Below are 72089 nucleotides of genomic sequence, written 5' to 3'. Positions count from 1 at the left end.
TTCTCCTGCTAGATCTTCTTCCGTGCCCCATCCTACAGCTGTGGGTGACCCCAAGGCTCTGCCCTGAATCTTCTTCTCTTTTTACTGATAACCTCCCTCGATAAGCTCACTAGCCTCCATAGGTTCAATTATCAATTTAATTCAGATTTTATTTCATTCTCTTCAGATTTTTATTACATGTTCCATGCCCGTGGGAGAATGCAATCCCCTTGAAGGCAGGGAACATTAGTTGCTTTGTCTCTGTGACCTATGCATGGAAATTCCTGCATACACGCTTCTATTCAACTCTGGTCTTTTCATGGGGGAGGCCAGAAAGTCTTGTATTTCATTAAATAATTATTTTCTCTCCTGAAAGATTATATTCACTTTTGCTAGGTAGATTACTCTAATCCTAGATCCTTTTCCTTCTGGAATGCCATGTTCCAAGCCCTCTGATCCCTTAATGTGGAAGCCACTAAATTTTGTGGGATACTGACTGTGGCTCCATGATATTTGAATTATCACTTTTTGGCTACTTGAAGTATTTTCTCTGTGACCTGACAGCTCTAGAGGTTGGGTATGATATTGCTAAGAATTTCCATTTTGGGATTGGTAGTCTTTCAATTTCTATTTAACCTCTGGATCCAAACATCAAGGTGGTTTTCCTTGATCACTTCTTGAAAGACGATGTCTAGGCTCTTTTTGGATCATGGCTTTCATGTAGTCCAATAAATCTTAAATTATCTCTCCTCGACCTATTTTCCAAGTCAGTTGTTTTTCTAACGAGATACTTCGCATTTTCTTCTATTTTTTCATTCTTTTGATTTTGTTTAATTTTTTCTCGGTGTCTTGTGGAGTCATTAGCTTTGACTTGCCCAATGCTAAATTTTAAGTAATTATTTTCTTCTGTGAGCTTTTGTATTTCTTTCTCAATTTGGCCACTTCTACTTTTTATCTTATTTTACTTTATTTTAAATTAGATTTTTTATTTTTAGTTTACAACACTTAGTTTTACATGTTCTTGAGTTTCAAATTTTCCTCCCTTCCTTCTCCTCCCCCTCCCCCCTAAGATAGCATGCAGGCTGATATAGATTCTACATCAACCTTCACATTGAACTTATTTACATAATAGTCAAGTTGCAAAGAAGAATTATGACCAATGGAATTGATGAGGGTTTGGGGTGAGAGGTGCTCAACACCCCAAAGTACCAACACGCCGGGTCCTGCCGAAAGAATTCAACTCAAGCCTTCTCAGCCAAGGGAAGGGATAAAGTTTATTAAGAGTTAGCCAAATAAGCCTGCCCCGAGAGATCCCACCCCTTGCGACGCCTGTAAGGAAAAAGGGCCAGACCCATCTGAGCTAGATTGGTTCTGACCAACCTCATGGAGGCAAGATGGAGATTATATACACAAAGGTTGTGGGAGGGATTGAGGGGTGGTCTGGGGTGACCAGAAGAGGGGTCTAGGGAGGGACTTAAGGATGAAGTCAGACTCCAGGGTGGGGGAAATAGCTGAAGGCTATATGGAAATGACAGACCATAAAGGGCTAGGGTAACAGAGCTAGGGTATAGATATTTTGATCAGGATTAAGGATGGGAAACAGGATTAAGGGTGGGAAACAGCTGGACAATAGAGGACTGGGCAAGGTAGGCATTTGGGCTTAATGGTTATAGCCTCAGGCCAAGGCCAGGTCGAGTGGCAAGATTCAAGGAGAGTTCAAGGGTTTAAGGGGTTCCTAGAGACTGTGCCCTCATCATTCCCCCCTCAAACAAATGGGACCCAAATTCTTTTGGGGTCAGGGACAAAGGTCTCAGCTTCTGGAATTGCTTCCTGCTGACAAGGGGCGTAGAGCTGGCTTGATGGGTCCAGTTCAAGGGGTGCACAGTCATCTGGAAGTTGATGGCTTGGAGACTGGAGGAGACAAACCTGGCAAGGAAGTTAAGCAAACAACAAAACAGACAGTACAGGAGTACAGAGAAAGGACAATATCCCTGGTGGGAATTAAAGATGACAATTTCATACCTAGCTCTCCTAACCACTTGTTCTGCTTCGGGGTTCAGGAGTGTGTAGCACATCCAAATTAGGTCGGGGATATCTAAGAGCAAGGTTTGATGTTTGGTGAGCCTGTGGTTAGCCAGGCACTGGTGGCCCTCTGCTTCCAGGGTGCTCTGGCAAGGCAGAGCTTCTAGGGGCTGGTCTGCTAGAGGCTTAGAAGCTTCCTCAATTGGAATGGCTGTAGCAGCCAGAGAATCTAATTGTTTTGGAAAACAGGGGTCAGATCCTAAGGACTGGATTAGAATTTCCAAAGCCTGTCCTCTCCTTCCTTCAGCAGAGTGAGTGAAAGGTTTTTCTAGATTAGGTAAGCTAATGCTGGAGTGGTGGTCAGTTTAGTTTTCAAAGTCCCAAAAGCTTGTGCTGGGTAGGGGCCCCACTCTAGAGGGAGTGAGTCAGGGCCTTGAGTGCCAATTAATGGTTGCAGTCCCTCCCAAGCCTTGGGCTTAATTGGATATTGAAGGCTATGGAGGGGAACTATGGCTGGGGTGGCAGAAGTAGCTTGCCCAGGAATTCCCTGATCCCAAACAATTGGCCTCAACCCTCTCCCACGCCTCTGGGGGAACATGGGGAGGTCTGGGAAACAGGGGGAAAAGGGAGTTATGAGGTTTAACTATAGAAAATTGGCTTCCCAATTTCACCATCAGGTCCCTTCCCCAAAAGGGGGCAGGGCCAGAGAAGGAGTGTTCAGACAACAGATCCTTGATGCCCATGACTTGATGGGTCTAGGGGCATGTGGGGCCAGAGCAATTAGTTAAAACAAGAGAACATAGCCGTGATAAAGTGGGTAACCTTACCTTCTGCCTCGATTTTGCCCAGGGCTCCTCGAGAGAGGTGGAGAAAGTGGGAGCACAGCCAAGCCCCAGGCTTTCCCCTCCTTCCGAGTCTTGAGAAGACTGGAGGACAGGGTGCTGGGAGGAGGCTCTACCACTTTTCCAACCTCGGGGACATGCTGGGCATGGTCCCGGAGGCGTGGATCCTAGAGGCTTCTTCCAGGGGGGCGCCCTAGAGGGGCACTCCTTAGACCAGTGACCCTCCTTGTGACATCGAAAGCAGGTTTCCCCTTTGCCAAAGTTGCCAGAAGCACCCTCCGGCAATCTCCTGGCCATGGCAGCCGCCAAGAATTGGGCATGTTCTCTGTCTCTGGCTTTTTCCTCTGCCTGGACTAAGTCTCTATTATTGAACACTCCGAATGCTGTCTCCAGTAATTGGGCCTGAGGTGTTTGGGGTCCCATTGCCAATTTCTGCAGTTTCCTCCTAATATCTGGGGCAGACTGATTAATGAAATACATATTAACTGTTGCCGCCCCTTCAATAGAATCAGGATCCAAATTTGTATACTTCTTAATAGCTTCTACTAGCCGGGCTTGGAAAAGGGCAAGGTTTTCTTTTTCTCCCTGAGTAATCTCCCTAATTTTTTGAAAATTTATTTGCTTTTGAAATGCAGTTCTTAGCCTTCTAACAGGCAAATTACCATATGGTCTCTCTTTTCTCTATCCTCACTCCTTTGATAATGCCATCCTGGGTCACTAGTTGGAACAGCAGCTGTTCCTGGGGGATATTTTATGGGGTTATTGCTAGCCAAACTGTCCCCAAATTTTTGAGCGTGTTCCCATATTCTCCTCTTCTCCTCAGTGGTACAACAGGTAGAGAAGAGGATATGCAAATCACACCAAGAAAGTTCAAATTGCAGGGACAGATCCCTAAAACCCTCAGTAAACTTAGTGGGATCTTCTGAGTATCTCCCCAGTTTTTCTTTAATTTGGATGAGATCTGAAATGGAGAATGGATCATGCAATCTCCTTGTCCCAGCAGGGGAGGCAGGCATTTCCCTCAGGGGAAAAAGCCTTGAAGGCGCTGTGGGACCTGGAGCTTGGGGCTGAAGTAGATTAGACTGCAAGGCCAGGGCATCTGCCTGGCAAGGGAGATCAGCTAGTACCTGAGGAGGGGTAGAGGTCAGAGGGGAAGATACCCCAGAGACCCAAGTGGGTGCTACCTCAGAGAGAGGGGCTAGGGGAGGAGATATTGCCGTGGGGGCAGGGCCCGAGGCTGGAACCTGAGTAGGGATTGCCTTGGGGATAGGGCCCATGGTGATAGATGTTGCAGGTCCTGCAGTAGAGGCAGGGCGTGGGGTCCCTTCGGCTGGAAATTCCTTCCTCCTTAGTAAAGGAGAAGTTAGGAGTAATTGTTGGGAGACAAACAAAATAAAACAAGAAAGCAAAATATACAGAAGTACCTGAAACTTTCCCAAATTCCCAGCGCCGAAACAATTGAAAGAATCTGGCACATGCTTCCGGATGGGGCATCCGTCCATGTCCTTCGACATGACCACTGGACCGAGAACCACCTGATAGCGTCAGGTTGAGTTGACCAGGACAGCGTGACTGTCTGACTCACTGAGACCACTGGACCGAGCTGTCCAACTGGACCGAGAACCACCTGATAGCGTCAGGTTGACCAGGACAGTGTGACTGTCCGACTCACTGAGACCACTGGACCAAGCTGTCCGACCCACCGAGAACCACCAGAGAGCGTCAGGTTGACCAGGACAGCGTGACTGTCCGACTCACTGAGACCACTGGACCAAGCTGTCCGACCCACCGAGAACCACCAGAGAGCGTCAGGTTGACCAGGACAGAGTGACTGTCCGACTCACTGAGACCACTGGACCAAGCTGTCCAACCCACTGGGACCTGCTGAGGTCAGGCCCGAGAAGCACATCCAAAATGTTTGGAGAGCGAGGAGGGAGATTGGGAGAGGGGGAGGCTCACATACCTTCAGTCTTGGCTGGAGAAGAACTTGAGATTAGCAGTGCTTCCCGGTTCAGGGAACCATAAATGATGAGGGTTTGGGGTGAGAGGTGCTCGACACCCCAAAGTACCGACACGCCGGGTCCTGCCGAAAGAATTCGACTCAAGCCTTCTCAGCCAAGGGAAGGGATAAAGTTTATTAAGAGTTAGCCAAATAAGCCTGCCCGGAGAGATCCCACCCCTTGCGACGCCTGTAAGGAAAAAGGGCCAGACCCATCTGAGCTAGATTGGTTCTGACCAACCTCATGGAGGCAAGATGGAGATTATATACACAAAGGTTGTGGGAGGGATTGAGGGGTGGTCTGGGGTGACCAGAAGAGGGGTCTAGGGAGGGACTTAAGGACGAGGTCAGACTCCAGGGTGGGGGAAATAGCTGAAGGCCATATGGAAATGACAACCCATCAAGGGCTGGGGTAGCCAGCTAGGGTATAGATATTTTGATCAGGATTAAGGATGGGAAACAGGATTAAGGGTGGGAAACAGCTGGACAATAGAGGACTGGGCAAGGTAGGCATTTGGGCTTAATGGTTATAGCCTCAGGCCAAGGCCAGGTCGAGTGGCAAGATTCAAGGAGAGTTCAAGGGTTCAAGGGGTTCCCAGAGACTGTGCCCTCATCAGAATGAGTCATGAGAGAGAAGAAGCAAAACCAAAAAAAAAATAAAAGAGAAAAAAAAAGAGAGCAAACAGTTCGCCTCAATCTGCATTCAGACTCCACAGTTCTTTCTCTGGATATAGCTAGCTTTTCTGTCATGAGTCCTTTGGAGCTGTCTTTGAGCTTGTATTGCTGAGGAGAGTCAAGTCTATCAAAGTCAGTAATCACAGAATCAATATGTCTGTGGTTGTGTATAATGTTCTCCTGGTTCTGCTCCTCTCACTCAGCATTAGATCATGTAGGTCCTTCCAGGTTGTTATGAAGTCCATCTGCTCCTCATTTCTTATAGCACAATAGTATTCCATTACATCCATATACGACAACTTGTTCAGCCATTCCCCGGCTGATGGGCATCCCCTTGATTTCCAATTCTTTGCCACCACAAGAAGAGCAGCTATAAATATTTTTGTACATACAGGTCCCTTTCTGAAGTGTGTGATCTCCTTGGGTTATAGCCCTAGGAGTGGTCTTGCTGGGTCAAAGGGTATGAACATTTTTATAGCCCTTTGGGCGTAGTTCCAAATTGTTCTCCAAAATGACTGGATCTGTTCACAACTCCACCAACAATGTAACAATGTTCCAATTTTCCCACATCCCCCTCCAGTATTTATGATTTTCCTGTTTTTCCATGTTAGTCAATCTGACAGGAGAGATGTGGTACCTGAGAGTTGTTATGATTTGCATTTCTCTAATCAATGGTGATTTAGAGCATTTTTCATATACCTATAGACATCTTTAATTTCTTCCTCTGAAAACTGTCTGATCATATCCTTTTACCATTTCTCAATTGGGGAATGGCTTTTACTCATATAAATTTAGCTCAGTTTTCTGTATATTTTAGAGGTGAGGCCTTTATCAGAGACATTGGTTGTAAAGATTTTCTCCCAATTTTCTGCTTCCCTCCTAATCTTTGTTGCATTGGCTTTGTTTATACAAAAACTTTTCAGTTTAGTATAATCAAAATTATCCATTTTACATTTTGCAATGCTCTCCATCTCTTGTTAGGTCATGATTTCTTTGCTTTCTCATAAATCTGAGAGATAAACTATTCCATGCTCTCCCAAACTGCTTATAGTATCAGCCTTTATTCCTAAATCATGCACCCATTTTGACTTTATTTTTTTATATGGTGTAAGATATGGGTCTATGCCCAATTTCTGCCATACCATTTTCCAATTTTCCCAGCAGTTTTTGTGAAATAGTGAATTCTTAGCCCAGAAGTTGGATTCTTTGGGTTTACCAAAGAGTAGATTGCTATAGTCAGTGACTTCTGCATCTTGCGTACCTATCCTATTCCACTGATCTACTACTCTCTTAGCCAGTACCAGGTAGTTTTGAGGACTGCCGCTTTATAGTACATTGGCTAGGCCACCTTCCCTAGCATGTCTTTTCATTAATTCCTTTGATATTCTGGACTTTTTGTTCTTCCAGATGAATTTTGTTATTACTTTATCCTGTTCTGTAAAATAATTTTTGGTAGTTTGATTGGTATGGCACTGAATAAGTAAATTAATTTGGGTAAAATTGTAATTTTTATTATATTAGCTCAGCCTAACCACAAGCAACTTATGTTATTCCATTTAATTAGATCTGACTTTATTTGTGTGAGAACTGTTTCGTAATTGTGTTCATATAGACCCTGAGTTTGTCTTGGCAGGTAGACTCCCAAATATTTTATAGTGTTGCAATTCTACTTTTTAAGGAGTTCTTTTCTTCCATAAATTTTTGTACCTCTTTTTCCATTTGATCAGTTTTGTTTTTTTAAGGTGTTATTTTCCTCAGCATTTTTTGTGTCTCTTTCACCAAGCTGTTGACTCTCTTATAATATTTTTCTTGAATTGCTCTCATTTCTTTTCCCGATCTTTCCTTTATCTCTCTTAAATGAATTTAAAAATCCTTTTTGAGATTTTTCCAGGCATTCTTGTTAGGCTTGTGACCAATTCACGTTTTTCCTTGAGACTTTGCTTGCAGCTGTTTTGATATCATTGTCTTCTGAGTTTCTGTCTTGTTCTTCCTTGTCACCATAGTAACTTTTTATGGTCAGGTTCTGTTTTTCTTTATGTTTTTTGCTCATTCTTCCAGACTATTTCTTGACTTTTAACTTTGTGTTAAAGTTAGCTCTGCTCCTGGGGTGGAGGGGGCCACTGCTACAAGCTTTGAGTTTTTTGTATTGCTGTTTTCCAATCAAGTTCTAGGGGTCTGAAAGATTTCAGTTCTTCCAAAGTGGTTTGAGCTAAGGAAAGGTGCGGTTACTGCTCTCCTGGTCTGTGCTCAGGTCTTAACCCAGGAAGTGCCCTTGTCCCTTGTAGCCACAAGTGCACTCCTGAAACTGTGATCAGGTTCTCCCACTCTCCTGTAGCCACAAGCACTAGTGTTCCTCTATGCCCTGGGTATACTGTGTATACTGTATACTGTATACCAGTGTAAACTGAACTGTGAATGAGCAATGCAATGGGGTCCTGAACTCGGTGCTGGCCAAGGGTCCTCTTCAATCTCTTTCTCACCAGTTGTCTGATCATCTGACTGGTCTCTCCCATCCCTAAAAATGTTCCTTGCTGTACCTTGTTGCTCCCTCCACCTATGACTTATATTCTATGCTATATTTTAATCCTCCAGCTTTGGGGCATAGTGTAGCCTGCCTCACTTAAATCTGAGTAGGCAGAGACTGCACAATTTTGGCATCTGTTGATACTACCAAGTTCCCATCCAGGTATGGCATGGCTGCAGGAAGAATTCTCGTCTAACTGGGACTGGGTCTACAAGGTAACTCTTTGCTCCTGAGGGCACCAATGCTGGCTGCAGAACCCAGCATGGTCTATGACTCTGGGATTCCTGTAGGCTCAGTGTCCTGATCTTTGGAAACTCATGTGGTGAGTGCCTCCAGACGAACCTCCTTTACCTAGAACAAAAAGACCAAGGCAGAGCCAAATACTGAGGTCCACCTCACAGTGCCCCATTGCCTCAGGGGGAAAAGAGGACATGGTCTCTCCTCTTACAGCACTGCTCCTCACTGGACTCCACAGGCGGAGGAATCAAACCACAAAAGCACTGAAGGAAAAGTGTCTGAGGCACTGCTGGGTACTTTCTGAAGTATTCCTGGTGGAAAACCTTCTTCTAGCCCCAAGGTTAGCAGAGCAGAACCAATTACAGAAGGTCTAGGCATGTTCCCCCATCTTTACCCACCATCATCAAGCTCTTGGCAGCAGGGTTTCCAACACGAGGCATCTGCATCATCCAGGCACTCTGATGCCCTTTGGGCACACTCCAGTCCTTGTTGTGCATTTAAGAAAGAAGCAAAACCAAACCCCAACCCTGAAAATGTCTGCAATGTTCCACACCCATGGACCCTCACCTCTTCACAGGAGTGTGCATGGGGTGGGGGTTTCTCCTTTCTCTTTCTGAACCAGTCTTGTTCTTTACCATTTCACAACACTTATTTTCAATTGTTTTGTGGTCTCACTTTCCATTTCTGCTGCCGTAGTGAATTTGTACCTTGTTTACTTGGTTCACTTCATTTCATTTTGTATCAGTTAGACTAAGTAAAGCTTCATTATACAACATCCCTCTTACAAAGCCCTTAGGCTACCCTGCAGAGCACAGTAATTACTGCAGGGGGAGTGCTGGGGCAGGAACATGGTAGCTGGACCTGGTAGGCCTTTGTGAAGGCCTCTGTAGCCAGTCAAAGAGCCTCTTTCCCACCATATGATGAGCTGAATGGAACTAGTTATGGAATATCTACCCATGGTCCACAGCCTTTCTCTCCAAGGCACTTCCCATCTTCATGATTCTTTCAGAAGCAGCTCCCTGGCATCCTCCACATGGACAGAGCCCATCTTCTCCCTCATGTCTCCCAGCTGGAGATGCCACTCAAGGCCCTCTGGGCACACACCAGAGCCCAATTACACCATCATTATTCTAGCTCCTTTCCTCCCCTTCTTACAGATAGACCCCAATCTTTAGTCTCTGGATGGGAGCCTCCTGCTTTACTATATTTCCTTTTCAGTTTCTCTACTGGTCTTTCTTGTCTTTGTCTTCCCATTATTGGCGGTGGGGGTGGGGAGGGGAGACTTATTTGGTTCTTTTCTTGTTGTTTTGAGTTACAGAGGCAGAGTCAGGCTCAGGTTCACTCTGCCATGTTTTGCCCATCTTGTCAAGTCCAGTTCAAATGTCACCAAATCCAATCATTTCTTCACTGTCCAGTATGTGGTGTCTGCCCAGGAGTGGGGTGGGGACATCATTTTGTAAGCGTGTCTTTCATACATTTTTCATTTCTTTCAGAAACAGAAGGTTATAAATGTTTGCACATCTAGTTTACTTACCTGCTACTGGATCTGTTGTGTTTCTCTAGCAGTGCTCTGAGCATCTATGGTCTCCTGGAGACCCTCTGGTCCTTCCTGCAGGGGTTAGGCATAAGGAAAGGAATTCAGAGGCTGTAAATAAAGGAAATCCAGATGTTATTGTCCTCAAGGAGTTTCATTTCTAATGCTGGAAGCAAGAAGTGAGGGAGAATGGCAACATGGTTAGGGAATGACAGAAGTCACGTAGCTTGACTGCGGCCACAAGGCTATCATGTGACTGAGGAGGATCACAGGCATGTCTGCTTGATACCAAGGGCAGCAGCGTTCTCACCCCTTAGACACCAAACTAACTTTTCAGGTTTTCTCCCCCTTCTTTTCCCTCCTTCCTTCTTTTCCTTTCTACCCAGAAGAGGTTTTTCTTTGATTGGCTTACATCTCAGCTCCAGACTTGATTCTGCTGGTCCTCTTCCCTCATTCCCTGTGATGAAGAGTAGTAATCTCAGAGCCTCTGCTCTCCCCAGGATGCTAAGATCAAGAATGTAGCCCCTGCCTTCAAGAGGACCAACCTGACACCTTACAGTGATAGCACAGTAGGGCAGCAAAGCTGCTAGCCTCAAGATAAATAATCACATGGTCAAGCCCCAGAACATAGCCCCTACCTTCAAAGAGAGCAGTTCCAAGTCCCTCCCCTACAGAGTAGGAGGAGCAGTTCCCCTTCCCTTCCAAACAGGATCTGCTCATGTGCTGAGGTTGTTTACAGTTTGCCAAGCCCCTCCCCCATCTGTCATTGCATGTGGGTGACTCCAGAAGGTTGTCGTTCTGAGCATGCTCATCCCCACTTCTGAGAGGAGGAAAGAGAAGCTCAGAGACACAGCCTGCTTGGTCTTTAGCTACCCAGCTCCGTGCCAGGGAGCCCAGCATCCTAGGCAGTGCAACACCCGCCTCTTAAAGCTTCCTTCCTCATTGGGAGGTAAAAGGTGCATGCAAAAAGGGATGACGGCAACAACAGCAGTGTCCTGAGCATATTCGGTGTTTTAATCTGTGCTGAATTATCGGAGACAGGTTTCTGTCTGTGCTTGTGGAGAGGCCAATGCAAAACGCTCTGGGGAGGGTGCGGCTGAAGAAGGGGCTTTGGGCTGGAGCAGGCTTGCAGGCTTTGCCCCAGGGTGGCACGCCTCCTCCTGCAGGTAACTGCCATCACCACATCTCTTCTCTCTCATCGTCCAATTAATGAACCTTCATTAAGCATGTACAAATGTATGCCAGGCTTGGTGCTAAGATCTGGGCACACGAAGACAAGAAGTAGACAGCCCCCACCCTCAGGACACTTACATTCTTACTGGGGAAGAGAACCCAGAAAAGGAGCTGAAAGGGTTAGGCAGGGGGAGGAAAAGGTACCTGCAAGGTACCAAAGGTCCAGAGACTGAGAAGCGGAGCCTGAAGAGAATCAAAGACATGGTGGTCCTGGGCATCTGTTCTCCTTAAAACAGAGGTTCTGGGAGGAAGCGGCCAATCAGAGGAAAGGGCCACAGGGCAGAGGGCATTTCCAAGGTAAGAAGACTTTTGTGGCGTGGTAGAGAATATCCAGAGAATCAGGAGTGGAGCCTGGAGTGCCTGCAAGGAAGCCTCTGCCCAATCACTCAGGGCCACCTTTCCCTTGGATGCTGTGAGGACAAGGACTCTTGCACTGTCTCCTGGTGCCCCTGGGGTTAGATTGTCCTCTCTGCTATAGATACCTCTACTCAACCTCCTCTCAAACTTTGTCCTTGGTAAAAAGTATTTAGTTATGTCTCTATAATGCCAATGGATGGAGGATAGTGATCATACTCAGGGACCTAGTAGCAAAGGAGGAGGCAGCATCAATGGGCCTGGACATCCATGGATGTCCCCTTCGAGATCAAGATTAACTGGTGAACAGCCCATATTTTAGCACTCAGTGTGGGCCTGAGGAGCAGTTCACTACTAATACCCCAGGTAACAGACTTCATGCAAGCCCATGGCCATCCAGGCTAGTCTCAATGGATGCACATAGTGGGGCTTCTCCGATGCCCACCCTCACCGGCAGCAACCTTCCCCCAAGAACATCCACTTTGCCTTGTTCGGAAGCCTGTGGATTGCTGGTGGGCTCAGAGGCAAGGCTGGAGCTGACCCAAAGAAGGGGCAAGACTGGACTCAGCATATTCCAGCCCTACAGAGCATGTCTACGTGCTCCGGGGCATCTGTGTTGGAGGGAAAGGGGGAAGGGGTGTTCTATGTGGATTCATCTTTAGTGTGATCTCTGCTATGGATCAATGTTGAAAGGGGGAAAACATACAGAGAGAGGGCAAAGTCAAGGACTTAGGAATGAGAGTTCATGGTGTAATGGTCAGTAGGGACAGGATGGGGGAGGGGAAGGGGCGACCTGAAGAGGGAAGGATTGGGGAAGTGAGACAGGGCTAGGGGAAGTGGTGGGGAAGAAAGGGGCAGCTGCTGGGAAGAGGCCGGCATGGGGAAGGGGAAGGGGGGATTGGTAGATAACAGAAGGGAGCAGCCCTCTCCAGAGAGCCCAAGACACACATCCTGGGCACAGCAGAGGAAAGCGGCTCTAACATGATGTAAGGCTCAGTGGGTGGAATGGGCCAGTGTGGAGGCCATCTTTAAAAATCCCTCCCTCACAGGACTCTGGTAGCCGTGGCATTACCAGCACTTACCCAGAGCTCACACAGGCCGGGCTCTAAGTGTCTCTTGAGCGAGCACTGGGCTCCCAGGCCACACCTTTATTATTTAGCAGAAGAGTCATTCTGTTGTTGTTCAGTTGTGTCCAACTCTTCAGGACCACATTTGGGGTTTCCTTGGCAGAGATACTGCGGTGGTTTGCCATTTCCTTCTCCAGGTCGTTTTACAGATGAAGAAACTGAGGGAGGCAAACAGGGCAAAGTGACTTGCCCAGGGTCACACAGCTAGGAAGTGTTTGAGGCTGGGTTTGAACTCAGGAAGATGACTCTTGCTGACTCCAGGCCTAGTGCTCTATCCGATGTGGTGCCCCCTGGCTGCTGCTTGGCAGAAAAGTCACTCTAGCTCTGGCCATGTGGCCAGCCCAAGCCTCTGAGGTACAGAGTCCTCAGTCTTGGTGTCTTCCTTGTCCCCACAGTTTGGAAGCTCTTGTACCCAGCTGAATGCCTCAATTTATGGGTGCCTATTTTTATGAGCAGCTGTGCTGGTGAGTACTGGGTTTGTCCAATCCTGGAATAAGCAGGGTTCCCTCATTCTGCCTGGCCCCAGAGGAAATACATGGGACTGTTGGATACAAGTTACAAAGGAAAACCCTTTGATTTGAGGTACCAGAACTCCTCTGACCAGTTAGGGCAAAACACTTCTTGAGATAGAGTGTTGGGGAACAGAAATTACCCAGAGGGAGCCTCAGGATCCCATCGAAATGAAGGTAGCTGGTGACTCAATGGTCTTCAGCCCTGGATGGTTTACCAAGCCCTTCTGATGCCGACTCCAAGAGGCAGAGGGTGCTCGAGTCATTGCACTCATCATGGAGATGAGGAAAAGAGGCACCTGCTTTGTCCACAACGGCTGGGCCTCCAAGCCAGGTCTTCTGACCACACATCCAGTGCCCTTACCTGAAAGCTGTGCTGCCTCTGCTTCGCTCTGCAGGTCCAAGACACGCTGGTACAGTGGGCTAATGAGCAGAGCTGCTCAGCCCCCCGCCCCCAGCCACCTAGAAACACCAGTAGGCCACCTTTCCCTTTAATCATGAACGTAAGAATCATTAGGAAACAAAAAGGAACACCAAAGAGGCGTGCGTTCAAAACTTCGAAGTTCCCTTATGCACGTCTTGGCTTTAGAGCAGACCGACAGACAGACAGGTGGACAGTTAGATGTGCGTGCTTTGTATTTAACAAGGTAATAACCAAACAGCTGTTCCTTGGCATCTCCTCTTGCATGTTTCTCTGTCCACTGAGGAATCCTTCCTTGGTGCTCTTTTAGAGATCTTTTTAATCTCTATCAAGATGGCTACAAGGACAATCCAGCAGCAGAAGGAGGGAGGCCTCAGAAAGAACAAAGCCAGCGGCAAAATGGTGGGGAAGAGGTGAGACCAAATCAAGGAGCATCCTGCCAAATCCCACTTTGTTCCAATCTTCTGGTTCCAAGGAAGCACAACAGCTCTGTCTAGCGTTCATCGACAGTACTGCTCCAACACATGGTCTTCTAGCCCCTGAAAACAAGAAACAAAATTCTTGGGGGCTTTCACTGGAGATGCACGAAACCTCAACCTTACTAATGGATAGTTTGCTGTGGGAAAGAAAGGGTGTGCTTGGGCTTGTGCTTTCACTTCACTTAGACCCAGCAGTGACATTCTTTGTGTCTAGTTCTTGTGGTCATCCCTGATCTTTTTTTCTTTTTAAGAAAATTATTTATTTTTAGTTTTCACTATTCACTTCCATAAGATTTTGAGTTCCTAACTTTCTCCCCAACCCTCCCCTCCCCCACCCCAAGTCAGGGTGCTATCTGATGCAGGCTCTACATACACATTCATATTAAATATATTTTCACATTAGTTATGTTGTGAAGAAGAGTTAGAACTAATGGGAGAAGCCATGAGAGAGAAGAAACAAAAATAAAAAGAGAGAGAGAGCAAATAGTGTGCTTTGATCTACATTTAGTCTCCATAGTTCTTTGTCTTGATGTGGATAGCATTTTCCATCATGAGTCATTTGGAGCTGTCTTAGGTCCTTGCATTGCCAAGCAGAGATAAGTCTATCAAAGTCAGACATTGCATATCGTTGCTGTTACAGTGTAAAAATGTTCTTCTGGTTCTGCTTACTTCACTCAGCATCAGTTCATATAAGTCTTTCCAGGTTTTTCTGAAGTCTGCCTCTTCATCATTTCTTATAGCACAATAGCATTCCATTACATTCATGTACCATAACTTATTCAGCCATTCCCCAGTTGATGGGCATCCTCTCAATTTCCAATTCTTGACCACCACAAAAAGAGTGGCTATAAATATCTTCAAACATGTGGGTCCCTTTCCTGTTTACATGATCTCTTTGGGATACAGCCCTAGGAGTGGTATTGCTAGGTCAAAGGGTATGCACATTTTTATAGCCCTTTGTGCATAGTTCCAAATGGCTCTCCACAATGGTTGGATCAGTTCACAACTCCACCAACAATGCATTAGGGTTCCAATTTTCCCACATCTTCTCCAACGTTCATCATTTTCCTGTTTGTCATGTTAATCGACCTGATAAATATGACGTGGTACATCAGAGTTGTTTTGATTTGCATTTCTCTAATCAATAGTAATTGAGTGCATTTTTCCATATGACTATAGATAGCTTTAATTTCTTCCTCTGAAAACTGCCTGTTCCGATTCTTTGACCATTTATCAATTGGGGAATGACTTGTATTCTTATAAATTTGATTCAATTCTCTATATGTTTTAGAAATGAGGTCTTTATCAGAGACAGTGGTTGTAAAAATTGTTTCCCAGCTTTCTACTTCTTTCCTAATCTTGGTTGCATTCGTTTTGTTTGTGCAAAAGCTTTCAATTTAATGTAATCAAAATCATCCATTTTGCATTTCATAATGTTCTCTATTTCTCATTTGATCATAAACTCTTTCCTTCTCCATAGATCTGACAGGTAACCTATTCCTTGCTCTCCCAGTTTCCTTACAGTATCAGCCTTTATATCTAAATCATGTGCCCATTTTGATTTTACCTTGGTATGGGGGCCTTCCCTGATCTTGTGGCATCATTGGGCTTCTCTTTGCACTCTGCCTTACTTCGTGGAGATTTCTTCAATTCCTTCCTGGGCCTCACTATGGAATGCATTTGGCCATTACATTCATATCCTATGATTTACCCAGTCCTTCCTCGACCAGCGGTCACTTGGTATATTGCCAAATTTCTGCTACCACAAACAATATGTCTTTGATTTTTTTTGTACATGCACGTCTTTTTTTCCATTCAAAAATACCCTCAGTCAACTCTGGGTCAAAGTATAAAAAGTTTTATGATATTTATTTTATAACATCCATTTGTTTTCCAAAATGGTTGCACCGATTCCGTGCTCCAATAGGAGGCCATTAATGTGCCTGTTTTCCTACACTAGCCCTTCCAAACCCCTCCCTTCCTCTTTCACCATCTTTCCCTATTTTATATCTGATACGGAAGAGGTCGATGCTTTTGTTATTATTTCTGTGGTTGCTGCTGCCCTATTTTGTTTTCAATGTCATCTCTGTTATCCTTATACCCCTCCCCCTCCACTTTCCCAGAGAGGCCTCCCACGAGCTCAATCTTTTTCAAGTGTATTGAGGATGAGAATTTGGCAGGGAGGACAACTTGATAGGAGAAGTGAATGAGAAAGAGAGAGTGGAAATGAGAAGGAATGGTTTTCCTTGCTATTTATGGAAGAGGACACTCTGAAAATGTCCTTCCCAAGATATGAAGGAAACAAGCTAGGATGTGTACCATGGTTTGGTTCTCCCAGGAACATCAGTCATCAGTAAGAGGGGAAGGCTTTCTGTAGCTGAGTTCATCTGAGCCTCACAACAATCTTATCAAAGGGATACTATAGTTGTTTCTAGTTTCATTTTACAGATGAGGAAACTGAGGTTCAAAGAAGGTGAGGTTGCTTTTCCATGGTCACGTGGTGGGTGCAAAGAGGAATTTGAACCCATTCTTCCTGATTCCAATACAGTATTCTACCCAACATGCCCCATTGTCTGTCCATTCATCACTCCCCCAAGTCCCTAAGACCATCAGGCTTTGAGGAACTGAGTGGGTCTTGTTTGGGGGCTTGAGGTTTCAGAAATAAAAGATCCAGGGGAGGATGGTATGCCACAGATATGGCTGAGAGCAGCAGAAGAAGCAGGGGTCAAAGAAGTCACTGTGCAGAAGCCCCATTTGAAGGCTGTACTCAGCGTTTCTCCTTGTCTCATTTTGAAGTCTACAATGCTAAGCAGAGCTCTGGGACCTTTTCTGGGAAAGTGGGATGTGCTCTTCCCAGAGCTCACCAGGAATGGAGCTGGAGGAACTCTGGAAAAGGTGGCCAATGAGACCTCAAAGTGTTGTAGAATTGATGCTGAATTTCCTGGGAATTCTCCTGGGACCTAAGCCCATGCCTATTGCAGAGGACTCTACCTTGGAGCTGAGGCTGGCCAGTGGAAACAGCAGATGTGCTGGGAGAGTGGAGGTGAAGTTCCAGGGTCACTGGGGCCTGGTGTACAATGATGGCTGGGGCAGAAAAGAGATTTCTGTTGTCTGCAAGCAGCTGGGCTGTCCAGCTACTTTCATCATGGCTGGGTGCTGGAATTGGACTGTTGCACCTGGACCCTTTTGGTTGACTGGTGTCTCCTGTCATGGAAGTGAATCTTCACTCTAGGACTGCAGACACAATGGCTGGAGAGAGAAGAATCACACTCACAGTCAAGATGCCCAAGGGACCTGTTTGTGCCTTCTTAAAACCTCCAGTGAGAAGTCTCTTAAAAACAGAATTCTGAGGATCAGGACTAGAGTCTGAATTAGCTTTCAGGAACTGAGTGAGGGGGTGGGTGAACCATTCCCAAAGGAGCTCTGTCTCCTGAGGGTCCTTGTCCCAAGCCCCCGGCATCTGCTGAGGCCCAACAGGAGAGGGGAGCCACTGTCTGCGTGGGCACATTGGATTCCGAGCTTGCCCCAGGTGTTGGCACCCTTGGTTACACTGGGGCGTTTTTAATCCTGGATCCAGCAAAGGGTTGGGGGTGGGGCGGTTCTCTACTCCTCGCATCCCATCTTCCAACCCTCTGGGTGAGGCTTGCAGGGCCCTAAATATAGCTCCAGTTGGGAATAGTGGCATGAAGCTTCCCTCTGCAGCTTGGCATTTCAAGGGGTAGGTACCTGGGGGCTGAGCCTCTAGGTTCCTCTCCACTCCACCTACCACTGTGTGGCCACTACCCATGGGAACAGACTTGGGGTCCGGGTCTTTGCTCCACCCTCATGCTGCAGGAGGGGTTGTCTCCTGAGCCAGCCTAGTCTCACCAGGGCTGAGGTTTCCTGGAGGTCAGAGTTCTTGCCAGGGGTACCACTCAGGTGCCTCAGACAAGGGCCAGGGAGGGAGACTCATTTGCAGCTCTTCTCCCAGACTGGGCCAGTGAGGAACCTGGTGCTTGGCCAACCAGTCTCCTGTCCTGTCTTCCACTGTGTCTGGTGCCTGGGGCATGTGCAGCCCTCTGAGCCTGGCAAGGTCCCTGTGTACTTGTCCCCTCACGAGTTGGGCTGCAATTCCTTTCAGAGTTGGGGGTTGCCCAGAGGGGCAGGCTGGCTGCCTTCCTTGCAGCCCAGTGGCAGTCCCACCAGCCCCCTGTTTGGCCCATCTGGAGGATCCTCTTTAACTTGCCTGATCTCTGGTTCCTGACCCCAGCAAAGATTTCCTCTATCCCTGAGGGCTAGTGGTTCATGACTGAGTACCCCATCCCTGGGGTCCCCACATGGAGGACTCCCTTCATGTCCTGGGAGCTGTCATTGTGCCAGATGTGTGGGCGGGCTGGACTCTCATCTGATGCAATAGGTCTGGCACTCTTTCCAGGCCAGGCTTGGGGGGTAGAGTCTCACTTGTGGAATCTGGCTGCTCCCCTCTTTCCACAGCCATCCCAGTGACCCTGCTTAGAGTAACCCTGTAGTCACTGTTCAGCTGTGTGCACCTCCTCTGGAGGCTGAGAGCAGTGCCAGCCATCTGAAGATTCTCAGGTCAGGCTCACCCAATGACCATTCTTGGGCTGTGGGTCTTCAAGGTCTGCCAGTCACTGTGAGCAAATGCTCTTCCCGATTTCTTCATCCTCAGCAGCCCTGTGCCTCTCTTCTGCTTCAGGAATTTTGTGGTCCCGCTTCGTTTGGCCCATCCACTGCCTCTCTTCTTTGGGGAGACAGGAGACATCCCCTCAGGTCTCTTGAATGCCTCCTTCTCCACTCTGTGGTGTATGTGTGAGTGTGTGTGTATGTGTGTGTGTGAGTATGTGTGTGTGTTTGTGTGTGTGTGCAAGTGTGTGTGTGTGCGTGAATGTGTCTCCTTGTGGACATCTTATTTCTTTTGGAAACTTCTGGGAGCTTCTTGTTATTTCATGATCTATAGGGAGGCCCAGAATTCTCAGTTTCATGGAATAATCTTAGCTCCTTTGTCTTTATAGTGGAGACAATGGCCAGCTTTCTTGCAGATCATGTGATCTCACCTGGCACTGTCCTTTGTAGCACAGTCAGCAGTGCATACGACCTTTCTACATAAGGAGAAGGTGGGAGGGATAGTTAACACTGAGGGTCAGGATCCAAAAATGTCTTGATGGGCTAAAGGGCTAGAGGTTCAGACATGGAAGAGATATCTTTAAGAGATTGTTCTGGGTAACTCTTTCATTTTACACACGAAGAAAGTCAGGCCAAGTGAAGTTAGGTGACTGCCACACTGGTAGTAAGCAGCAGGACCAAGATTTCAATGCGGGCTTTCTGACTGCAAGTTTGGTGCAATTATAACCCTGCTCTTTCTCTCCTCAAGGGTCTAGAGAGTCTAGTCTAGGTTCTAGGTTCTAGGAATAACCCACGTTGGCTTGGTGGAGACCATGCCCTCATTAGCAGTTGATGTCAATTTGCTTGCCAGATTTGACTTAATTTTAGAAATTCACTGAGGTGACCTAGTAAGAATTGTGAGGACAAATAATCCCCCCAAACATCTGCAATACCCTTTTCCCACAAGTACACATAGGGTGCAGTGCAAACATTCTAGTGTGAATTAATTTATCAACCTCTTCACAACCTTTTGTTGGGTGAGATCAAGTTTTACAACTGGGGAGTCAATCAAGAGAGTGAATGCCCTCTGAAGGATGCCCCAGTAGGTACCTTGAGCATCCTGAAGGCAACAGGAGGGCCTGGTGTTTGGGTAGAACTCATGGGCACATGGAAACAAATAGACACTGAAGGGCAGACAGAGCAATTACCCCTTTGACCTTTTATTCAACACTGGCTTTGTGCCAACTGCTCTCAGTGCAGTGGGAGGCTCCATTGGTGCTCAAGTGTTTTTTAGTCTCTTTAGACAGAGGAGATGTCGATTACTAACAAACTCTATGAGGCAATCTTCAAGTTCTAGATCACTCCCACTAGCTCTTTTTTCTAGGGCCTTTCCCTCAATTGCTGCATTTATTCATATTATCCCCTGTCCCAGATTTCCCAAGGACTCAGTGGTTCCTATCCTGAACTGATTAATTGAAAATGCCTCGAACATGAAGTGAAATTTTTATTTTAAAGTATCTTTTCTATTTTTTTATTATTTCTCAATCACACTTAAAAATTTTTAACATTCATTAAAAAAATTGAGTTCCTAATTCTCTCTCTCTTACCCCTCCCCCGCCCCTTGAGAAGGCACACAATATGATATTGATTATACATGTGAAGTCAGGTAAAAAATATTTCCATGTTAGCCATGTTGCAACAGAAAACACAGACACAAAAATAAAACAAGGAAAATAAAGAAAGTGAATAAAATCTGCTTCAATCTGCACTCAGAGTTCATCAATTCTCTCTCTGGAGGTAGAGAGCAATTTTTCATCACAAGTCCTTTGGAATTGTCTTGGATCATTTTATCGCTGAGAATAGCTAAGTCCTTCACAGTGGTTCACTGAAGAATATCACTGTTACTGTATACAATGTTTTCCTAGTTTTGCTCCCTTCACTTTGCATCAGTTCATATAATTCTTCCTGCTCATCATTTCTGCTAGCACAATGATATTTCATCATATATGATTGTTCCTGTTCAACCACTGAATGACTTGTTCAGCCGTTCCCAATGGAGGGTTCCTCAGTGTCCAATTCTTTGCAACCACAAAAAGAGGTGCTAGAAATATGTTTGTACACATGAGTCTATTTCCCTTTCCTTTGATCTCTTTGGGATACAGATCTCATAGTGGTATTGCTCAGTGGTATGCACAGTCTCATGGCCCTTTGGGCAGAATTCCAAACTGTTCTCAAGAATGGTTGGATCAGCTTTTCACTCCACCAATGTACTTTAGTGTCCCTCTTTTTGTACATCTCCTCCAGCATTTGTCATTTTTCTTTTCTGTCATGTTAGCCAATCTGATAGGTGTGAGGTGGTATATGAAAATTGTTTTAATTTGCATAAAATGCAATTTTTTAAACTGGATAGTATGGTTTGCATAATCTAATAGCCTTCTCCAGGGTTAATAAAGTGAAACCCACTGCCTGTGAAGATCTGTTGAAATACTCTATGTAGGAGCACTTTGCCAACTAATAAGTGCTATGCAAATGTCAGTGGCTGTTCTGGCTAAGGTTCTGCATTCCAATCTCAATGCCAAGAGAAGAGATGCCTCCTTGGAGGCAGTAGCAGTGATAATGCTTGATGATGGTGGCTGGCCTTTAGAGAGGGCTTGAAGGTTTCCAAAAGGCTTCCCATATATTGTCTCATTGGATTATATGATACCTCTATGAGGCAATTACTACAGTTATTATAATTCTCATTTTACAGATTGGGAAACTGAGGCTCTATGTGACTCGAGGACTTGCCCAGGGCCACAGAGCTAATAAATATTAGGAGAACTCAAACTCAAGCTTTTCCTTGGCCAAAGTCCAAAGGTCTTTCCCCTGGACTCCCAAATCATCCCCCTAAACACATCCGCATGGCTCCTCCCAGAGGTCCTCTTCTCAGGAAAACCAGCAACAATGACAAGAATTAGATTTCTTTGCAGGATTTCAGGCACAGGGTGTATGGCCGCTTGTCAGGCATGGCGTCATAGGGATTCCTTAATGCGTGGGTCCTTTCTAAGCTTCACATTCTGTGATTCCACCTCCAGCCCAACTCTCCAACACAGTCCCGAGTTCCCTGGGGAGCTAACTCAGGGAGATCTCTTCTCTGCCTGTGGGAACCAAGGCTGGTGGATGGGACCAATTTCTGTGAAGGCAGAGTGGAGGTAAAAATCACAGGACAGTGGGGCACTGCGTGTGACGATAATTGGAGCAACATGGAGGCTTCCGTTGTGTGTAGGTAGTTGTGATGTGGATCAGCTCTTCATTCCTTTGGGGATGCTCAAAATGGATCTGGCCCCATTTGGCTTGATGAAGTTGGTAATGAGTCAGCCCTCTGGAACTGCCGACACAGTGGATGGGGAGAGCATAATTGTAATCGTGAAGAAGACATCTCCATCTTCTGCTCAGGTAAATCTTGGCCCCCAAATAGAAATTCCTTTATGCATGCCTCATGCCTCCAAACAGAAATCTCCTGACTCTGACAGGCATGGTATCCACCCTTGAAGCATTCTCACTTCCTCTTTCAAGTGTGGAAAACTGACCTCATTATCCTGCCCCATGCCCACCTCAAAGCTAACCCCTCCTCCAACATTCTGTATTTCAGGCCTGAACCCTGGAAATATTTGGGGACTTTTACTCCTCCTCACTGTCCACATTCATTTAGTTGCCATAGGCTGTAGCTCCTACTTCCACAACTGATGCAACTATGCAACATTTCCAATCACATGACAAGCTCCTCCTCCCTCCCCTGTCAAAGACAGAAGGCACTTTTGGAGCTATCTAGTCCAAGCCATATTTGATGAAGAATACCCCTTCAACATGTCCAACAAGTGGTCATCTGCTGTCTGATGACCTCCAGTGAGATAGCCTACCCCACTTTTGGATTGCTCTAATTTGGCAACGAGCATTTATTACATGCCTACAATTTGCCAGGCTCTGCCTCTGAGAAAGGCAAAGGACAATCCTTGTTCTCAAGGAGCTTGAAGTCTGATGGGGGAGACAACATGCAAGCAACTATATACAAACAACATATAGACCAAAGAGATTGGAAATCATCTCAGAGGAAAAGTGTGCTTATAAAAGGGGAGCAAAAACCAGACTTGAATCTTCAGTTATGGAGTCAGTGGGAAGTTGCTGGATTTGATTAAATAGGAGGGTGACACGGCCAGACCTATGCTTTAGGAAGATCAATTTGACAGCTGAGTGGAGGATGGGCTGGAGTGAGGAGAGATTTAAGGCAGGAAGACCAAGCAGCAGGCTATGGTAGTAGAACAGGTATGAAGTGATGAATGCAAGCACCAAGGTAGTGGCAGAAGCGGAGGAGAGAAGCGGCACATACAAGAGATACTACAAAGGTAGGATCAACAACTAATTGGATGTGGGTGGGGTGGGGGGAGAGGAACTGAGGATGATAGCTAAGGTTTAAGCCTGGATTACTGGAGGGATGGTGGGACCCTCCACACTAATTCAGAAGTTCAGAAGAAGGGAGGGTTGTGGGTGGTAGAGATATTGAGCTCAGTTATGGACCTGTTGAGTTTAAGATGTCTATGGGATAACTAGTTCAAGATGTCTTATAGGCTGTAATAGATGTGAGACTTGAAGTTATAGGAGAGTGGTTGGGGCTGGACAAGAGCATCTGAGAGTCATCTGCAATGCGTTAATAATTGAAACCAAGTGATGAGATCACCAAGTGAAATAGTATGGCAAAAGAAGAAAAGAGCCTTAGGGGACCCTCATGGTTAGTGGATATAACCTGAATGAAGATCTAGCTAGGGAGACTGAGAAGTAGTCAGAGAGGTAGGAGGAAAACCAGGAAAGCAATGTCCAGAAGAGAGTGTCCAGCAGAAAATGATCAACAATGTCAGAGGCTGAAGAGAAGTCAAAGTATATGATAACAGAGAAGAGGCCATTAGCTTTAGCAATTAACTTTGGAGAGAGCAGCTTGGGTTGAATGATGAAATTGGAAGCCAGACTACCACCAATCTCTCCCCATTCAAGGCCATCTGCAGATCAACTGTCAAAATTATCTTCCTAAAGCATAGGTCCAACAGTGTCACCTCCCTGCTCAATAAACTTCAGTGGCTCCCTGTCACCTCCAGGATAAAATATAAAATCCTCTTTTTGGTGTTCAAAGCCCTTTATAACCTGCCCCCTGCCCTTTTCCAGGCTTCTTGTACCTTCAGGGGAGGGGAACCTGCAGCCTCGAGGCCACATGTGGCCTTCTAGGGCCTTGGGGGCAGTCTTTTGACTGAGTCCAAGTTTTACAGAACAAATCTTCTATTAAGGGATGAAGAAAGGTTTACACCCTCCGCATACTCTGCAATTCAGTAACACTAGCCTCCTTGCAGTTCTGTCAATAAGATACTCTACTTCTCAGTTCCAGGTGTTTTCACAAATATGGTTTCTTTGTAAACCAGGGAGAGCAAAAAAAAAAAAGAAAAGAAAAAACTATAGATCATTTTTTCTAATGAATATTAATGCAAAAATTTTAATAGAATATATCACAATAGAAATATATCACAAAGAACAGACCAGGTACGAGTCATATCGGGAATGTAGGCTGATTCAATGTTGGGAAAATTAAACATAGAAATTGATCATATCAATAACAAAACCAGCAAAAATCATAGGATTATAACAACTGATGCAGAAAGAGCTTTTGACAAAATACAAAACCTATTCCTATTAAAATCAGTAGAAAACATAGAAATAAATGGCACTTCCTTAAAATGATAAGAAACATCTATCTAAAACCAAGAACAAACATTTTCTGTAATGGGTATAAACTAGAAGCTATACCAATAAGGTCATGGGTGAAGCAAGGATGTCCTTTATCGCCATTATTCTTCAATATTTTATTAGGAATGCTAGCAATAGCAAGAAGAGAAGAAAAAGAAATTGAATTAATTAGACTAGGCAATGAGGAAACAATACTGTCCTTCTTTGCCAATGATATACCTAGAAAACCCCAGAGAATCAACTAAGAAACTAATAAAAACAATGAACCACTTTAGCAAAACTGCAGGATACAAAATAAACACACATAAATCATCATCATGTCTGTGTATTATCAACAAAATGCAGAAGAAAGAAATAGAAAAGGAAAGTCCACTTAAAATAACTAGAAAACACTTTTCATGCAAATAAGGATAGAGCTAACCAGTGGAGCTCATGGGCTGGCCAAGACAACATAATAAAATTGACAATACTACCTAAATTAACTTATTCAGTGCCATGCCAATCAAACTACCAAAGAATTAGCACAGTGCCTGGCACATAGTAGGCGCTTAATAAATGTTCATTGAATTGAATTATTTTATAGAGATAAAAAATAGTAACAAAACTTACCTGGAAGAATTAAAGGTCAAGAATATCAAGAGAATCAATGAAAAGAAAACGTGAAAGAAGGTAACCTAGCCATACCAGATTTCGAACTGTCTTATAAAGCAGCAATCATCCAAACAATCTGGTATTGGCTAAGAAATAGAGTAGAGGGTCAGTGAAATAAACTAGATACACAGAACACAGTCATAAATACCTGTAGTAATATGCCGTTTGCCAAAAACCAAGATTTGGGGCCAAGAACTCAGTATTTGACACAAACTGCTGAGAAACTATAAAGGAATCTGGCAGAAACTAGCCATGGACCACCATCTCACATCTATACCAAAATGTGGTCCAAAACGGGTACAAATTTAAACACAAAGGGTGGTATTATTAACAAATTAGGGGACCGTGAATAGTCAGATTTAGGTCTCTGCCCTAATTTAAAATGTGTACATTTCCAGCTGATTCCTGGATTCTTCTGTTCCCTGTGCCTGCAGTGACGTGAAATATGATGAAGTAATTGACACAAAAAGACAAAGACATGGGCCTAGGTGAGTCATATAGTCATGCTATAGACTGATTTTAATGGACTTACTGACAGTATTTTATACAGATTAATTGCTGAGTCATCCAGACTTCAAAGAAGAGTAAAATAAAGCATTGGTTAAGTTTTTTATCTCCTTGTTCCTGGGAGTGAGACACTATTTTTCCTCAAGGCTAACCAAATTGAAACAATTATGTTCTCTCGCATATAGATAACCAGGCAGAAACATTTCTGTCATCTCCCGTGTAGATAATCAGCTACAAAGGCGGGTTTTCTTTGCCAAGTCTTCTTATCCTAAAACTGGCCTTGCCGTGCATAGACCCATTCTCAATTGACCCTGCCTTGCAGAGGTCTAAGAGGCCTAAACAGGATATAGCTGGCTCCCCACATATTTGTTTATTGGCCTACTGAGTTCACTTGTTTCTGATCAAGGCACATTTCACCATGCCAGGATTCTGTTAACACTGGGGTTCTTTATCAGGGTCCATGAACTTAGTCTTACAAATATTTTGATAACTTTAATATAATAGGTTTCTTTCATGATACAGTTATTCTATTTTTTTTTGCATTTAAAACATGAATCTGAAAAGGGCCCCACTGCCTTCAGTAGACTGATGGCCAGTGGGCCCATGACACAAATATGCTTAGGAACTTTTGCTTTATGGAAACCCAAATTTCCAAATAATACATTTGTGGCCAATGAAAATGAAATATGCCCTGGGACAAGGAGATTGATTCATGAGAGAAAGTTGGTCAGAGCAGAGGTATGAGATTCATAGACTCCAGAAAAATTCTCCCCTTGGCCTTTGACCTTATTCGTGTGATGACATGGCCTCCCACTGTACTTGGTGAAAGACTCTTTTTCTTGAAAACCATGAACCAGGGAGCCAACAGTTAACTCCCTTTGGCTTTCTCCTCTGCTTCACACCTTGTCCTTCTCTTCACCTCAGGTCCTTCTCCTCAACAGAACTGGTCCATTCACTTCTGCCTCCAAACTTTCCTCATCATTGACATGTTTGTGCATCTCTGCTGCAGAAGGAGCAGACGTGGCCCTGAGATTGGGGAGTTGAATGAGCAGTTGTTCTGGGCAAATGGAGATGAGAGTAAATAACCAGTGGGGGACAGACTGTGATGACAACTGGAACAAGAATGGGGTGGGGGGCGGTGCTGTGGTGTGCAGGCAAGCAGAATGCCCCTCTGCTGAGAATGCCCTGATTAGGGTTAATGCTAGTGATGACATTGAACACATGGGGTTAGATGATGTTTCCTGCAACGGGAACGAGTCAGCTCTCTGGGACTGTAGACACAGAGGGTGGAAGAACCACGACTGTGGACACAATGAGGATGTTAGAGTGATGTGGTCAGGTAAGGCCCCAGTAAGGGTGCCTCATAGAAGGCAGGTGAGCTGTTTGGGGAAACAATTTGTTGGGAGGTGGTCTGCTCCTTCTCATGAGAAGGAAGGAAGGAAGGGAAGGAAGGAAGGAAAGACGTAATTAGTGCTTACTCTGTGCAAGGCAATGTATTAAACACTTTACAAATATGATCCCATTTCATCCTCACAAATGCCCTGGGAAGCTTTTTTTAACCTGATTTAACCAAGGTACAAAGAGATTCAGTGACTTGTCCACGGTCTGTATTGGGAATCAGGATGGGCTCTCAGCACTTACTCAACCAAGTGCCCTTGAAGAGTTTGGCCTTTATTTCCTTGATTAAATTAGGAGTCCCTGATGACCTCCTTGCCTCAAGGGAAAGCCTAGTTTACATGGGTTTGAGTGACATGTTTATGACATCAGAGGCTTTTAGACTACGTTACATTTTTGTGACGCTTTTAGGTCACATGGGTGAGTCCCATGTGTAACTCACCTTTGACCTTGAACAAGATATATAAACCCAGAGGTTGGGTTTCTCTTTTGGAGCTCCGAACCACAGCAGTAGTGGCAGGTGACTCTGGGCCAGCCGTTGTTGAGCTCCCGGCTGAACTCAGATGTTGATGGTTCCTTGGTAACTATGAATTGTATTTGGTCTGTTTATAAATGTATGTTTGTAATTTGTTTGTATTTGCTCTGAAGTTCAGGGTGCTGGCTTTTTCCCCTGAACTGAGTGAATGATATTTGTATGTTGTTAAAGTAAGATTGTTAACTCCTTAAGGTTGCTTTCCGTAGTAATACAGATCAAAAGAACCTGGGCTTGCAGCATTCTTGTTGTTGGTCTTGTGTTGGTTTTTCACCCCCACAGCAGCTGCTAGCTGAATTGTTGAAACAGGTCCCACAGATGGTAAGTGTCTGAGGCTGGATTTGAATTCAGGTCTTCCAACTCTCTCTCCACTGCGTCACCTACCTGCCACAAGGTTATGGACTCAAGATACAAAAAGAAACACACAATTCATGAGCTGAGACAAAGGGCTAGAGCATAAAGATATGATCATGATGGCTTAAACATCAGAATGGACATCACAGCATTCAGATGAATAATTTAACAAAAATTAAGCAGCTATTTTGTACAAGACATTATGGTAGCTTCCTGGGATAATCCCTCCATGTAGGCAGTTCCTCCATCAGGGCAGATCACAATCCATTCACACCTTTCCATCCTGTGTGATTCCTGTCCAGCACTGTATGTAGACCTTCCCCGAGACCCCCCCACCTTTCGGGGGTACATCATGGTGTCTGTCCGCCTGGTAATCCCTTGCTCTTTCTATATGGCAATGCGCTGCGTGAGGTACCAGAGGTGCTAAGACAAAAGTTAAACAGTCCTGACCCTGAGATGCTTATGTTTGGCTTAGAGGAAATACATACACATGTAAGTAAGGACAAAATCATTTGAGGGAGAAGCAGTGACTTCCAAAGAGATCAGGAGAGGCCATGGTGGGAGAGAGAGTGCATGCCCTGAACTCAGAGGTGAGAAGCAAGTGCATTCCAGTCATGGAGGACAACTTGTCCAAAGGCTGGAGACAGGAGCTGAGGAACTCCTCCAACTCTCTGCGGCCTCATCGCCCACTTAAACACTCTGCCTTCTACTCTGCACACATGCCTTGGCCTAGAGACCCTATTTAAGGCACTACTGCTGCCCCAAAGAGGCTGAGTCCCTCAGCTCTCAGAATTTGTGATGGATGGACAGCTCTCTTCATACACGCTGTCAAATCCCCAAGCCTCAGAACTGACAGGGGAGGGGAGAAAACTATGTGGAAGTAACCAGGACTTAGGGTCATTTAGACACTGGGAACATGTCTCTAGATCCATAAATTCTTTTTGTTCTTGTTGTTGTTTTGGGAGTGGAGAGTTCGGAGGGGGAAGGCAGGGCAATTGGGGTTAAATGACTTGCCCAAGGTCACACAGCTAGTAAGTGTCAAGTGCCTGAGTAGGATTTGAACTCAGGTCCTCCTGACTTTAGGTCTGGTGCTCTATTCACTGCACCACCTAGCTTTCCCCTAGATCCATAAATTCTTCTGTAAAACTTGTACCTGCTAACCAATAGCTAGTTAGAAGCCAGGATCAAGACAACCACCCACATCACTAATTTCTGTGTGCTCAATATGAGGGAAAAATTTCTCTTTGGAAGATTGCCTTTAAAACTGTGCTTTGTTTTTCTAAGTTAAATGAGATGTGAGTATCACAAACACAAAAGTAAACAGTCACTTCAAGGAAATGAGGGAGGAAGGAAGGAAGGAAGAAGGGATGGAGGAAGGAAGGGAACAAAGGAGGGACGGACTGATCTAAGGAAGGAAGGAAGAAAACAAGCATTTATTAAATTGCCAGGCATGGTGCTAAGTGCTACAATAATAAGCAAAAAAGAAAGATAACCCCTGCCCTCAAGAAGCTTCCATTCTACTGGGAAAAGGCAACGTACAAAGGGAAGGTAAAAAAGGGAAGGGAGAGATGAATGTATCAATTTCAGAAACATGATTTTGAAATCCAGAAAGTCAGGAACAAGGGAAGGAGGGGAATGAATGCAGGCAAACCTGGGATCCTTCACAAAACAGAGGCTCTAAATGGAGCCCACCAACAGGAGAACAGGGGTGGACTTTACAGAGAAACATTCCAGGGTGACGATGCCAAAGGGGACAGTAGGATAGTCCAAGGCAAGGTGACCCTTGTTGCTAAAGGAAATTCCAGACTGAGGCAGCAGTAGAGATATACAGTACAATCAATTAATTTATCAATATAGCACATCTTATGCACAGTTTTGCAATGTTAATTCTATTTGGGTTCAATTTTTTATGATGTTTACCAACTTCTACTCTGGAAAGCAACAAGAAATTTATTCCTCCCTCTTTTCAGGCTGCAGGCTGTGGCATCTATAAATCTAGCAAACACTCAGAAAATAATGCCTTTGGTAACTAGACTGTTTGTTTCCCTAGAAGCAGGATTAGAGTTAGACACAAATATTTTCCTGTTCTTACATCTATTAAAAAACTTCAATGTAGCTCCTTCAAACCTAGACAAATTTAACCAAAAGATAAAAAAGTTCTAGATCTGAATAAACTTTATAAAATTTTAAAAGGACATCTATTGTGACTACTGAATGGTAATAGAAATGAATATAAATACTCTCAACTGTACATGACATGGCTACCAAAATGGACCATGTATGGAAGAGGAGAAATACTAAAGATATATATTACTAATCACAATGAAATAAAAATTATTAGCAATCAATGACTTTCAAAGAAAGCATTTAAAATAGTTATAGACTAAATAATTCTAAAAATCTAGTGGTACAAAGAACATAACATAGAAACAATAGAAAACTGCATTAAAGAAAATGACAATGATGAGATAATAATGCAAACTTATGGTGTGAGGCTAAACCCTTAGGAGCAAATTTAAATCTGTCATTGCTTTTATCAACAAAAGAGAGAAAGAACAAATCAATGAATTGGACATGCAATATATTGAAAATAAAAAAATCAAAAATTAAACAAATTCTCCAATTAAAAAATGTAGAAATTCTGAGAACCAAAAAAGAGTTAATAAAATTAAAAAAAAAACACTTTAAGTTGACAAATAATAGTAAACATTAGGTCCTTTTAAAAAAAACCTTTAAAATGGAAAGTTAGGTAATCTGATTTTTAAAAGAGGTAAAAATCAAATTGTTTATGCAAAGATAAAAAGGTGAACTCACCACAACTGAAAAATAAAGGAAATTGTGAAAAATTATTTTCTCTACTACACGTTAACAAACCTAATAATGCTGAGGAAAATCATGAATATTTAACAGAAATAAAAAGTGTACAGATTAATAATAGATGAAATAGATTTTTAAGCAATCCAATATTATAAAAAGATACCGAATAATCATTTCCATCCCCATTCATCAGCAGAAACCTCTCCCTCAAAAGTCATATGGGATCTACCAAGCCCTGAAGTGACAGAAGCCAGTATGCCAACCATGACAACAAGGAGTTCTCAATATCACTGAATCATTTCCTCAGAAAATTAGTTCTGTGTGCCCCAAATGTTTGGCATAGGGTGCTGCTTCTGATTCCTCCCTGAGATGGAGGAGAAGTCTAGATGGCCAACACACCAGCTGAGATCCCTAGGTTAGGCGTGCCAAGGTTTTCCATATTCTGCAGGAACTGGCTACCTCATGGTCAAGACATGTCTCACAGCTAGCCCATGATTGAAATTCCCATCTCTTTTACAGACCCATCTGCCCTGAAGCTGAGGCTTCTGGGGGAAGCAGTCAGTGTGCAGGGGTAGTGGAGGTGAGAGTCTGTGAAGAGGTGGGAGTCATGTGCAGAAGAACTTGGTTGCTGGCTGAGGCCACTGTGGTTTGCAGGCAGCTGGGCTGTGGAGTTGCTGTCAGTGTTCCTTCAGAGTACAACTTTGAAGACGTCCCTGAGCACATCTGGATCAACAGAATCAAATGCCTTGGGAAAGAGGAATCTTTTGGGGATTGTGGGAATGGGGAATGGGGAAAGATTTCCAGTCATGAAGATGAAAAAGCTGCTGTCATCTGCTCAGGTGTGTCCTGACTTCAGAGGCCATCCCCACAGGAGGAATCTGATTCCTAAGGATTCAGTCAGTAGCGGCTCGAGGCTCCCATTGGCCACCGGAGCAAGGCTCCTCCCAGGACCTCAGCCTATCCCAGTTATCCAAATTCTGAGCAATTCTGAATAATCTCTGGACCCTCTTTCCCCAGGTCTTGTAACTTGTTCTTCAGCCCCTGCCCCATAGCCATCGTCTCCTTGATGGCTCCCACAACAGAACAAGCCTTCTATACACAGAGGTATTAGCCAGGCAGTGAGCTGCTAAGGGCCTGGAGGAAGTCATTTAGTAAAAGGGACGTGTGTGTGTGTGTGTGTGTGTGTGTGTGTGTGTGTGTGTGTTCCTAATATGAATCCAGGAAGTATCAGAGCAGAGCAAATCCTGGGGGTTCTTTGGGGTCGTCTCAGTGACAAGAATTCTCTGCTAGGGGGATATAGCTCAAGGCCCTTCCTGAGAACTGTCTGCCATTGGCTCCTTCCTGAATAGCAAACATCCTATTGCAGGGCTCCTGGTCTCAACACAGTCCTAGGCACCTGAGACCCAATCAGGCTCAAATTATAAACCCATTTCTTCTTCCCAGGGCAAGGCCGTTCTGCCAAGCAGACCTTTTCTTCCCCTCTACCCTGCCCTCAACATATGGAGGAAGGGGCTGTGTTGGCACTGCTCTTTGGGATGGTTTCACAGTTATCAAGATTCGACACCAATATATGGAGGCACAACCAACCCTGCCCATGCCTTAGTCTTTGCTTCTCTTGGCCTCGTTTCCTCCAACTTGCTCCATTTTCAGTTACCCAGAGAAACAGATCCTCCCCCATCCCCAGAAAGGGAGGCTGGGGGCACCCCGGTACAGACTTACAGATGGGTCCTCCAGAGAGAAGTATCAGGACCCCTGGCAGAGACACCCCTTCCCTGTTCACAGATTTCCACACCCACTGGCAGTGATACAGTCCTGAAGACATTCAGTGGTAATGCCAGTACCCTCCACAAGGACATGGCTTCATTGTCTGCTCAGTGCTTCTGAAGAACCTCTTTTGGGTGTGTTCCAAAGCTCAGTCCATAAGTGCCAAAAACATGTGGATAGGACTAGTTTCATTTCATGCAAAAATCATTGATCCTCGGACATCCTGAAGACCAGCTCCATGACTGATGCTGACCTTTAAAATTCCTGGCTCAACAGTGCCTAACAAGTCAGAGGAAAGACAGGGGCTCAGAGCTTAATGAAAACTTGGGGAGATGCACTGAACTGATGGCCACAGAAAAATACCTTCCACTTCCATTGGTCCTGAGCCTTGGTCAGAACAGCATAGGAGCCATGGGTGGTATAAGGGGATTGGCCCAGGAGACTGGTACAGGTTATTTTAGGTTTGGGGGACAGGAACTTCTTGGCATAGTCATCACAAGGATCAACTCATTTAATGGAGATGTTAGAAAAGGCCACTGAGGTAATCCTGGGCCTCTGGACTCTGATGTAGGGCACAGTTATGTCCAACCCTTCAAAACAAGGATGAGAAACTTGATTTCCTCTCTTGTCCACTCTCTTTGTAATCTCACTAGAGGAAGGAGTGGCCATGAAGACAGCAAGAACTAGTCCCCATCTCTTGTCTAAGAGGGGAGGGCCACTTGCTAAGGCCTGTTTTCAGAATGTTCACAAAACTCCTGTCCATTAGGGATGGCAATCCTTCATCTATTTGTTCTGGGCAGCCTAGTGGGTGTGTGGATCAAGCAATAAGTTATACTAGCATAAAATAAGGGAATATGGTTGTATATAGAAAATCACAAGATGTACAGAAGTATCTGGGTGCAAGATGTCTCAAAGATATTGATAGATAGGTAGGTAAACAGAGAGATAGATAGACAGACAAATAGACAAACAAATAGACAAATAGACAGAAAGAGATAGATAGATAGACAGATAGATAGATAGACAGACAGACAGATAGGTGGAAATACATTCATGTTACTTCTCTCAGCCTCCATTTTCTCAACTGTCAAATACAAGCAATACTTCCTGTAGTCCCATCTCCTTAGGTTGTTCTAAAGTTCTGACGAGAATATACATGTCTAGGTCTAGATCAAATGCTACTTAAACACCCATTATTATGACTTCTATTATTACCAGGGTGTATTTAGATGTTATAAAACAGTAGTCACCAAAGGAGAAGAGGCAGAAGACAGATAGTCCACATGTGCTGGCCTGTCACCATGCCTAACAACGCCTCACTGGGCACTTCTGACCAGGCAGGATTGGCCAATGAGTCCCACCTTGGACCAAGAATGAGGCTTCGTCCCCAGACACCCAGACCTGCTGATCACCTCGGCAGTTGGAGGTCAGTGGATGGATCCCTTCAGATGTCACTAGACGGTGGCGAGGCCAGAAGTGGAGTGAAGGGGGCTGTGCCCATACCTGACTGCAGATATTGAATAGCTGTGAGACCCTGACAAGGCATTTCACTCCTCTCTACCTCAGTTTCCTCATCTGTAAAATAGAAATAATAATATGTCTCTGTTGCACGGAGTTGCCATGAGGATCAAGTTAAGCATCCTATGCAAACAAGTGCTAACAATTATTATTACTGTTCTTGTTACAATTAAAATATAGGGTGGGACCAGCCTGCAGAGTGCCTTCAGAGCTGGGAAAAGGAATTCGTAGTTTACCCAGTTGGCAATATCAAACCAGTCTATTTTTACATCTATTTTTCTGTTCCAAGAGATTTCCTGTGTTTGGAGCTCTGTGTTTGGCACAACTGGTGGTAAAGTCGATGGGATAGTCAGCCCCTTGAGGTCCCATGCCATGTGTTCTCCACAATGTCTTGATTGGAGCAGGTGTTCAATACGTGTGTGTAGAAGAAATGGGCTTTCGAGGAAGGCCTCAGTAGAGAACACAGGCTCCACAGGCTCTCAGAGGCAATGCTCCCAGGGTAGCAGTCCCTCAGGTGGGCTGGGGAGAAGTGGGGAGAGAACTTCCTGGCCCAAGCCCACTGGGCTCGGAAGATGAGGGCAGGGGTCAGGAAAAAGATGTATGCTCTTCCCCAACAATGCAGGTAAGTGGGACTGAGGTGTTTACTGGAGGTTTCTTGTCTCACAGACCACATGCAGCCACGACTGAGTGGAGAAGACTTTCCCTGCTCTGGGAGAGTGGAAGTGAGGCACCCAGGCAGCTGGGTTTCTGTCCACGGTCCTGACTTTCCTCTGCAGAAAGGCAGCGTGTTGCGCCAGGAGCTGCAGTGTGGTGCCCTTGTCTCTGCCCTGCCTGCATTTCCCTTTGGAGAAAGAGGTGGCCAGGTCCTACCTGACGAGCTGCAGCATCAGGGCAATGAGTCCCATATCACGCTGTGCCCCACAGTGACCATTCACATCAGGCAGTGCAGCTCTGACAGGACCATTGGCATCATCTCAAGTGAGAATCAGAGGACGAATTGCCTACCCCTCCTCCCTGCTTCCAGGACCACAGGCTCTTCTCTAAAGCTCAATCTTCTCCCCAGCTGGTGGATGGCAGCTTCAGGTGCGAGGGGCGTGTTGAGGTCCAGGTCCAAGGAGTCTGGGGAGTCCTCTGTGGCTCCCACTGGGATCTAGATAATGCCAATGTTCTCTGCAAACAGCTTGATTGTGGAGTTGCTATCTCAGTCTCCATGGGAAAGCATTTTGGAAAAGCAAGAGGCCCTGTATGGGGCACGCATTCCATTGCTCAGAGACTGAATCCCACCTGGAGACTTGTCCAATGACTGCCTTGGGAGCTCCACTTTGTTCCCATGCAAATAACGCTTCTGTGAACTGCTCAGGTGAGGGAAGAGAACCTTCCATTTGGAGTCCAGGGGCAGAGGCAGACCAGGTCTCCTTTCTGGGAGACCTGTCCCTGAAAGCAGGAAGATTGGAGAAGAGTGTGTGTGGTCAAGGAGTTCCGTGGGAGGGAGTCTCAAGACAGTGCGTGATTCCCTCCCTCTCTGGGTCAATGAACAATTGGAGGGACCGTAGAGGACAAGGACTTGCCTTTGGGGCTGGACCTCTCTCTAAATCTCATCTAGTCACCCCATCTAGCCCTACACACACACACACACACACACACACACACACACACACACACACCTCTCACCTGTATGTGCAAGTGGAGCTGAGCAGATTTATGTTTGCAGGAAACCATTGGGATGCTCAATTCCAGGGCCAAGGTGCCCAGTCTCAGTCACCTTTCTGCTCAGGTGAGAATTTCGAGCAGCACCAGGAAACTCCTTTCAGTTTTTGCTAACACAGCCTAGATTCATAACCATTCGGTTTCCCAACCTCCAACTCAGCCTCTCTCTCCTCAATCTGTTCCTGGCCCCAGTCCTCCCCAAATAGCTATTGAGTCTTGCAGGCTTTCCATTACCTCACTTCTGTCTTCTTTCCATTTGGGATGGTGCCTCCTTGGCTTAGGCTCATTTGTCACCTCTCACTTGGGTTCAAGTAGCTTCCTGTCTTTCCCCTCTCCAGCACATCCTGTGCCCAGGTGCCATAATCATCTTCCTAAGGCACAGACCTGACCCTTTCACTTCCCTGCCCAAACATCCTGAATGGGTCCCAGAGGAGCCATTGGGATAAAAGACAAACTCCTCAGCTTGACTTAAGGTCAAGCCTTTCTTAAGGCCAGGTTCTGCCTAATGTTTCCTGCTTCCCTTCATGCATCCTACATCTCTGGTCCCCATGCTTTTTCACAAGCTGGCCCAAACCTGGAATGTTCTGTCTCATCACCTCCTCCTCTTACAATCTCTAGCTTCCCTTAAAGTAAATGTCTCATACCACTTTGGACAGGACCCCTCATTTCTGACCACCAATACCTGATTTGTTATCAAGTAGCCCACTGTATTTCCCTCAGTAGAAGAAAAGCCCCTCCAAGGCAGTTTTGTTTTTAATTTTTTGTTATCAGCACAAGTCATAATGCCTTGTTCAATGTCACAACTTTAGAAAGGCTTGGACTGGATTGCTTATTAACAGATGTCTCTCCCCATAGAGCTGAGACAGATCAACCTTGTGAATGGTGGAGATGGCTGTGCTGGAAGAGTTGAGGTCTGCCATGAGGCTGCCTGGGGCACCATTTGTGATGAGTCCTGGGACCTAAATGATGCTCAGGTGGTGTGCAGGCACCTCAGCTCTGGAGTGGCCTTCAATGCCACAATCTGTACTCATTTTGGAGCAGGCTCTGGGCCCATCTGGCTGGATGGTATGAACTGCTCTGGGAATGAATCCAGTGTGGCAATGTCCCTCAAGTGACTGGGGTCAGCATGAATGCAGGCACAAGGAAGATGCAGGATACTCTGCTCAGCTCTGTTCTGAATATACCCGTTAAATATGTAACTAAAGGGCAAGGGACTGAGAGAGGAGGAAGGCAAGTGAGTGAGAATCACCAGAGAGAAGCCCTTGCGTGCGGTCCACCTAGGACTGTCCAGACAGGGGCATCCTGTCTGTACTAAACTTTGCAATGGCTCAGGGTCACTGACTATTGTAGGTAGCAGGATCAAATTCAAGAAACGTGCTTTCTAGAAGACACGAGACACCAAAGCATTTTTTAAAATAATATTTTATTTTCCTCTAATTACATGTAAAAACAATTTTAACATTCATTTTTTTAAATTTTGAGTTCCAAATTCTATCCCTCCTTCCCTCCCCTCCCCCTCCCTGAGATAGTAAGCAATTTGATATAGGTTATGCATGTGCAATAAAGGAAATTCCATAATTATTAAAATATTCCATATGAGTCATTTAGTGCAAGAAAACAGACAGGAAGGGAGGGAGGGAAGGAGGAAGGAAAGAAAAAAGAAAGAGAAAAATAGTATCCTCCAGTCTGTATTCAAGCAATGTCAGTTCTTTCTCTGGTGGTAGATATCATTTTTCCTCATGAGTCCTTTGGGATTGTCTTGGATCGTTGTATTGCTAAGAATATCTAAGGCATTCCCAGGTGATCACCATATGATATTGCTGTTACTGTCTACCAGTACATTGTAACTGTCTGTTACAGTGTTCTCTGGGTTCTCCTAACTCCACTTTCTATCACTTCATATAAATCTGTCCAGGTTTTTCTGAAATCCTCCTGCTTGTCATTTCTCATATCACAATAATATTCCATTATAATCATATACCACAACTTGTTCAGCCATTCCCCAACTGATGGGTGTCCTTTCAATTTCCAGCTCTTGGCCACCTCAAAAAGAGCTGCTATAAATATTTGTTCAAATAGATCCCTGCTTTTTAAATCTCTTTGGGATGCAGACCTAGCAGCAGTATTGTTGGGTCAAAGGGTATGCATAGTTTTGTAGCCCTTTGGGCATAGTTCCAAATTACTCTCCAGAATGGTTGGATCAGTTCACAATTCCAGCAGTGCATTAGTATCCCAGTTTTCCCACATCCCCTCCAACATCTCTCATTTCCTTTTTTTTTTGGCACATTAGCCAATCTGATAGGTGTGATGTGGTACCTCAGAGTCTTTCTGGTTCCAAGCCCAGTGCTCTATCCACTGAGGCATCCAACTGCCCCACCAAGGCATTTTTGTACAAATATAAAATCATCAAAGAATGAGATGTGGGTGGAACTATGGGATGGTTATGGTGATCCAACAGAGGTAGGGAAAGGAAAGAGCTTCTGTTTTTTTTTTCAACAGAGGAAACCAGAGAGATTTAGACATTTCAACTGTCTTTTCCAGTTGATGGTTTACAGTCTGTTCAAGCCCCATTTAGCTTCTGCAGTGATGGTGTAGAATTATAGGAAAAAGGCCACAGTGGGCTATGCATCACACAGGCTTTGGACCACCCATCTCAATTATACCATGACCATTGATCTAGCCAAGTATAAGGTCTTTGCCTAATAGCCAAAGACTCCAAAGACTCCTCGAGGATCTAGACTCCATCCACATTGACATTCTCACTGGGAATTCAATCAGAAGACACAAAAAAAGCTGCAGTGACATCGAAGGTCCACTCACACTTAAAGGAATGGCCAGAATGAGCTTTATCCAGTGCCATGAGGTGAGAAAAGCCATCACTTCATGAGACCCTTGGTTCTCAGGCAAGTATGTAGGGCTCCAGAGTGTCAACAAACCGACCATTATGAAGACACTCACAGCTCTACACTCTGAAATCAACTTCAGAGGATGAAGTAGAAAAATCATATGATAAAATACCAAATCCTCCTAACGATGTCAACATAAACCTGAATATTCTGTAATTTCATTGTAAAGGTGCACCAGGGCTGGTCCTCAAAAGCTTTGTTGGAAAGTGAGGTCCTGGGTTTTCAAAGTGGAATACAACAATTATTTATAGATTACCAGGAAGTAACATGATATTAAAGCATGACATTTATAGGGGTGGGTGTCACCATGGAGGGAACACAGGTCTCTCCTCTCTGTCCTCCCTTCTCTGTGGAGATGTCATCAACCACATCCTGTCACAACTAGCTCTCTTTGGGATATATGGCTTATGATGATGGCTCCCCAGGTCCAGGCGGTGCCTCTTCTGTTGACATATGGAGTTTATGTCAGATGAAGGTGGGGCAGTTGGATGCCTCAGTGGATAGAGCACTGGGCTTGGAACCAGAAAGACTCATCTTCATGAGTTCAAATGTGGCCTCAGACATTTACTGGCTGTGTGACCCTGGGCAAAACACTTAACTCTATTTGCTTCAGCTTCCTCATCTGTAAAGTGAGATGGAGAAGAAAATGGCAAACCACTCCAGTATTTCTGCCAAGAAAACCCCAAAAGGGGTCATGGAGAGTGGGACACAACTGAAAAATGGCAACATCGGATGAAAATTTAGGAGTATTACTACAACAGGTATTAGTTCCTACTTAGGAAAATTCCTACCATTAAGGACGAGGTTTGGCACTCTGACCTAATTTAATTTTATGTTTGTCTTCAGCTAACCTCTGCCCTCTTTGTGGTTGAGACCAAAACTGGGATAAAGGAAATGTTTAGGTTTTAAAAAAGCAAGCAGAACCTACTACAATGTACAAAGAAGGAAAGTGGAGGGGAGAGCCAACGCTCCCATGCCTAGTTAGAAGTGGAGAACACCAAATCCATTTCAAATGAAACACATTTTCAGCTTTTCAATTACAATCTATCCTCATCATTGCAATAGAACTACCACATTTGGGTCTACCACTTAAATACCCATATGAGGAAGGGGCAGAGTGGGTGGTCTTACTCAAATATTTGTGCTGAAGATGATTCCTGAAAATACCCTTTCAGGCTGATGAACAGACAGGGAATGGGCTCTGCCGATGCTTCTTCTTTCTGGGTTTGTGTGACTCCTCTCCCTCCTGAATTTTCTCCTACCTCTTCGACCACTCGTTCTCAGTGTCCTCTTCTTGATGGTCTCCCATTCATCTACATGAAAGGGACTTAGAGTTTGAAAACTGGGGGACACTGAATTCAGAGATCTTTGGTAGTTGTTGGGAAAAAAACAGCACCGGGTAGGTACCTCATGGAGAAAATCTATGTGGGGCAAGTGGGGTCTCTGTGAGCAATTTTCTGCAAGCATATAAGCAGTAAATGAAAAGGAAAAAAAGAAAGAAGAGTCAGTCTGGATCACAAGCTATTAATAAATTAGAAGCCATGAGATGGATGATGTTCTGGCAAAGGTCACTGAGAATGTGGGGTTGTATAGATAGGAGAAAAACCAAGTGAAGGGAGTGCTGCAAAAACCCAGAAAGAAAAGAGCATCAGGGTCAACAGCGTTGGAATGAGGTAGAGAAGTCTGGGAAGAATGAAGGTGGAGAAGAGGCTGCCATGTCTGGTGGGGAAGAACTCAGTGACCATTCGGAGAGTATGAGGTCCAAGCCAGACTGCCAAATGCTGAGAAGGGAGGAAACAGAGACGAGTTTAGATGATAGGGTTCCCCAGAAAGCAGTGGACAAAGGAAAGTGAGATGAGATCTAGGATGATGCCTGAAAGGCATTTAGGGTCTAGAGAGAATTCTTTTTAAAAGATTGGGCACACGTGGGCAAGACTGTAGGCAATGAGAATGGCACTAGAGATAAAGGAGATGTTGGAGATGGGGGAGGGGAAGGGAATAAACATTTACATAGCGCCTATGATGTGTCAGAAACTACTCTAAGTACTTTTTTTCTTTTTACAAACATCTTTTCATTTGATCCTTACAGCAACCTTGTGAGCTAGGCTCTCTTATTGACCTCATTTTACAGCTAAGAAAACTGAGGCAAACGGAGGTCCAGTGATTCGCCCAGGATCACCCAGCTACGATGCAACCGAGACCAGATTTGAGCTCAGGTCTTCCCCCGACTCCAGGTCCAGCAGCCATTCAACCATGCCACCTCATAGGCCTCCATCCTGAGGAGTTGAGAGGGTATAAAGGAGACAGAGGAGATGATTGTAGGAGTATTGTGGTGGAGAAGATGGGGAGAGATGGCATCAGAGGTATGTGTAGAAGGGTTGGGCCATTTTCTTGATGGCCTTCTCTTCATCATACTGGCGATGGTTTTACATGTAGCCACATACATGCATGTGACAGACAAGTATATGTAGGTCTTTATCTCTATATATCTCTATACTGATAGCTATCTATCGAATATACCCACATGTGAGCATACACATGTATAGCCTACATATTGACATGTAGACATGGCTAACAGATAAAAAAGAAACAAGCACATTCAATGGCTGTTTGACACATGATCGTTGTAGTGAGGGGCATTTCACCAATTTGCCTCCCTCCTCCTCAGCCACTTCGGTTTTTCTGCTGTAACACAAAGAATACTGAAGTAAGAACCAGGATGTCTGTCCTCATTAATGTCATTAGTGATCTGGGCAACCTTGTAACAAGTTCCTGAGAAGGGGGAGTTTCCTCAGGAAAGCCTGTGTCAAATTGGTAGGGAGGCAGAGAGGGGCCCTGATCCTCTCCTTTGGCATGAGGAACACCATCTTAGAAACGGCCTTCTTTCTACTCAAAGTGAGGAGCCCAGGCATTCCTCTGGGACCTGGTGTCTGGATACCCTTCCAATCCCTATCCTTGCTACCAGGGTTAATGGGAAGAATTATTGATGGCCAATCAGTGATAAAGTTCTGCAGCAAGTCCACCAGCAAGGTTAATGCAAATAGAAACTAGAGTTGGGGTGGGGAGGGGCAGCTCAGGGGATAAAAGACCACTCCAGGCTTGCTCTCTGTGTGTGTGGAGGAGTTGTGGTTTCTGTTTTGTGAAGGAGACTCCCCATGATGCATGCATGTTCTCTGTTTGTGATTAAAGCTTCACCTGACCTTGTGTAGATGCAAACAAGTTTCTGCCATGATGGTAGCAAATGAGGAGGTGAAATATGTTTCATTTTTCATACACCCATGGCTTATTGCTGTTCCAACTTGAGTCTAGCTGACTTTGGTTCCCATGACAAACACAAGGGTACCCAATATCTAGTAACTTCTGTCTGAACACTAACCCCAGACCACATAGACGTTGAGGACCCTGGGGAGAAGGATTTGGTTCTGGGGCTATTGCAGACTGCTTCTGCAATCCCAGGATGAATGGACCCAAAAGGAGTCTGAGAGGAATTTATCCTCTGGGCCCCATTGAAGTGGAGGGAGGGAATCTCCTAATATTTCATTCACCAAGAAACTTTAACTGCATTTCTCTGTAGAGGTCACGTCTTTGAGGCTACTTAGTGAGACCAACACCCAGGCTTGTTCAGGATGACTGGAAGTCTTCTACAATGGGACCTGGAGCAGCGTTGGCAGACATAACATGACTGCAGTCACCTTGGGAGAGGTCTGCAGGCATTTAGGCTGTGGGGAAAATGGGGTTCTTGCCCCTGCTCCCACAACCAAGGCAAGTCCCAGAACCATGTGGGTCAATGGTGTTCAGTGTCCTAAGGGACCTACCTCCCTTTGGCAGTGTCTATCAGACCCAAGGGAGAAGAGACTATCCAATGCAAGGGAGGAAGCCTGGATCACATGTGGTGGCGGTCTGTTCTGTTGCTAATCCCATTGGATATACTTCAGCTCAACAAACATTGAACATGCATTAGCAGTCACCCAATTAAAAAGTATTTATTATGAGCTTACTACGAGACAGACACAGTGCTAACTTGTAACTTGGGATGCAAATGAAGATTAAAGACAGTCCCCGAGAGGATTCTGGGAAAATGGCAGAGGTCAGAAAATTCCAAGCTTTCAAGATTTTCACCCACAAAAGAGTTAAAATAGCACCTTAGGGAGAACAAAGTAGGGTGGAGACAAAGAATAATAGGGGCACAACCAGGATCTTCCAGGGACAGTCTGAGAAGATCTGAAGAAGAACCCCAGGACTGGGTTTGGAGCCAGTGAGGAGTAAACACCTCCAGGCTAGGTTCCCTTTTAACAACCAAGTGGCAAGCCCTGGGGTTAATTGGTTTGAGAGGCTGCCTCGGCCCCAGCCACTGGAACTTTTTACCCCAGGATAGTAAGGGGAGTCGTGCCTTTGAGCCCAGGAAGATCACGGGAACCTCTCCTGACAAGTAACGCCAGACCCAGCTGTGCTGTGAAGAGCAGTGGGGGTGAGAAGGAACCAACACACACCTGGTGAGTGCAGAAGCAGTGGGGCAGAAAGCCTCTGGCTGCGGGCACTTACAGGATGTTGGAGTTTGGCTTTGGTTCCAGGCTAGAGGGAACTGAAGATCTAGGGCAAGAGGCACCATTTCCTATACTCCAGGGCTAGAGGTTATTATAAAAAATCAAGTTATTACCATACAAAAAAATGCACAGGCAAAGGAGAAAGAATCCAGTCATAGAGACCTATTATGAGAATAGAGATGACCAGGGTTCATCTTCAGAGGAGGACATTGAAGGAAAGAAATCCCCAAAGAGTAATGTTAAATGGTCACTTGCCCAAGAAGATTTTATGGAAGATCTTAAAAAAGACTTTAAAAATCAAATGACAGAGATGGAGCAAAAACTAAAAACTAAAAATAAAAATAACCCAAGAAAAACAAGAAGTTTATGAAAGGAAAGTCAGCCAATTAAAAAAGGAGATACAGAATCTCAAGGAGGAAAATGACACCTTGAAAATGAGAATCAGGCAAAGTGAAGCCAGTGAAATTATAAGAGATCAAGAAATAATTAAACAAAACATGAATAATGAAAAAATAGAAGAGAAAGTGATATATCTTATAAGAAAAACAACAGATTTGGAGAATAGATCAAGAAGAGAAAATATAGAAACAATCGGAGTAACTGAAAGTCATGGTCAAAAAAGAATCTTGAAATAATAATACAAGAAATAATCAAAGAAAATTGTCCTGAAGCATCAGAACAAGACAGGGAAATAGAAACAGAGAAAATCCATCTCACACCACTTAAAAGAGATCCTATGAGGAAAACTCCTAGGAATGTCATAGTCAAATTCCGAAACCTCCAGCTCAAGGATAAAATATTAGAAGTATCAAGATTGAAACAATTCAAATATGATGGGGCCACAATTAGAATGACACAAGACCTAGCAGCAGAGACATTAAAGGACCACAGGTCTTGGAACACAATATATCAAAGAGCAAAAGTCCTGGGGCTCCGGCCAAAAATATCATACTCTTCAAATTTCAGTATTATTTTGAATGAAAAAAAAACCAGACATTTGACAAACCCCCAAACTTTCAAGACTGTTAAAAAAAATCCTCAACTTAATAGAAGATTCGACATACAAGAACTAAAAGACATATAAGGTACTTACCAAAGACTGACTATAAGGGATTCCTAAGAATAGACTGCCTACTTTTTATATAACATAAAATGCAAAATGTACGTCTAACATTCTTATTAACAACTGTTGAGCTTATAAGAAAGAGGGGGATAAACCTGACTATGATATGAATTTAAAAAGTAAAGCCATGTAGAAACAGCTAAAAAGAGTAACTATTTTATATAAGACAGGTGCGAGAAGAAGAAAGGATACAGAGGATTAAGATGGGGGAGGAGGGCTGGTAGTTCTGGTAACCTACTTTCATCAGGAATGGGTTTAAGAGGGAGCAATACATAAATATTTAGAAGAGTATAAAAGTCTTCTAAATTTAGAAGAAATAAAATGGCAGGGGTTTAATGAGGGGGAAAGGACAAGGGAAGGATTAGGACAAGGGAGGGGTTTTTAGAGGGGAGAATGAGGGAATAGGTAAAGGGAGTTTAGATTAATGAGAATGAGGGGATAGGGGAGGGATCCTTAGAGTGGGGAAGACAAGTAATAGGAGGGTAGGGTGGTTTCTAGAGGAGGGGGGTAGGCAAGTAATAGGAAGGCAATGTAGTGGGTAGAAGTAAAGTAGGGGAGGCAGGAAGGATAGGAAACAAAAGATATATACAAACATAAAAAAAATATCCGGAGTAGATTATGTTTCGGAAAGTATATGTCTATATACACATGTATATATGTATAAGTGTATGTATATATTAAGAAATATCTAAATTATATTGTAGCCTTGGGGGGGGGGTGGGGGAAGGTAAAGTTAAAAAGTGCACAGCAGAGAACAAAAGAAAACACAAGGAAGCAAAGAAAAGATACACAATTCTCAACACAAGGTGTATTATTTATCATACAGGCTTTCTTGAAATGAAAATTTATTGTTATATATTTTGAATCTTCTATGTTCTGCTATGCATGTGATAATCCTTTTTTCTTTTTTACTTTATATTTAAGTTTCAATATTTAAATTTATGATATGTTTTTGTTTCTTTTCTCTATTTTGTACTTGTATTCTGGCAAAATAAAATTCAATATAGAAAAAACAGTCCCCATCCTTAAGGAACTCACATTCTGAGGGGGAGAGAGCACATATAAAGTAAATGGGAGGCAACCATATTGGGGATGGTACTGGCAGCCGGGCACTCAAGCTAAATCTTCAAAGAGTCCAGGGATTTGAAGAGTCAGTGTTTGGGAGGGAAAGCAATCCAGGCACGGGGAACAGTGCAAAGGTGGGAGATGGGAGTGTAGAAAGGAGAAATGGTGAGTAGGCCAGTCTGGTTGGATCCCAGAATGAGCAGAGAAAAATGCAGTATAAAAAGACAAGGAAGGTAGTGAATTTCTTTAAATATCAAAGGACCCTGGAGATAATAGGGAGTCACACTACTTTACTGAGCAGCATGGGGAGAGGACTGCCATGATCAGATGTACACTGTGGGAAAATCATTTTGGCAGCTGATTGGAGGATGAATTGGGATGTGAGCGCAATTAGAAGATGATGATAATAGTCCAAGGGATAGCTGATAAGGGCCTGAATTAAGAGACTAGTTGTGTTGGTGGAGAGTGAAAAACAGAAATAACAAGATTTGGAAACTGATTGGCTATGTGGTGTGTGTGTATATGTGTCTGTGTGTATGTGTGTGTGTCTGTGTGTATGTGTGTGTGTCTGTGTGTATGTGTGTGTGTCTGTGTGTATGTGTGTGTATGTGTGTGTATGTGTGTGTATTGTGTGTGTATTGTGTGTGTATATGTGTGTACGTGTGTGTGTATGTGTGTGTGTGTGTGTCTGTGTGTGTCTGTGTAAGGGAGGGGATCATTACTAGGATGACATCCAGTACCTCAGGAGAGAGACTGCGTCAGACACCAGAGGCAGATGGGATTCCTCTCAGATGCCAAGCAGCTTCTGAATGGTGAAGGCACATATCCCCACCCTCCTATGTATCCAATGTGCTGCCAAAGAAGGAAGTAGGCTGTGTCTTTGACACATGTTCTTATTCCAAATGTTCAAAGCCAGGAGGCCTAGGCAATGATTGTGTCTTCTTGTCACAATGACAGCCCATGGCTTCTCTTCTCACTTGGGATTCGGGGATTAGGGGACTTCTTTTCCTATTGAATGTGGGACAAGCAATGCCTTAGCATTTCTAGGCAAGATACGACTCCAAGGAGGAGACAAATGCTCAGGGTCTGGCATGAAAGCTGCTGGGGCAGAGTATGTGATGATGCCTGGGATCTGGCTGATGCTGATGTGGCCTGTTGACAACTGGGCTGTGGCTCAGCCTTGGGTTCCCCAGGGAAGGTTGCATTGTGCCGACGCATTGGGCCCATCTGGCTTAATAATATTCATTGCAAAGGGAATGAGTCCTCTCTTTGGGACTGCATTGCTGATCCCTGAGGCAGACAGACTGTGGGCACAAAGAAGAGGCTGGTGTGAGGTACCCAGGTAAGGGTCTGAGAGCCTGGACTGAGGATAGGAACCTCAGCACTGGGGACCATGTCATGATGGCTTGGGTGGTGGGGAGAAAAGCAGGTAAAAGGAATGAAAGGCATGGGTTACTGCTGCCCAAATCTGTGATCATCTTGGGACATTCTGACTTTGACTCTATTATCTTCAAACCTCGCAGTCCTGATGGAGGGGGATGCGGAGACTCTGATATGGGCAGAAAAGGGGACTTGGGGAGGTGACAATGGGACTGAATCAGGTGGGAAGTGGCTTAGAACCGCATTTCCTGCCCCCAGAATACAACTGTCCTCCTCCTTCCTCCTGCAGGTGTTCCTACAACTACAGAACCTCAGCAATCCTCAGGTACAACTCTCCTCTCCATAGAGTCACTATGATGGCATTAACAGGAGGGAGGGGGATCCAACAACATGCACTGGGGCAGCTCAGTGAAGAGAAAGTCAGGCCTGCCCCTGTGTGACCCCCCACCCCCCACCCACACCCTACCATCTTCTAAGACTGTTTCACTGTCCTGGACCAATCTCTGATAAATCCCACTCAGTCATTGGCAATGCAGGAACATCTCTCAGATACACACCCATCAGGAGAGGGCCCCGAGGGCCTGCTCCTCACTGTCTGAGCAGCTTCAGTTCTGCTGATGACCTTTCTATGAGGAGGAGCACAGGACCTCTCTATTCCGTACTGCTAGGCTACTCGTGCTTTCCCTGAAAGAGCCCCATTTCATGTCTCTGACAAAGGCCTCATCCCTAAAATATACAGGAAACTGAGTCAACTTTATAGGAATACAAGTCGTTCCCCAATTGAGAAATGGTCAAAGGATATGAACAGGCAGATTTCAGAGGAAGAAATTAAAGATATCTATAGGCGTATGAAAAAATGCTCTAAATCACTATTATTAGAGAAATGCCAATCAAAAAAACTCTCAGGTACCACATCTCTCCTGTCAGGTTGGCCAACATGACAAAACAATAAAATCATAAATGCTGGAGAGGATGTAGGAAAATTGGAACATTGTTACATTGTTGGTGGAGTTGTGAACTGATCCAGTCATTCTGGAGAGCAATTTCAAACTATGCCCAAAGGGCTATAAAAATGTGCATACCCTTTGACCCAGCAATACCACTTCTAGGCCTGTATCCCAAAGGTATCACAGAAGTGGAAAATGGACCTGTATGTACAAAAATATTTATAGTAGCTCCTTCTGTGGTGGTAAAGAATTGGAAATCAAGGGGATGCCCATCAATTGGGGAATGGCTGAACAAGTTGTAGTATATAAATATAATGGAACACTATTGTGCTATAAGAAGTGGGGAGCAGATGGACTTCATGATAACCTGGAAAGACCTACGTGATCTAATGCCGAGTAAGGGGAACAGAACCAGGACAGCATTATACACAATTACAGACACACTGTATCTGTGACGTCTAACTCTGACAGACTTGGCTCTTTTCAGCAATACAAGGTTCAAAGACAGCTCCAAAGGACTCATGACGGAAAGAGTTATCCACGTCCAGAGAAAGAACTGTGGAGTCTGAATGCAGATGGGGGCAAACTCTTTGCTCTCTCTTTTTTTCTTTTTTCTTCTTTTTTGCCTTTGTTCTTCTTTCTCATGATTCATTCCATTGGCTATAGTTCTTCTTTACAACTTGACTATTGTGTAAATAAGTTTAATGTGAAGGTATATATAGAACCTATATCGGATTACATGCTGTCTTGGGGGAGATAGCGGGGAGGAGAGGGAGGGAGAGAAAATGTGGAACTCAAAAACTTGTGGAACTGAGTGTTGTAAACTAAAAATAAAAAGTAAATTATAAAAAATGCAAATAGCCCCATTTCCAATCCTGCTCTTGAGGACCTTACAGTTTAATGTGTCAAATCACTATGTGAAACTCCTGGGCAGCCCCTTGGTGAGTCCTGCCTTGCTGTCTCTACATCATATGCTGTCCATGGAGACTTCCCCCTCCAGCCCTACCCCATGTGGTCAGGTGGCTTCTAGTCATCTCTTGCTAGTAGCACCTTCACCTGCCTCCTCCCCCTCCCCCCTGCTGCCCCAAGAATGGAGAAGGCCTGAAAGGCTCCTGGGGCGAGCTCCAATCCAAGCTGAAACACACAGAACCATTACCCTTCCTCCTTTTTAAAAAATATGTCCCCAGGTTGATAAACGGAATCTGTTTGACCTCTGGGAACACCTTGTGTCATAGTCCTGAGTCTTTTACCTCCATTTCTGTCTTCCTCAGAACCTGGAGATATCAAAATACAGAGGTGACCTAATGCTCCAGCCAGAGCATTGTCAGGGAGTTTGGTGAGAAGGCCAGGGGAGTGGGGACTTCCCTTCTGATTCTGATTCTGATATCCCATGGACTAGTCACTAAACTGAAGGACCATGGGCTCACTTACTAGGGGTCCCTAGAATTCTCTCTCACTGATCTCTGAGGGTAAGCCGCTTTCCTCATCCTAGCTGCCTGGGGGTGGCATTTTTCCTGGAATATGCTTGATCAGAGGCATAATCAAGGTGGGATCAATAGGGCTTTGTCCTAAGAGTAACCAAATTTAGAGGCCGTCATGTTGGTGCCAGAGGATGGTGGTGGGCAGCTGCAGGCCTGGGGGTGGGAGGGTGGCCAGGCTAATACTGCAGGCTCCATTCTAAAACCCATTTGTGTATCAGGATCTGAGGAAGCTAAAGTCAAAGATCTCATCTGCCCTCAGGCTCCTCCCAACCAAGAGAAGGGGCTATGAGTATGCTGGACTCAAATGCTCTAAACCTGGGCACCCGTGGGCATGTGTGCGTATTTGTGTGTGTCTGTGTGTGTTTGCATATTGCCTTGCCCCAATAGTTTGTGACCTCCTCAAAGGCAGGGACTCCCTTAACATCCAATATGGACTCCTAGGACCACACACAGAGATGATGGTAAAGTTGGAGAAAGCCTTGCAGTTACCACCATGTTCCAATCATTTTATCAGAGAGAGCTGAGGAAAAAGCCTTCACTGCTTATAAATGGGCTGTGCTCACTGACTTACTGACCAACTTGATTCACATCTGGAATGTGGCAGGGGGAGCTTGCCTAGAGAAGCTGTTAACATCAGCAGGAAGGCAGACGCTGTGGCTCTGGGGGTCTAGACCCAGCATTTATATCTGAAATGTCAATTCTGCTAGAACCAATTTTAGTCTATTAAATATGGAGTTAATCAAAATAGTTTTTACAAGCAAGTTCCCAGACCCCTGGTTACAAAGTCCTGAGCTGGAGGACCTGGGTCTTTTCCTCTCCTGGCTGGGCCTCCAGAAAGGCTGGAGGAGGAGGCCTGTGACTGGAGGGCAGCATCACGGTCTCCAGGGCCTCTATTTCAGGACAGGCCTCAGCACAGTCTTCTCCCCTTTTCCTCACCAACTACATGGCTATTGGACTTCTCTGGACCTCTCCATCAGGCCTTCCTTCCCCAGGAAACTTCCTAGGGGAAATCTCACTATCCTGCAAGACTGAATCTACCTCAGTACTCACATCTTCTCAGTAGCCTCTGACTGGACCCTCTGACTGGAGAGCAGGGTCACAGGCTCCACGGCCTCTATTTAAGTAAAGGAGCTCAGTTCAGTTTTCTCCCCCTTTACCACCAGCTGCCCTGCTTTGGACCTCTCCATCCCACTCCATCACTGGGTAATTCCTCTTCTGCTCCTTCCTTCTATACCCTTCTGTCCATTCAGCTTCCTTTTGTGTGTTCTCTCCTCCCATTAGATTGTAAACTATTGGAAGGGAGGAACTGTTTGTGTTTTTATTTGTGCTTCTAGCCCCAGCATTTAACATAGTGACAGGTACGTAGCTGGTTGGTTGGTTGTTGTCCTTCTTTCTCGAAGAGGACCAAAATGGCATCACTATATCAGAGTCCTCTTTCAATGTGTCCGACTGTGGCTGATCAGACCAATATAAGCTCAGAATGTTCTACCACAGGTCGGGCACAAATAGTCCATGGGAAGATTTGGGGTGGATTCTCTAAATTTGCACATCTTCAGTTTCTTTTGAGCTACTTCAATTCTTCTTTGCTCATAGAGCACAGCACCTCCTCTGATGAGGGCACACCATGCTGGGCCGTCCAGTGCCAATGTCTCCCATGTCACATAATCCATTCCAAAGCTCTTCAGAGAGACCTTGAGAATCTCCTTGTATGGCTTCTTCTGATCACCATGTGAGCACTTGCCCTGTGTGAGTTCTCCACAAAATAGTCTTTTAGGCAAGTGTACATCTGGCACTCGATCAATGTGGCCAGCCCATCAGAGTTGCACTCGCTGCAGCAGAGTCTGAATGCTTGACAGTTTAGTTTGAGAAGGACCTCAGTATCTGGTACCTTATCCTGCCGGGGATCTTCAGAATCTTCCCAAGACAATTCAAATGGAAGTGATTCAGTTTCCTGGCACGGTGCTGGTAGACTGTCCAGATTTCACAGGCATACAACAGTGAGGTCAGCACCACGGCTCTGTAGACCTTCAGTTTTGTAGGCAGTCTAATCCCTCTTCTCTCCCACACTTTCCTTCAGAGCTTCCCAAGCACTGAGCCAACTTTGGCAATGTGTGCATCAACCTCATTATCAATGTATCCATCCCTGGAAAGTACACTGCCAGGGTAAGTGAACTTCTCCACAGCATTCATAACTTCTCCATTTGTTGGAACTAATGGCATCATGTATGGGTGGTATGGTGCAGGCTGATGGAACACCTGTGTTCTCTTGGTGTTAACTGTTAGGCCAAAATTAGCACAAGCAGCAGAGAAGTGATCCATACTTGAAGACCAAAGCTGCTTCCTCCCAGCTTGCCATGGCAGTGCAGGCTTACATTAGTGCCTGTCACCAGCACAGGACTTGGCATTGCCACTAGCCAGGGCTCAGGCAAGACTGCTGGAGAAGGAAAGGGGGTTTAGGTGCCCCTCCACCCCTGCTCCTCTGTCCCTTTAACCCTCTGGCTCTGTCCCCAACCCCAAATTGTTTGCTTTTTTTCCTCCTCAATATCTTCATGTCCCAATGTGGGGAGATAGAAAAAGCCTGACTTAGGAATCAATAGACCCAGGCTCCAGGCCCTAACTCTGCTTCCTGACCTGGTGGGTGACCTTAGACACATGACTTTCCCTCTCTTGGGACATAAGTTCTTCATCATAAAACAAGTAACTCAGACTGTGTCCCTCCAGCCTCTTCCAGCTGGAACATCTGGGCCTCCAGCATCCCATGTACGTCTCTGCCTTGGTTTCTGACTCCTTGATTGTCTTGCTGTTTCTCTGAGCCTCAATTTACCCATTAAGGGGTGACAGAGTTGGGTTCCATCTCTAAGGGCCCTTCCAGAAAAGTTCTCACATTTCAAGTAGTGACAGGAGCCACTACGGATATGAAATCCCCTCTTTCCCATAACAGCCCCTTAAAATACTGGAAAACCACAACCATTGTCACCCGGCCCCACCTTAGTCTCCACAGGTCTCTTCCTGCATCCTAAAGATCACCTCTCCTGAGCTTGGTTTCCAATCCTATCCCCGCTCTGGTCACCCCCTTTAGGACAGAGCTCAGCTTCTCTGTGTCCGTGTTCATGTCCGTGTGGAACTAAAATCCAGGCTTCTTGACCTTGAGGGAAGTCAGAGCTCCTCCCTCCACCCCTCCTACATATGCCCCCGCCCAAAAAAATGAACACCTTCCTCTGCATGTGGTCTGGTCAAGGCAGAGACTCAGTTTTCTTTGTGCTGAAATGGAGACATGATCCACCTCTGTACTCTTACTAGGTCCCTGCATCTCTGTTTTGGGACAGTCCTTGGGCACAAAAGAGTCCTTCCTGGGAGGGAGCCGACCCTTGCTTTCTATGACTCAAGTCACCCCACCATACTCCCCCAGGGAGGGGTGGCTGTCAATAAGCTAAGTCCTTTCCAGGTACCCAACTGATGTCCAGGGAGAGGCCCCTGGGCAGCCAGAGACTCCAACAATTCTTCCATGAGTTCTAATGCTGAGAAGAGCATGTAAAGCAATGGGAATCCATTCAATGCCAAACTTTACCGGCAAATGGGGAAGAGGGATAACAAGGGAAGGGGGAGAGGCCCCCATTTCCAACTCAGACACACCCACTAATATAGAAGATAAGTCACATAGGAGCAGCACTGCACCAGGGAGCACAGAGACCTGGGCTCATTCTGCAGGAAGGGAGTGCTCCGGGGGAAGTGTGTCCCAGCCAGAGGGGGGAGGGGGCTCTCCAAATGCCCCTCTGAGAGTGGGATTCTTATACAGACAGTTCTTGCTTTATATAAAATTGAATCACACAAACTGGACTTTACATAAAAAATTCTTTTTTTTTTTTTTGCCTAAAAAGTGTATATATATTCACAATACTTGTAATCTTGTAGCAAAGACAAGCACTAACATGCTGTTGTTTCTGGTTTAAGGCAGAAACCTTAGTCACTTAAAAAAATGCCAAACATTTACTTTATCACATTTAAAAACAAGACACCATCCAAAATGTGTTTAAAATGTTCACTTTAACCAGGTTGTCAGAAATCCAGCTACTACCCCCTTAATCAGCTAGTGTTTCAGCACAAACCTTAAGAGATGGTTTTGTTTTCTAAACAGGAACCCCCACTGTACCACCTTTCACAGTATAATGCTTTGAACAGAGCACAAACCAGCTAAACCAGAGACGTGAATCCAAACTTGACGCCTCAGCACCAAAGCCCACAGGCTTTGCTAGAAACGGGGAAGTCTCACACTTGTTTAACGCTTTACAGGAGAGTGAGAGATTCTGTCTCACAGATCAGCACAGCTAAAACTGGATGTGGGCATCCACAGGAGATCCTGGAATTCATATAAGGGCTGGGCTGCCTGATCTCCCACCAGTCCCTGCTCTCTGGCCAGTTGTTGGGCCCTCCTGCTTCCCCACCCAGAGAATCATACTCCTTGAGAAAGGCACTGAAACAAATTCCTAAGAATCCAGATTCATTCCCTGAACTCAACTGCTTCTCCCAAATCTCCATCATCCTCAGGTCAGTCCCATTCTAAATAATTGGTAATTCTGGCTGAAGGCTAAGGCAGAGGTTACATCTAAGAATAGCAAAGGACACTAAGAGGTGACAAACTGAGTCATTATAGGATTGGGACATCAGGGAAGAAAATCCAAACTGCCTATCATGGGTTCCTACTGGGCCTCTGTCCCAGAGGTTTAACTTGGTGGTTTAAAGTACCAGCACACACAAGTACAGCAAGAAGGTCAGTCTGTGTGGAGTCTGGGGCTAACAGTTACCCAGCCAGAATGGTAGGAAAAAAACACATCCCCAGTTGCCCTTTCTACAACTCTTTGTGCTCAAAGTTTAATCTTCTACTCAGCTACTGAGATTCTTCTGTTTTTTAAATAATACATTTCAGGTGATAAAGAATCAAGACATTTCCCCTCGCCCCTGTTCCCTTGTGAATGATAAATCATTATAGAAGATCCTCCATATTATAGTGTAAGCCCGGCTTTTCTTCCTCCCCCCTCCCACCCCCATCCCTCAGCTCCTGCAAGAGCTTTAAACTCTCTGGCTTGGAATAAAGAATCAGACGTGCCTTTCCGGCTAGGAGACTGAGAAGCCCCTCTCTGGGAATGCACCTCTCAGACATTCCTCTCTGACTGATAGGCCCGAACAAAGAACAGGTAACTCTTAAGACAAAGGATAGGAAATAACTCCTCTCCCACTTGGAGAAATACTCCTGAGATTGCCTATCCAGTTCTTAGGAATGAAGGGGGGGAGGAGGGTGGCTTCCCTCTCTGGCAGGAGAAACTTTCTTTGTTCAGCTCCTTATAAAAGTCACCACGTGGGAGAGGCTTATTGGAACCTCACCCATGGGAAGGACGCTTCACCTGTGGCTACGTTCGCAAGGGACTCACCAAGGCAGCTGTAAAAGACGAAATTCTCCAGCTTAGGAAAAGCCTTGGTGTAGGTGGTGAACATACGTATGTTGTATGTTACATGTTGTGTGTGTGTCCTTTGTCAGTGTCTCTGCATTTGTAGAGAAGAGAGCGATTCCCCAGCTTGGAGAAACCTAGGGTGGGTGGTTTGCAATCTGAACAGGTGTTGCCTCTGTGTGTCTGTGCCTCTGTCTTTCTCACTGCATTAACTGTGTAGTAGGAATTGTTGTGATTAATGTGGTTGCGGGGTTAATAGAGTATTTCCCGTCTTTCAATAAAGAACCTTGTACTGCCAGGAGTGTGCCCTATTGCCAGTGAGAATCTGAATCCGAACCTAACTTAGCTTAATCGAGCACCTTGCCTCTGGTCTTCCACTCCTGTCTTCAGGAGATAAGTCTCATCTAACAATTTGACTCTTGAGTATCCACTCCTGTCCCACCCTTTGGTCGAAATTTAGTCATAACTCATCGGTTTGTCCCCAAAACTTGCCCCACCTCCCCTCCCAGAGCAGTATCCTTCAAGAGAGCCAAGCTGGGGAGAAGAGAGGAAATAGGGGTACCAGGAGGTCGCCTAAGAACTGATGACATGTCCCGACCAGGTTTCATGTTTGGTGCCTGGTGCCAGGTGAGTGATAACAACTTTCACAGACTGATACTTCTCATTCTTTGGTGGAATTAAACAATCTTGTAGGTGACTTTGTCTTCTTCCGTAGGCACATATTTTCCTTCAACATTGGAGATGTGCAGGAAGATGTCTGGGCCACCATCAGCTGGTGTAATGAAGCCATGCCCTTTGGAGTGGCAAAAGCATTTATAGACCCCCTTGAAGATGGATCCCTCAGATGCCTGCACAGTCTCTGAAAAGGTCCTGGTTTGCTGGGTTGGCAAGGGGCTGGGGATGGGGTACTGTCTCATGAGAGATGGTGAATGGTCACTTTCCCAGGAGATGAAAAGACTGGATGGGTGGGGGGTTTTGGTGATTGGGGAGGTGTGTTAGGAGGGCAGAGTTTATAATTTCAAAGAGGATCATAAATATATCTGAAAGGTTCGGAACCGCCAGATATAAGAAATTCTCAAAGTAGGAGGCAGAAGAATCAAAGCATATATTTAGGCTCCACAGTAACCAACCCATGAACCAGAATCCCCATTTTGATATATTGATCAAAAGCTTCCAGGCCCAGTAAGTCCACCTCACAAGAGTAACCAGGAGGCCACAGAGAAGCATGATGGCGTATAGCAAAATCATATACATGCTTCCCCTCTATGGTAAAAAGATTACCCACTGGCTTCAAGTCCTTGCTCAGATTCCTCCCGTAGGTCAGCTCTGCTACTGGCAGCTCCTGCTTCAGCTTCAGCTTCGGCTGTGGCTGTAGCAGCCTCTGGCTCCAATGGAAGCTGTTTTTAACCATCCGGCTTCTGCGGGGGGTGTAAGGTACGCTGGGGAAAGCACAGGTTCTTTCAATCTGTTTAAGCAACATGAAGGGGTTGACTGGGAAAGCACAGGTTCTTTCAATCTGCTTAAGCAAGGGAAGCAAGGTGAAGGGGCCGACAAGCTTACTCCAATCCAACATACAAACAGCATTCAGTTCAGGGGAAAAAGCCAAACTAGTCAAGGGCACTTGTTGACTAAGTGCTAAGGAGCCCATTTTTGGTTACCAACACAGGAGGCTCCACTGACATAATTTACTTGAGACTCTAGCTCCCGTGGGTGCAAACAGTTTGACACAGATACAGCCAGCGGTGGTCAGCTCATTTTTTCAATAAGAAAACTGGGGCCTTTTCATACTTCTCTTGATTCTTGTGTTTGAAAGTCAAATTTTCTATTCAGCTCTGGTCTTCATTGAGAAAGCTTGAAAGTCCTCTATTTTATTGAAAATCCATATTTTGCCTTGGAGCATGATACCCAGTTTTGCTGGGTAGGTGATTCTTGGTTTTAATCCTAGCTCCACTGACCCCCAGAATAACATATTCCAAGTCCTTCAATTCCTTAATGTAGAAGCTGCCAGATCTTGTATTATACTGATTGTGTTTCCACAGTACTCAAATTATTTCTTTCTGGCTGCTTGCAGTATTTTCTCCTTGATCTGGGAGCTCTGGAATTTGGCAACAATATTCCTAGGAGTTTTCTTTTTGGGATCTTTTTGAGGAGGCAATCAGTGGATTCTTTCAATTTCTATTTTACCCTCTGGCTCTAGAATCTCAGGGCAGTTCTCCTTGATAATTTCTTGAAAGATGATATCTAGCCTCTTTTTTTGATCATGGCTTTCAGGTAGTCCAATAATTTTTAAATTATCTCTCCTGAATCTATTTTCCAGGTCAGTGGTTTTTCCAATGAGATATTTCACATTGTCTTCCATTTTCTCATTCCTTTGGTTCTGTTTTATAGTATCTTGATTTCTCATAAAGTCACTAGCTTCCACTTGCTCCAATCTAATTTTTAAGGTAATATTTTCTTTAGTGGTCTTTTGGACCTCCTTTTCCATTTAGCTAATTCTGCCTTTCAAGACATTCTTCTCCTCATTGGCTTTTTGGAGCTTTTTTGCCATTTGAGTTAGTCTATTTTTTAAGGTTTTGTTTTCTTCAGTATTTTTTGGGTCTCCTTTAGCAAGTCATTGACTTGTTTTTCATGGTTTTCTAACATCACTCTCATTTCTCTTCCCAATTTTTCCTCTACTTCTCTAATTTGCTTTTCCAAATCCTTTTTGAGCTCTTCCATGGCCTGAGACAAGTTCATGTTTTTCTTGGAGGCTTCTGATGTAGGCTCTTTGACTTTATTGACTTCTTCTGGCTGTATGTTTTGGTCTTCTTTGTCACCAAAGAAAGATTCCAAAGTTTGAGTCTGAATCTGAGTCTGTTTTCATTGCCTGTTCATGTACCCAGTCAATTACTTGACCCTTGAGCTTTTTGTCAGGGTATGACTGCTTGTAGAGTAGAGAGTATTTTGTTCCAAGCTTGAGGAGCTGTGCTGTTGTTTTCAGAGCTATTTCTATACAGCAAGCTCTGCCACAGCAGTACTCCTCCTCCCCCAAGAACCACCAACCTGGACCTCGACTCAGATCTTAGCAGTCTCTGCCCTCCCACTCTGATCTGCCACTTAATTCCTCCCACCAGGTGGGCCTGGGGCCAGAAGCAACTGCAGCTGTAGCTCTGGAAGCAGCCTCAGAGCTGCACCACCTCCACCACCCCGAGGAACAGTGGCTGACCGCGAACTCCTTTTACTTTGTCCCCACAGTTTTTTCCCACTAACCTTCTCTGTTGTCTTTGGTGTTTGTGGGTTGAGAAGTCTGGTAACTGCCACAGCTCACTGATTCAGGGCACTATGGCCTATTCCACCTGGCTCCCAGTCTGGTTGGCCCTGCTGTGGCCCCTGCTGGGCTCTGCTCTACTCCACTCCCAGCACAGTGCAATAGACCTTACCCAGCCACCATCCAGGCTGTCCTGGACTGGAGCCCTGCTTCCCTCTGCTATTTCGTGGGTTCTGTAGTTCTACAATTTGTTTGGAGCCATTTTTTATAGGTGTTTGGAGGGTTCTCAGGAAGAGCTTTAGGCAAGTCCCTGCTTTCCAGCTGCCATCTTGGCTCCACCCTGCTACATAAAGAATTCTTTAAAAAAAAAATTTACCTTCCACAAAACCACTTCTGTTACCTACATTGTACAGTACTGTGCGCTCTCTCTCCCTCTCTCTCTCTCTCTCTCTCTCTCTCTCTCTCTTCACTACTGCCCCTAAACTTGGCTCACAGTTCATGGTCTCCCACCTCCCACCCCCAACAAAAAACAAGCCCCTCCCCCAAAAAAAAGTGAAAGGAGAAGAATTGCAGAGCCCAAGTCTGCTGCGTATGCCTGCTCTGGATTGGTTGCTTGGCTTGAGACCTCAGGTGCAGAGAGAGGAGACCTTTGCCCCACTCCAGCACATCAGTCTTCCCTCCAACCACTCCAGGGTCCACACGTCTGTGCCCAGCCCCAAGTGTGTCTCCTTCTGCTGTTACTTCTCCCTCTCATCCTCCATGTGTCCTTGAACCGTGTTCAGACCCCTTCCCTTCAGAGATGGCCAGGTTCCCTTCCTGCCTCCCTTCCTCCCTCACCCAAGCAGGCAAATTCATGTGAAGTAAAGTGTTAAAATTTGTGCGAAATGAGGCCCACTTTTGCTTAACTAAATGGAGAAGTGCCTGTACAGAAGTCTGACTTGGGGTGCTGCCCCTGCTGGCCAATTAGCAAATCAGGGGGCAGGGCAACATGTACACATACACCACCACTGCCATCAGAATGATCCCCTGAAGGTCCCAAGGCCCTAAAGTCCCAGGCTTTGCGTGACCTCCCCCCACAGAACAGCTCCCAGATCTTGGGGTCTCCTCCATGTGGTGGGACTGGGGGATGTCAAGGTCAGTTACAGGGCATCTGCTTATGAAAAGTAGTGATGATGGGCAGCAGGAGCATCAGGATGCTGAGAAAAGCAAGGAGCACGGATATAGCCTGCAAAGACTGGCAAAGAGCTTGACAGATATTGGCTCTTTATCTCTGTGCAAACCTGAAAGGAAGGGCCCTTATTATCCCCATTCTAGATTTGAGAAAACTGAGGCTAGGAAAAATAAGGGGACTTCCTCTGGATCAATCACAGGTAAGTTCCCAAGGAAAGATTCGAACACAGACCCTTCTGACTTCAAGCCCAGCACTCTGGACAGGGCCTGGTACTTCTGGTACAGTGAGATGTGCTCATTTCAGGGTCATCTCTAATAAGAAGGTCACACTGCTAAGAAGTCATGGTGCCCTCGAAGACAACTGGGACTAGGGCCTAATTGGCTGTGACACTGTGACAATTCGCCACATCCTACCATCAAAGTCTCATCAGAGAAGTGAAGTTAAACCTTGGCCCCTTGATAGGCCTTTGCTGAGATTCTGTCCTCTTTTCTATGAGAGCTGGCCAAGGATTCTCCCTCACATTCATTCAGACTCAGGGCTGCCACCATGTTGGCCAAGGGAGCCCCTTTCCTCCAGGTCAATTCACATGGACCATAGTTACCCAGAGACTGTCTCACCTCCCTCAGGTCCATAGAAAGCTGGGCACATCCCCCACAATTCTGCCCAGTGAGGCCCCAAGGCCTCCTGGGAAGTCTTTGCCCAGACTGTGGAGCCCTCTGAGGGGACAGGGAGCTGGAGGCCTGGATGACTTCAGAGAGGGGATGAAATAAAGAAGGCCAGAGAGGATCAAAAAGCAGCCTGCTTGTCTTCATTGAATAAGTCTTGGGGGTGAGATCCAAGGAAGTGCTGAACTGGACAGCCTTCCGTCCCTTCTAGGCAGCCAGGTGCTCCAGTGAATAGGGCACTGGGCCTGGGGCCAGGAAGACCTGAGTTCAAATCCAGCCTCAGAAACTTACTAGCTGTGCGACCCTGTTTCAGTTTCCTCAACTGTAAAATGAGGTCTTAACAGCACCTACCATGCAGGGTTGTTATGAGGATCGAATGAATTAATACTTGTCAAAAGGTGGGGACAGTACCTGGCACACAGTAGGTGCTAGATAAATGCTTCTTCCTTTTCCTTTCTTAGGCATCTAGTTGTCATAGAACCTGCTTCTGGAGGGTCAGGCACCTGACCCTGGTCACCAAGAATGTGAGGACAAAACTGTTGCTTCAGGAGCCTGTTAAAGCCATGGTCTGAGACCCCACCATTCATTCCTGGACTGACAGGAAATAGCAGGATGACTACTGGATGCTGGACCAACAGAGTCATGTGGGAGGACAACACCCCAACCCTTCAAATATTGGAAGAGAGTAATCATGGACCTTCTTTACGTGCTTCCTCTCAACATTTCTTTCACCCAGGCCTCACATGGCATGAACTCACTGCCTTTCACCATGCTGGTTGCTCTTGGCTGGAGATCTGCAATGTACGTGTGTCTCTCCCAAATGTGGTATCTAGAGTTGTATGTGGTAAGACAGATGTGGTCTGGCCAGGGCAGAGGACAGCAGAACCATCCCGACCCCCCTTCCTGGAGCCTTTCCCTGTGAGCTCAGCCCAAGTTTGCATCAGCTTTTCTGGCTGCCCCAACATACAACTGTCGCTCATTAAAGCTGGAAGTCAGTCCACTAGGACCTCCAGACATTTTTTCAGTTGACCTCTTACCCAGCTAGGTCTCATCACCTTGTGCTTTTAAAATTAATTTCCTGAACTTACAGTTGTAGCCAGTTGAGACGTTTTAGAATCATAAATCTGTCACCCATGGTGTTAATTACCCCGTGTCACCCCCAAATCGGCCAACATGCATTGATGAAACTTACTGTTTCCCCCATTAGGATATCCTGTCCCCGAGGGCAAGCGCTCAGTATTTCAGTGATCGATTAACTTAAGAACATAAATGACCTAGAACAGAACTCCATGTTTGAGAATTACTGAGAAAACAGGCCAGCGTCTGACAGAAACAAGCCTTGGACAAGCGTCTTGTGCCACGGTCCACAGCACGTTCAAAACAGGCATGTGACCGGAATACTAAAGATCGTGTCATTTTATTTTCAAACGGGAGAGAGATCACGTTCATTTTAAAGCCTCCAGTGAGGGATGACTTCTTAACCAAACAAGGCAGGAGGCAATTAGGAAAGATAAAATTGATCTCTTCGATTGCACGAAATTGAAAAGCTTCTGTAGAAGCACAATGTATGCAGAATGGATAAGGGGGGGGGGGGAAGCACTGCGGGGTCTCCCTCCTGGTACTTTCTTCTCTGCCTCTAGAGACAGTCCCGAAGATCCTCTTCCACCGATAGGACTTTGACCAAGGGAAGAGGCGGAACAGAAGGCGGCCTTTGGGCAGCATTGGGCGCCAAATTCATAGTTGTCGGCTGAAGCAGCCTTAGCCAAGATGGGGAGGAAGGGTAGTGGTGACTGATCACTTGAACCCTTCTCTTCTTCCAGAATAGGACAAGAAGGATCAAGAATTGCACCCTTGGCTTCCTCTCGGGAGGGAGGTTCGGGAAAGTCCTTAGTTGGAAGGCATTCAGCTCCTTCTCCCCACTTCCCACCCTCCTTCGCCTAACCAGAAAGCTTTCCTCCTCTAAGCCGAGAAGGCAGGAAAGGGGTGAAGGGGAAAGCACGGCGCACCTGCGGGCAGCAGACCTTAGATCAATGCTGTGTGACCTCCTGCTAGTTACCTCCTCCCTCTGAGCCTCAGGTCACTCACCTCTAAAACATGGTCTAACAGGCTGAGATTCTGCGGTGAGGCAGGGTCGGGAACATAAAGGGAAGCCGAAAGGAGAAGAGGAGAGGAGAGAGGAAAACGGCGGGGGAGGAAGTCCTTTCTGGAAAAATGAAGGAAATCTCGGGGGCGATCAGGATCGTGGGCATCAGGGCAAGTAGCTGCCCCGCATCCATCTGTAAACTTTGTCATGGAGAACTCTCTGACTCGGGGAGGTGGAGGGAAGAAGACAGTTGGGGAGAGGGGGTAGGGGAGAGGAGGGAGGACATTCGATACAGGAGCCTATAGGAACGTTACAGCTGCCCGAAATCGTCCTGCGTGACAAACTGGATGAGTCTGTATCCCACACACATCAGTCCGTGCGCACGAGTTTACTGCGGCCCTGGGGATCAAAGCCACTGCTCCCACGCTTGGCTCCATCCCTGCTCGGGCCCAGGAGCCTTATCACAGACCACCTCCCGGGGGCACGGGGCTCCACCTCGTAAGGTTGGACACGTGACTAGGAATATCATAATTGTGCAGAAGGTGGGGGGGGGGGAATGACGCCCCGAGATGAGGCCTAACCGCCAATAAGGGGCGCCAGGAGCAGGAGCCAGTTAGAGGTTCGCAGGCACTTATCTACCACTCTACAGAACCTGGGGTCCGAGACACACCCCTCCCTCCCCGCAGGGGTCCATGAACTTGGGTGGAAGGCCGGGGTGGGGAATCACATCTGTATTTCCGTGTAACTGGCTTTCTGGGTGTCTATGTGTCTTATAGATGTATTTAAAAGCATTATTCCCCAAAGGGGTCCCTAGTGGTTAGCAGACAGCCGGAGAGCTCCAAGACACAAACACTGTTAGGCACCGCCATTTACAGAGGTTCCCTCCTATCATGCTTCCTCTAACTCAGGGCTAAGAAAATTCAAAGGTCCCCGGGATTTCAGGGCAGAGAATTATGACGGGATTTGGCCACAGACTCGGAAGTTCCCGGCTTTAGGAGAAACTTTAAGTTTCTTTTTCCTAGAACACGAACCTTCCCTAACCAGATCAACTAGTAACCAGTGACGTTTCAGCATCTCCAGTTCTCATTGGCTGCGCCGGAACAAAGTCCAGCTCAAACAAACATTCTGCGAAATTAGGAACGCCTCCTTCCTTCACTCCTGGAGCTCAGCTCTGCCTCTTTGTAAAGAAAGGGGAAAACCTGGCATCTCCTTCCCTTTCCTCCACCTTGCTGTGTGACAAGCGAGTCAGGCCATCTCAGGCCTAAGCTTTCTCATCTGTCCTGAATGTATTTCAATACATTGTAATTGTAGCTTATAATGGTGGTTGTCCTTCGTTCTGGAAGAGGACCAAAGTAACATCGCTGTGCTTGAGTCAAGATTCAATGAGTCTGACTTGTGGCTGATCAGGCCAATATGAGCTTGGAATGCCCTACCACAGGTCGGGCACAAACAGTGTGTGTGAACATTTGGGGTAGATACTCCACAAACTTGCCCATCCTGCCTTTCCTTTGAGCTGTTTCAATTCTGCTTTGCTCATAGAGCAAAATGTGGGCATGCCATGCCAAGAGGTCCCGTGCCAATGTCTGCCATGTCACACAACAAATTCCAAACTCTTTAGAGTGTCCTTGTATCGCTTCTTCTGACCTCCTTGTGAACGCTTGTCCTATGAGAGTTCTCCATAAAATAGCTTTTTTGGCAAGTGGATGTTTTGCAGCTGAACAACTCAGCCAGCCCATCCATGTTGTGCTCTCAGAAGCAGAGACTGAATGCTGGGCATTTTAGTTTGAGGAAGGACCTCAGTGTCTGGTACCTTATCCTGCCAGGTGATCTTCAGAATCTTTCTAAGACAATTCAGTTGGAAGCCATTCAGTCTCCTGGCATGGCTCTGGTAGACTGTACAGGTTTCACAGGCATATAACAGTGAGGTCAGCACCACAGCTCTGTAGACCTTCAGTTTGGTAGTCAGTTTAATCCCTCTTCTCTCCCACACTTTCCTTAGGAGCCTGCCAAAGGAATTAATGGAAGAAGATGCATGAATGTGGTTATTGTCCAGTTTTTTCAGGCTTGTCTGACTCTTCATGACCTCATTTGGCGTTTTCTCGGCAAAGATGCTGGAGGGGGTTGCCATTTCTTTCTCCATCTCATTTTACAGGTGAGGAAACTGAGGCAAACAGGGTGCCGTGACTTGCTCGGGGTCACACAGCTTTAAACTCGGGAAGATGAGGTTTCCTGACTCCATGCCAAGCTGTATCCATTGCACCACTAGGAGGATGAGTTAAAGGATGAAGAGAAGGAGGAATTGATGCAAGAGGAGAAAAGAGAAAAGAAGAGAAAGAAGAAGACTTCCTGACCTCAACCTGAGCTTGCTTCATTATTGGACGCCTTCAATGTGGGAGATGGAGAAGAGAAAAGAGACTTTATTTTCCTCAATATTCCTTGGGGATGGAGACCAGAGTCAACCAGCGGGATTCTGGTGGGTCATGCTTTCAGAATTCATTTGACTGTCAATTGTATGGTAGACCTAGAGAGACTGAAAGGAAAACAAACCGAAGATAAGCTCACTGCTGGGGGAGGGGACGAGAAGAGGGGCGGGGCCACTTTTAGCCTGAGGGCACTAGGGCGGGTCCTGCTTGGGTTAAGGCTGGGGCTGGCTACCTAGCCTTGGGCTAGCGAGATGCTGAGAGACTGAGCCGCGGCTTAGCTGTTCCTAGTCTTAGAGGATTTCAGCCCCCAACCACCAACTCCATCCTGCAAATCCAGCAGGCTGCAGAAGTTTACTCTATCAAAGTTGAGAACTCCCAGGCAGAGGAGATCCCTGGGTGACCAGGGCGCAAAGACAATCTCTAGACCCAGAGAGCCCCATTCTTTACGACGCTATACACCCAAAGTGGCCCAACGCACTGAATTCGTGGGATGTCAGAAATGGGCCCCAGAAATCACCAGGTTGAATCTCCTTAATTTGGGAGTTAAAATATGAAACGCTCACCTGGCTTTCTGAACACTAAGTGCTCGTTATTACCAGGGCAGAGTTGTTCGTCCGTCAGTCCATTCGCTCCTTGGTTCAGTCCGTCAGTCATGCAAATAGGCAGGAAGAGCAGCAGGAGCAGAGGCGCCTACAGTTATTCAGGACTGATTCTGGGACAGCGGAGAAGTTCAGGGAAGCTCCCGGGCCATAACCAGAGTGGGGAGAGGCTGGTTTTCCAGGCTTCTTTCCTTCCCCGCCCGTTCTGCCTGTTTTTGTAAAGAATCTGGGTCCGGAAGGCGGCATGCCTGGATCCCAAGCGAGATCCCGGAATTTGTCCCTGACTGGGGCCAGGGGTAGGATGAGGCCATGGTCAGGGCACCGAGGGAGTAGCGGCCGCCAGCTCTACCAGCGAGAACTCGAGATGTTTCTGGGAAAAGAAACCGAAAGTTAAGCGGGTCCTTTGATCCTTAAGCCAAGAGAGCCAAGCCCTGGAGGCAGGAGTCGATTCCTGGAACCTCCAAATGGAGAAGGCACCCAGGTCCAACCTGAGCCCCAGTCTCTGCGGGTCTTCGGTTCTCCACTATCTCTCTGGCCCACCCCTGCCCTCCCGCCCACGGATTTTAAACTTGAAGAGTCACTGGGCAAATCAGGTTCTGGGTTCAGCGGATCACAGCGAGGGCGGGGGCGCTCCTATCGGAAATGGGGGACGGGTTGCCGCGGGAAGGGTTGCCTGGTGTGGGCTCCAGGCTCGGGGTCCGAGACCAGAACTGGGGCCTCAGGGAGCCAAGCTGGGGGACCGGACGATGCGGGAGGGTAGGCCCGCTGGGCACTTTCCCGGGGCCAGAAGATGTGCACGGCAGCCAAAATGGGTATTTCTGACAGGAGCAAAGAAGGATGGAGGAAGGGGTTAGGAAGCAGGGGTCTGGCTGGGCCTGAGAGCCTGGAGGCGGCAAGAGAAGCCATTCCTGGAAACACCCGCCCCACTGAACTCAGGATGGGGGGGGGGGGGGGGGGAGAAGAAGGATGAGTGCGAGGTGGGCGAGTTCTGACTGGGTAGTAGTTTCTAGGGGAAGAGGTTCAGAAGTGAAGAGTCTGGCTGAGCCTGAGAGCCTGGAGGCGGCAAGTGAAGCCATTCCTCCAAGCACCTGCCCCATTGAACTCAGGATGGGTGGAAGAAGGATGAGTGAGGGGTGGGTGGGTCCCAACTGGGCAGTAGTTTCTAGGGGAAGAGGCTCCCAAGCCATTTTACTTTTGCTCTCCTTGGGGATGTTGGGACCACTAGGAGGGGAGGTCGGGGTAAGAGTAAAGAGAGACTATGTCTGGGGAGGAATCCTGCACGGGCAGGGGAGATTGGATAAGGTAGATCTCACGATGGAGTGGGGGGGGGGGGAGGGATCTGAGAATCATAAGCCATCACACTAACTGCTTCCCAGGACTCTTGTGAGGGGACAGACAGCTCTGGGGGCAAATGGAGAATCTCCCGAGGCTAGGGGTCCTTGGGGCCTGGGGGACTTTGTACTTGGATCGAGGGCCTGGGGAAGATGAGCAGGAAGAAGTACAATGGCTGCCACCATCCAAAGGCTGGGGGAAGGGCAGCCCTGGGGCTCACCAAGGACCCAGAGCATGGAGCTCCTCTTAATGCCTAGGAGCTCTCCTCCTGGTCAGTGTAACCCGAGAGCCCCCACCCTATGGAGAGCCTGGGCCCTGCCCCCAGGAGCTTCCAATCTAGTTGGAATGAATCACTCTAAAATACAAGCAGCTGTAGCACAGAAAACAGAAGTGTCCACAAAGTGCTGTTTGAGGCCCGTGGATGGAATAATGGTGGTGTGGCAAGGCATCTTGGAAGAGGTGGCATTTGTTGAGCAGTGTCTAATAGGATGAACAGGGGATTTTTACCGATTTAGTAATGGAAGGGCTTTCTGGGCAGAGGGAATGTATGAACAAAAGGTATAGAGGTAGGAAAGTACTGAATATGGACTCAAGATGGAGACTTTTTTTTCCATGGAAGTGGGAAATATTCCTCATTTGTTAATAATTTGGATGGAGGCTTGGGAACTTATCTAAAGGGGAGATCAGGAACTTTCCTGCCTCTGAGGGCAATTGTTTTCCTCAGTGAAATGGATCTCTGGCCCTTACCCTCACTTAGCATGAGGAAGGGGTTGGCCCTTTTAGGAGAAAAGTCTTCCCATTCCTCCACCCATGATGCCATGGGGATCATACTGGACACCGAACCATTACGGGGACTTTAGAGATAACAACCATTCTTTACAGTTAGGAAGGTGATGTGTGGGACGAGTGAAGACCTCTCATAAAAAGGGAACAAATTGGATAAATAGAAATAAGTAGGATAGTGAGTCCCATTTCTCTACTTAGATATTTTCCTTTCTGTAAAGCCATTTCTCTACTTAGATGTTTTCCCCTCCACAAGCTTAGCTAGTGACCGTAAGGCCCCTGAGGTTAAGAACAGGACACAGGATGCTCGCATCCTGTGTATTTACCTAATGGCGAGAGGCCTGAAAGAAAGTAGGGTTGAGGTGAATAAGTCAGCAACCATAAAATCCTCTGAAAGTAAGGATAGGACACAGGATGCTCACCCCCTGTGTACTGACCCCAGGATAAGGGACCCTCAGCTCAGCAGAAAAATGAATGAAAAGCCGGAAAGCCAGGTGCAATGTAGACATGCAAGACCAGTTAGATATGAATGATGGGAGACAAGGTGTAAGGGTACTGGGGATATCTGTCGTAGCCACAGATGTGAAAATGAGGTAACTAACAACTAATTCCTGCCTGTTACCCATAACCAAACTGTTTGTTCAATCGTCATTGTCATTGTCATTAAGACAGATTTACTACCTTGAGGTTGATAGTAGAACGAAATAAGAATGGTGCAAAGTTCATGTTCATCACCTGCTTGTGAAAAATAACCATACCGTTTGTTACTTGCCATTGTCCCTGGGATAGATTTATCACGTCCAGATTGTACCCTCAAAGCTTATGTCTGGAAGCTGAGAGGAAGGAGGTTGGGACCTATATAAACACCCCAATTTTCTGTGTCCAGTGCACTCTGACACTGAGAGGACCCCCAGTCCTTTTGATGTCCAGGTTGCCCTTTCCTGCAGGATCGTAATAAACTTTCCTTTCTACTTTCACCTTGAGATGCCTCTGTTTTTAATTCTTGGATTCGTAAAATCCATCCCACACAGTGAGGTCCAAAGAAAGGATGGGATTTGCTCATCTCCTAACATTAGAAGCAGAAGGAGATTCGACCTTGGGTCCTCTGCTTCTTGATGGAGGGACAGTGAATAGGATAGTTTGGCTGATGTGGAGAGGCCTTGAGGGGCACTGATGGGGAATAAGGCTGGGAGGGCAGGCTGGTGCCAGATCATGGGCAATGAGTCCTCAGCTGGACAAAGTCAGTGGGACCCCACACTGTGGGCTGGTCCTCAAGCTCAGCAGTGAAGTCTTCAGCACAGGCAGCTGGAATCCTAACAGGGACAACTCATAGAATGGAGAAAGTCTAGGGGAGTAGACAGGGAGTCTTTTTGTCTGCCTTTGTCTCCCAGGAGGGTTTTCTTCCTGGTCACAACATTCTTACCTAAAAATCTTCATTCTTTCTAAACTGCCCTTCTCACTTCCCTCCTCTTTGCCTCCAGGCCCAGGGTCTGCCAGCTGGCTCCTAACTCCCACCCCCTCCCCCATCCAGAAGTGTGCGCCATATAGCATCTAGTCTCTTCTTGGGGAGCCAGAAACATTTCCTGTTTATCATATTCACAGTCAGCTTCCTGACCAGTTATACTGTAATCAGTCATTTGATTAACTCACAAGTCCTTGCTACCTGCCAGGCTTTGTATGTAAGGCTCCCTGGGCTGCACATTGGCTTCGAAAACCACATATTAACATTATTTATGTTTTATTGCATCTTTATTTTGTAACCCATTTCCCAATTACATTTTAATGTGGTTCCAGCTGCATTTGACACCAGGACTAGATCGTTGAGGTCTAGGCCTCATCCAAAGGAGAAAGAGAAAGTCTAGAACTCCTGCTTTCTTCATCCTCCTCATTTTTTCCTTTTCCCTTTGGTTACTCTTTAGTGAGGCAAAGTATTTGTCTTCACTTCTTGTATTCCCTGGGCCATGACAATTGTCCAATCAAATTCTGAAAATTAGGAAATGGTGGAAGGTCTTTTAGAAGATCCCTAGGTCTTTGGGAGTGGTGTGTGCTGGGACCAGGGGGTTCTGGTTTCCCCAAAACAAAGATTAGTTTTCCCTCAAAGGTAACAAAGCTGTCCCTAGGATTTGATTGGCCCTTGTCTCCCTTGAAGTAGCTTCCTGGGGACCTAAGGTCTCCTAAAGTCCCTGCACAGGGAGTTGTGGCTCCTTCAATATGTTGGAGTCACCCTTCCCTGTCCCATTGACCAGATGAGGTTCCACCTGGACATGAGAGGAGCCCCAGCCAGAAAAGTGTCTCTGTGTCCTCAGTGCACATCCTTGCAGTGTGAGGGCAAAACCAGCCTTTCTTTAATGTTCACTGATTTGTGAGAGTCTCATTTCATCCCAACATTGAACCTGAACTATCAGAAAGCTGGTGTTGAGCATGCCCCTAACATGAGGAGGGGACCAGATCCTGAATATCTTTGGGAAGAACAGTACTCCAAGACAGTGCAGGAAGTCACTGGGAGACAGGCCTTTTGTCCCATGTCTTTTTCCTATTACCTCTTTGGCCTCTCATCTCCCTCCTTTCTCCTCACTCAGGGTGGTCCTAGTGACCTGGGCTCTGGACAAGCTGAATGACCCAATACCAACAAAGCTGTGGCCTCGAGTCTGGCTTACTCAGTGATGCCCAGCCTGCAGCCAACAGGAACCGGTTGTAGCTTTGCTTTTTCTGTAATTTTTCTGCATTTTATTTTGAACTTGTGAAATAAAACAAGCATTTCCACAACATAGTTGAATTTAATTGCACATAAAACTGCAAATCCATTATGTGCAACTTGCTATTCCTAGTAAATATATAACAAGCTCTCATGGAAGTTTCTTTTTTTCCCTTTTCTTCTTCCCCTCCGCCAGCACTAGAGATGTATACCATTAGATACAAGTGTGTGTGTGTGTGTGTGTGTGTGTGTGTGTGTGTGTGTGTGAAATCATTCTATACGTAATTCTATTTGTCAGTTCTCTCTCTGGATGCGAAGAGCTTCTTCCTTCATAAGTCCTTTGTGGTTCATTTGGGTACTTACAATCGTCAAAATGACTTAGTCCCTCAAAGTTGTTCTTTTTTAATTTATTTTTTATTTTTACTTTACAACACTCAATTCCACAAGTTTTTGAGTTCCAAATTTTCTCCCCCTCCATCTCCTCCCCTCTCTCCCCCGAGATGGCATGTAATCCGATAGAGGTTCTACGTATACCTTCACATTAAACTTAGTTACACCATAGTCAAGTTGTAAAGAATTATAACCAATGGAATGAATCATGAAAAAGAAGAAACAAAACCAAAAAAGAAGAAAAAAGAAAGCAGTTTGCCTCAATCTGCATTCAGACTCTGTCATTCTTTGGATGTGCATAGCTTTTTCCATCATGAGTCTTTTGGAGCTGTCTTTGAACCTTGTATTGCTAAGAGCCAAGTCTATCAGAATTAGTCATCATAGATACCATGTGTCTGTAATTGTGTATAGTGTTCTCCTGGTTCTGCTCACCTCGTTCAGCATCAGATCACGTAGGTCTTTCCAGGTTAGTATGAAATCCATCTGCTCCCCATTTCTTATATGACAATAGTATTTCATTTCATTCATATATCACAACTTGTTTAGCCATTCCCCAGTTGATGGGCATCCCCTTGATTTCCAATTCTTTGACACCACAAAAAGGGTTGCTATAAATATTTTTCTATGTACAGGTCCACTTCTCACTTCTGTGATCTCTTTGGGATACAGCCCTAGCAGTGGTATTTCTGGGTCTAAGGGTATGCACATCTTTATAGCCCTTTGGGCATAGTTCCAAATTGTTCTCCAGAATGGCTGGATCAGTTCACAATGCCACCAACTATGTAACAGTGTTCCAATTTTCCCACATCCTCTCCAGCATTTATCATTTTCCTGTTTTGTCATGTTGGCTACTCTGACAGGAGAGATATGGTACCTAAGAGTTGTTTTGAATTGCATTTCTCTAATCAATAGTGATTTCGAGCATTTTTTCATAGGACTATAGATATCTTTAATTTCTTCCTCTGAGAACTGCCTGTTCATATCCCTTGAGCATTTCTCAATTGCGGAATGACTTGTATTCTTATAAATTTGACTCAATTTCCTGTTATATTTTAGAGATGAGGCCTTTGTCAGAGACACTGGTTGTAAAAATTCTTTCCCAATTTTCTGCTTCCCTCCTAATCTTCGTTGCAGTGGCTTTGTTTGTACAAAAACCTTTCAATTTGACATGACCAAAATTATCCATTTTGCATTTCATAATGCTCTCTATCTTTTGTTTGGTCATAAATTCTTCCCTTCTCCATAAATCTTACAAGTAAGCTATTCCTTGTTCTCCAAAATTGCTTATAGTATCAGCCTTTGTAACTAAATCATGGACCCATTTTGACTTTATTTTGATATACCATGTAAGATATTGGTCTATGCCCAGTTTTTACCATACTATTTTCTAGTTTTCACAGCAGTTTTTGTGAAATAGTGAATTCTCAACCCAGGAACTGGACTCTTTGGGTTTATCACACAGTAGATTGCCGTAGTCATTGACTACTGTGTCTTGTGTACGTAACCTACTCTACTGATCCACCACTCTGTTTCTTAGCCATTACCAAGTAGTTTTGATGACTGCTGCTTTATAATACAGTTTAATATCTGGTATGGCTAGGCCACCTTCCCTGGCATTTCTTTTCATAAATTCCCTTGATATTCTGGACCTTTTGTTCTTCCAGATGAATTTTGTTATTTTATCCATCTCTGTAAAATAATTTTTGGTAATTTGATTCGTATGGCACTAAATAACCAAATTAATTTAAGTAAAATTGTCATTTTTTTTATATTAGGTCAGCCTAACCATGAGCAACTAATGTTTTTCCTTTTATTTAGACCTGACTTTAATTATGTGAGAAGCGTTTCATAACTGTGTTCATATAGGCCCTGGGATTGTCTTGGCAGATAGACTCCCAAATATTTTAGTGTCTACAGTAACTTTGAATGGAATTTCTCTTTCTGTCTCTTGTTGTTGGGCTTTGTTAGTAATATATAGGGATTCTGAGGATTTATGTGGTTTTATTTTATATCCTGCAAGTTTGCTAAAGTTCTTTATTATTTCAAGTAGTTTTGTACTTGGTGATAATGGACATCCTTGTTTCACCCCTGATCTCACTGGAAATGCATCTAGCTTATACCCATTACATATAATGCTTGCTGATGATTTTAGGTAGATGCTAGGTAGATGATTTTAAGGAAGACTCCATTTATTCCTATGCTTTCTAGACTTTTTAATAGGAACGAGTGTCATACTTTGTCAAGAGCTTTTTCTGCATCTATT

At 45.5% G+C, this 72089-nt stretch overlaps 1 pseudogene; it reads left to right on the top strand.

Annotated features, from left to right (window-relative positions):
- The first annotated feature begins 16903 nt into the window (after positions 1 to 16903).
- LOC118857423 lies at positions 16904 to 64780 on the top strand (annotated as a pseudogene).
- Positions 64781 to 72089: the final 7309 nt, after the last annotated feature.

The sequence above is a fragment of the Trichosurus vulpecula genome, chromosome 7 (assembly GCF_011100635.1).
Source record: "Trichosurus vulpecula isolate mTriVul1 chromosome 7, mTriVul1.pri, whole genome shotgun sequence".
In the NCBI taxonomy this organism is placed as follows: domain Eukaryota; kingdom Metazoa; phylum Chordata; class Mammalia; order Diprotodontia; family Phalangeridae; genus Trichosurus; species Trichosurus vulpecula.
Note: the sequence above shows the minus strand (reverse complement) of the source record. Positions and strands in the feature narration are given on the sequence as shown.